This window comes from Sceloporus occidentalis, unplaced genomic scaffold, assembly GCF_023333645.1.
Source record: "Sceloporus occidentalis isolate IW3139 unplaced genomic scaffold, rSceOcc1.0.p SCAF_374, whole genome shotgun sequence".
Taxonomy (NCBI): Eukaryota; Metazoa; Chordata; class Lepidosauria; order Squamata; family Phrynosomatidae; genus Sceloporus; species Sceloporus occidentalis.
The window spans coordinates 289,265-361,353 of record NW_028317354.1 but is presented as its reverse complement, the minus strand read 5'-3'; the positions used below and the strand labels follow the sequence as shown (position 1 = coordinate 361,353).

The window sequence follows — 72,089 nt, the reverse complement described above, 5'->3', positions numbered from 1 at the left end:
GGGATTATGCCATGTTTTATTGCCTCCCCGGGTTTTGGATTAGATTTTTTGAATTGTAAACAGGGGAATGGCGTTTGGTTACACCCACTCCCAGCCCTGGTTCTTCCTACTCTCCACCTACTCCTGCCTACTCTCCACCTACTCCTGCCTACTCTCCACCTACTCCTGCCTACTCTGCACCTAATTCCTGGGGCTAGCCCTGATTGCAGCCACAGCCCCATGAGACTAGGACTTCAATGTCAGAACTATACTTGTATACATGTTTTTGTGCATATTAAAGCTATTACTTCATATATTATCTGTCTGTCTCTTTAGGCCTGGAGTTTTGTTGCTAATCTCCCATTGATTGACATTAGTTTGCAAATAAAGGGATGCTGGGATCGTGCAGTTCAGACACAAAGTGAGGTCTCCATCCCCACTAACATCTCTGGTACACAAGAGAAAAAGTGGATTATGTTACATGCCGATCAGGAATATGTCCTCCAAGTAAGCCTACAGAGGATTCGTGCCGGATACAGAAAGGTAAGTGGACTCACTAGTCATTCTATTCTGTTCATGGTGTTGCGTCATGTTTTAGTATTAGAATTGTTACAGCAGAAGGGCAGGGCTGGCACCTTCTGACCTGAGAAGCCTTGTGGCCCCTTGCCCCCTCCCATTCACTGCACATACACTAACACACATACACATTCACAAACGTACACACCCAAACTAAAACAACCTCATTCTGTCATCACACCTGTAACTTGTCCGGAGCACCCATGTTATTACCCATTGAGCAGTTGGCCCCTCTGTCTCCCGAGCCAGCCCACCCCTGTAGGGCAGCCAAACACACCATAATGCAATGTGTCGGTATATTCATTTAACACCAGAATTTGGGTTTAGGATGTTTGTTTAGCTACCTTTTTGCTCTATACCTATGTCATTTAACGTGTTTCTTGATTACTTTAGGGCTGATGCATATCATGACAGATATCAGGCTTGTTACCTAATATGTATAAATGTATTTAGCAGCCTTTATACATATGGCGGTTGCGAATGCCTCCAATTCAGATGTGGCCGTTTATTTTTGGGGGTTTGTTTTGTGGTGGGGAAAAACATTACATATTTGCAGGAGATGTGCCACTTTATACGCACCTTTCCACTGACACGTGCTATTTGTCTCTTATATTCTGAAAAAAATGTACACAAAACAGTTTATTGCTGGTCACTTTCATAGTTTTGTGGATTTTTTTCATTTTTATTCTGCAACACCTTTGTGCCATATAGGAACATATAGGCTGTGTGTTACATTATGTATGAGTGTCACTTGTAAATTTCAGATTTGATAAACTCACCAGGTTTCATTTCTTCATATGATAATTGGCATAGATATATTAAAACAATCAAACTTCAAACCAAGATATTATTTCAAATTGTTATTTGAACACTTTCCTTCCACTTCCACTGGGTATATGATATCTGGTTTGAGTATTTTTAGGGGGGTTTTTTCCCCAATAAAACCAGTGTTCTTGTAATTTGAAAAGGACTATCACTTTGAATCACCAAAATTTAAAAACAAATAAAATAATTTAAATAGAATTAAAGTTTTGACAGTCCTCACCATCATTTGTGTTTGTAGAGGAACCTGTGGTCTGAAGTTTTACAGAAACTGTAAAGTAAAAAGCGTACCGACAGATACATGAAATTGTTATTTTTAATTATAGGGAAAACAAGACAGCAAAGCAATTGCTCCCAAATTTCCAAAAGCCAAAGATGAAGGTTGGTTTTTAATCCTGGGAGAAGTGGACAAGAAGGAACTGGTTGCTCTGAAAAGAGTCGGCTATGTCCGAAACAGGAACGTTGCATCGGTGGCATTTTACACTCCAGAAAATACTGGAAGGTAAGACCGAACCATTTGTAATTCGCCATTAAATTCATTTATGGAAAATCATGTATCGCTTGTTTTTTTCAGTCAGTATAAATACGGTGAAAATATTTGGTTTAAATAAAAGGGAACTATTATTATTTCAGTTTATTGGGATATGTGACAAAATGCTCATACATGAGGCTTTGATAGCTTCCACCGCTAACTACCAAAGGTGGACTAACCTGGCAGACCCAGAGACAAGTATTTATGATAGCACTTCACACATCCACCAAGTAAAGATAGTTATAATAGCAAATTCCTTATGTATTCACCCATAACATAAATTTGAGGGAATGTAAGTAATCCACCTTAATTTATTAGGTGCACAATTAAGTGTATATAATTAGGTACACAATAATAGTCACACATTAAAACAGATATCCAAACAGGCAATCATGTGGCTGAGACATGGTTGAGAGTGTTAGTTGATCATCCAGATAGTACAGTTGTCATCTAGGTGACTTTAACCATAGTATGATTGTTGGTGCCATCATCTAAGAAACAGCTGAGCACCTGGGATTTTCACACAGTCCATACAGATTGCAGAGAATATTGTTCATGAGAGAAGTCATGATAGTGTCCCAACCCCCTACCACTCATCGGGTCAGGTAAAAGCAACCCTGGGACAATTGCCCCTGCACCTTTTGCCAGACTACCAACACCCATCCCCCCCCCAATAAAATCCTCCTTTCTGGTGTCTGGAAGCAAACGCCAGTTACGTAACTGGACATCCTCTAAGACTACTCAGATTGTATTTGCAAGAGGACAGCCATGTAAATTTAAAGGGACCACTCGGGTATTATTGGCATTAAAGTGCATATGATGGCTGGAGTGTTCGTTAGAGTAGTCCTGTGAAGTAAAGGACACTGAAAAGCCCTTCCTACCTTATGTAGATTTTTTCCTTTGTTCAAGCTGCCTTCTGATTTATTTCAGTCTTGCTGTTTTAGTTGTATTGTGTATGAGCATGTAATGAAATTACCCGTGGAATGTAGTAATGTGTTTATAGGTGCAGGAGACATTTTATTCTTCTCATCTATCAGTCACTGCCCCATTCTATCGAAGAATGCTCACAGTTAATATTGGAAATTAAGATTGAATATTTGTGGAGTGTACAATTTGTGGTCAGGTTAATGTTTTGTTGTGTATTTAGCTTTTCCGTTTCTTACTATTTGCTTTTTCCTTAGGTACATCTACACGCTGTATGTGATGAGTGATAGTTACCTTGGGATGGACCAGCAGTACGACATATACCTAAACATAGTTCCAGCGAGCATAACAGCTCAAGTCAACTCTGAGGTCACCAGCTCCTTGGATGGACTAGCCTCCAAGTAACCTGATCCTCTCAGTGCTACTGGTAGAGGATTATTTGGAAGGCCAGCTGTTAAATCATTCAGGACTGGCCGGAAATGACTTGATGCTTTATTCAGAAGTCAACTTTCAACCTCAACACACTTAAAGTATACATAGGATTTGTAAACACACTATCACATCGGCCTTATAGATTGTTGCTTTTATTAACATGTATGAAAAATATGTGCAATGTATGTCAATTCAACGCGCAATGTAAACAAGGGGAAAAAAGTAGGAACTATCTAAAGGTTTTTTGGGGATCAAACAAAAAAGTCTAAAGCTACGTTTCTTCAGTTACTTATTGGACTGTAATATGTTTGTCAAGACGTGTCGGATAAAATGAATGTATGGTTTTATGATACTGTACACAACGTATTGGAAAAGTGTTTTCATTAACAGCAACGTATACATATGGAAAAAGTATTTCTCATTTGTGTTAAGTATGTTGCCATCTACTCCATAGGTTTCACTTGTAAATCTGCCAAGTGTCCTTTAAGGGTTTACAGAAAACGACTATGTGTGTGTATATATATGTACTGAAAAAAATCTAGACATTTTCATTAAGGCAAATAACAAACATCTAAACTGGACAGTTATCGTTCTTCTGGGCTGCACTAAGCACACAAGGTTACCCCTTTTTGTATTTTCATGTTTGGTCGTGTAGCTTTGTTGTTATTTTTCCTTATCTGACCAGCATAAAGGAATTTTTTTTTTGCCTTCCAATTCTAAAGCAATTGATGATGGTTCTGCATAGGAAAAAACAAAAGAATGATTTTTTCACACTCCACCTGACCTAGGTATTGTTAGTGGGTGCATCATATTGCCCATAGATGTGTTGTGGAACTGATGTGCAATGAAGCCAAACATTTCTATTTACAGTACAACTGTAGCTTTGTACTATATGCACATATGCTTAGAGCATCGTTAATCAGAGAGCCAAGTACCCATACACCGAAACGCTTCCTAACCATGTGGTGGAACCAGATCTAGTTCTCAGATAAACTTTTATTATCTCACTAAGCCTAATCTAAGAGCATGGAATCACTGATAAGAGGACATCAGAAGTATGTTTACTTTCTATTAGGATTGTTTACTGAAGGTTATCTTATGGGCAACTCAAACACCAAACTGAAAAATCACATGGTCTAGGATACATTCCTTACGTCTAAGGTAACTCGTGGAGTGGTGGGATATAACATAAATTGTAAAATCAATTCTACATTTCCACTTATGGAAATGTGTTTGAAAAGTGATGGATGCTTAGGCTTGGTCTAGTTGCACAATCCGGTGAGATAAATTCACAACGTTGTGTAGTCTACAGTGTTATTTGTTAGCGTCTCCATTTCAGGTGTGTGAATAAGTTCTTTCCCCATGTTGTAATGTTTTAACAGTTTGGTTCGGTTTATCTCTGGTTTGACAAAATTTGGGGATTTTTTTTTTCCTGTTTCCTGACATTCAGCAGTTGCTAACCTAATGTCTATATGCACCAAAACTGTTTAAAAAAAATAATTAAAAAGTAGTATATACAACATATGGGGATGCCATTTAATAACTGACAACTTCAAAATGTAAGTAACACATCAACAAGATAAAAATCCAAGCTTTATTTTCAATGTTTATTTGAAACCAAAAATAAATTGATCAAGCACCCAGTTTACTGTATTTTTTTGTAGAAAATTCACCACTTATCATGTTTAGTAAGTCACTGCAGTAAGATAAAGTCATACCAATTACATATATATCATTTAACACCATAAGGCTTCATATTCCACTGTTCACCGGAAGATGAAAGAGGACATGCGATTTAGTATTGGTGCTAGAATTATTATGCGCTTCTTAAATTGTGAAGGGAAGATGCAAGATAAGGCAGAGCGTGATGAAACTATAAAGCTGAAGACAGAAACCATCAGCAAGAGGAAACGGCAAATAGAGATAATTGATTCTTCTTGAATGAGGAATACTATTACTGTAGGCGGAAGCACAAAATGTGAAAGTGTCCATGTCAAACTAGGTATGAAAAGTTTACAACTGTCAGAAGCCTTTAATCATCTCATGAAAGCCATGGTAGGATTACCAATGGTTTGCATGATAGCTAACATAGCGGATCGTACTGAAAACATCACAAGCATTGCAGATCATTTGGCATTCAACGTGAAGATACACGATGGGTCCTTTGTAATATATTGTACATCAAATCACAAAAGGGGAAAATACACCAAGAAGGGCTTCCTATCGTTGGTGTCCTGTGACGTGAATGGTCTCACTGAAGAAACATATGAACTGAACTGTGTAAGGACATGCTAGATAACACTATTGTAAGACACTACAAATATCTTGGGGGTAGTAAAATGCCACACGTGGCTATGGTTCACAAAATGGTGTTGTCCTACAAAAATATTACATTTTACCATGAAAGGAGAGCTGGCCAAAGGTGCTTGGATGCCTTGGGTCAAATCTAAAGAAAGGCGCCTGACAAAAAGCATATAAACTGGTGTTAATTTAAAAAAAAAAACAAAAAACATTCTTCTGGTCCTCTCTTGTGTGTGCTTACCTGACATAGTACTAAAGGAAAGGGGACATCCTATCCCCTTGTGGTCCAGTAGTAGAGCAGAGGTCTCTATCTCTACCAGCTTCTCTACCAATTCCCTTGTGTGACGCATGATCTTCAAGTGATGAGCACTGAAACATTAGTAGGGCATCTGCAGTGCAAAGAACCTGTATTTTTTTTAGATTAGCAATGACCTCAAATGTACTCCAGTTGCAAATCATATGTAAAACCACATTTGGTACTGCCAAGTTAGAGTCGCTGTGCTCTGCATCACCTTACTCATGGCATCCACTGACAAAGGTGCACAACCCCAAGACTGGCCCGGCATGAGTTAAATTCTACAATGGCATGGTGTATATATCTTGAGTTTGGTTGGTACATATCACAAGGGGTTATTTGACAATAGCAAAAGCTAAGGAAGTTTCATTGCATGAGCAAAATAAGTTTTATTAACCTTCCTATTACCTGCTTAGAGGGAACACTAAGACTAAGCCACAAGAATGTTTGGCAGATATGTTTCTAATGGTAATCTCTCTTGCATTATTTGCCATGTTTTTGTTTAGTTTGGTTTGTTTTTGTATAAAGGATAATTGAGGCATAATCCATATCTTGTTCTATAGTATTATATCCCTTACAAGATAAAACAAAATAAATTTTTGCATTTCTAGTTTTAACTCTAAAGAAAAAATCAAAATAAACCCTGTGGAGTAAGATAAAGTCTTGTCTTGTTTATTTAGGTTTTTTTCTTCCTATAAATTAAGTGAAATAAACACAAATACAGAACCTACACATCCCCCCCAAAATAATAGATTTAACTTTTTAAAATACACAAACCTTTTTTCCCCCTCCAAATGATTAGGATGAAAATGATGCTTTCCCTTTAAATTTGTAATTTGTGACCCCATCCTCTTTCCACTTATATTTAGGACTATTCTTCCTATGAACATGGCAGGATCTAGAGGTTTTGTGTAAAACATCTTAAATGAGGAATATGTATGTGACTGTTTACCATTCTTCTCTACAGTGCGTATTGTATTCTTTATACTCATCAGATCTATCGCTCCCCCATCCTCACCCACTATTCATACCACCCACCTAGGACTTGTTTTAAAGAAGATTTTTTTTTATGCAATCTGAGGGGACAGATTTCATATTCTAAAAGCGTACTGTCATATCTTTCTCGTCATTTTGCATCAAGTATAAACAAAATTATAGCTTTTTTTAAATTTAACAGCTCTACTGATTTATATATCTAGTTAGCTAAATGTACACAGACACCCTAACTTAAACACTAACAGGCTACTAGAAAGATGATGATTTTGGTTCCCCCACTCTTCTGGTATTCATCTCCTTATAAAAGAGTCAAAAGGCGAGAAAAACCCGAGATCTGATAGATATAAAGGGTTGGGTAGGGAATTCCCCACCTCACCAGTATAATTTGATTTATAGGGTGGCAATTAAACAGTGACATTTCACTAAGAGAATATAACATAAGTTATGACAAAAGGAATAAAATGCTGGCTAAAATAAATTTGTTAATTTAGGGGTATTGGATTAGGAAAATCCTCAAATTTTAGCAATTTAGTTGAGTATATATAATGTTAATCAAGGGAAAATCTAATTACCCTTTGAGTCAATAAGCAGTGTGGTTTTTTTTGCTTACTGAATCAACAGATATGGGTAGTTGGGAGGGTTGCACTTGTTGGATTTGTCTAATGGATATGTTTTTTCTTCTTCAGTCTAAGTATCTAATTTACAATACAAGAATCAGATTGAAACAGTAATTATATTCAAGAGGTGCATGCAAAAATGTGTACTGCAGAACTTATTCTATTATTCTAGAATACACAATGACATAATTAGACTTTTACTGGCATCTTCATTGCTTTAACTCCCCAAACTTAACAAGGAAAGGGCTGGTAAATGTGTACCCAGAATGGGTTATGTATACAAAGATTGGTGTACATATTAAATAGTCCAATCAGCATTAGGGGGGACAATGGGGCAGGGGTGAAATGCCCCCCGTTGGGCTGGTTTGATGTAAAGATTTGGGGTCACTACCTGAAGGTTTCATAGGAACTCTGGAGAAGCCACCAGGGTATCTAGCTTAAGACAGGAATTTTATGGATTTTCTATACATTCTCTTTCTGCAAATGTGGTTTGCACAGAAATGGATGTTCTCTGCCAGATTATGTTTTGAACTGATTTATTAGTGGGCCACTTGGTTTGATTTGCCAGTTCTTCAATGGTTGCTATGGTGATAGGACAAATTTTCAGCCTCACAATCACTATCCCTAGGTTTTATAAGGCTATAGGCAAAAAACAAAAACCTAGATGCTTATTAAAATAATTGGTTTTATTTTATCTATCTATCTATCTATCTATCTAGCTATCTATCTATATAAATAATATAATGTATACACCGTATATATAGATAAGGAGTATAAAGAGGGAGTTAAGGTGAAGGAGTATTAAATATATATATACACACACACACACACACTCCACCTTAACACAAACAGGCTTGGCAGAAGTTGGCACTGATTCCTCAGAATATAGGTAGGTAATAACACAAGGGTCTGTTGGATGGGCCCCAGTTATTTTATTACAATTTCTTATATCAATGCAAATAGCCGCAAAACAAAATGTTTCCATCCAATTATTACTTTCTCTGTGATTTGTAACAGTGCAGATGCAGTGGACAGTTTAAAATCAATTTTATAGTAAATGATAATAATGATAATTTCATTTTGTAATATTATTATTACGATATAATGTATTGAGGTAAGCATTAGTTAAAAATCTAAAATGAGGACCACGACACCCCTGGATACACGGATACGTTCATGCTAATGCAGCAATATCATGTTTCTAAATGTAATATAGGTAAGTGAATAATGTTAAAAAATGAATGTATTAAAACTTGTGATTTTTGCATGTCAAATAGAGCAATCTAATTCGAATACCATAATAATAAATAGTAAAATGATTTATACATTATATTATTAATTGATACATAGTAATTTATATTATTATTATTAATTATTATTAGTGTTTAGGGGAAGCAGTGGAGCATGTGTGTGCGCTGCTGCTGGATTTAGAGGCGTTAATCTGGCCGCAGAGCCGTCCGTGTCCTCCTCACCCGACAGGCGAGGCTCTGCATCATAATATGTCTTTACGGTTGCCCCGCAGCGATCCCCCCCCCCCCGCCTGCATCCGCGGAAGCAAGTGATGTGCACATGGCAGGGCACGGGGCATTTTCCGTATCCCCACTTCCCAATTGAAATACAAATACCCAGAGGCATCCGGCAAATCGACCCCCACAATGTAAGGCAGGAGGGCAGGGGCAATTCAATCACATTACATGTATGCCTAAGTATCTTATAATAAGGAGATGGCTAAGTCATACAGAAGGAATAGATAGATAATGTATAGATGGATACATAAATAATTAGAAGCCGACCTAACCCCTGCTGGGGGCATACCCCTCCGGCACACGAGAGGTTAAATTCCCGGCTATTGCCGGATGTTATTTTCATCAAGTCGATGGTAATTATCAATAAAAATCCTATTTCACTAAAGGTTACTGTAACCGGTTCATTCCGTGTGCAGAACACTCACCGGCTAATTATCCTGATTTGCGCATCTACGCAGGTGAACAGCCATTCGGCGTTTATTCAATTAAACCTGCAGAGGAGACATTCACAACCCAGATATATACATTATATATATACATTACATATACACATTACATATACACACACACACACACACATATATATATATATATATATATGTTAATTACATATATACAATATATATATATATATATATATATTATTGGAAAATGTACTGTTTGCTATAATGTATTCATTATATATATATATATATATATATATATATATATATATATATATATATATATATATATATATATATATACACACACATACGCCTCCTAGCGCACGTTATTTTATGTATGTATTTTTATTTCAAGAATATACTTTAGCGCACAAGATTCTACTACAATGAATAAGTAAATCTTTACTTGGAAATTTTAACCCGAGAGTCATCGATTAAAATATAGTTAATTTATTAGTAATATTTTTTTATTATAATAATAACTTAAAAAAAAAATCCAATTCTAGAATAACTTTTTTTGTGCATAATATTTATATAAAAGTGCTGGATTTTAGTGATTGAAGCGATGTCTTTCTCCCACGAATAAATATTCGTTAAAAATATAATTGTAAAAAAACCAAAAACTAATAATAGTAATAAAAAAACAATATTAGATGCTATTATGATTCAGACAGAATTGTGTATTAACGTGCAGGTGATACAATATACATTTCTGCATTGAATAGAAGAAGCTGCCAAGCGTCAAGAAATTATATCAATTCATTGTGCTGTTGGAAGTGTTTGCGTGTAAGATTAGGGAAAAAAAAGATGGATTTTATTAAACAAATTGGGTGAAAGTGTGGGGAAGGAGTATTTTTGGAAGTAATAAGTCTCATTTGAGAAGAATATGAGGCACAGTAGATTGTAAAGTGACATCTGGGTTGACTGTGTGATCAGCAGTGTGTATTCTGCATTATCTGAGCAGCTTTGTCAAGCAGTTCCAAGATACCATTCCACTTAAAACAATCTCTGGCTTGTGTATCTTCCCTACCCCCAGCCAAATGAAATAGCCTAAAACTTGCAGGTGTATGGCGAAATGAGAGCAAAAATAATAAATAAAAGTTTAATCCGAGTCCGATGCTATGAAGCGCCAGTAGTAATAAAGCGGTAATACTAATTAATAGTTACGCCAGAGCGCTATTAAGTAGGCGATCTCCTGCAGCAGATCGCAGGAACCGTGTTTGTTTTCAGCAATACTTCTCAATTAGTTTCGGTTGTTTATGTGTAACCTGATGAGAGGCACTTAGTGCGAACGGGGGAGTAGTCGGTTTAGGATAAAAAAAAGGCAATTATGTATCTCACTTTAAAACAAAATAGCCAGATATTTCTGCCTCCGGGTTCTTGCCAGTTTACATTAAACTGCCATAAATGCAAGGAGATACTGGGATCGACGGGGATCAGCAATAGATCCTAAAATGATATATCTCCTAACGGATCAACGGTCAGGTACGTGTACCATCAACCCTATCTTTTCCGGACGGTGTCCCACTGAGCAACCGGATAGTTCCTAGTGGGTACTGTGAGTCTATATTGTGACTTAACCAAATCTAGTTACATATATATATATATATATATATATATATATATATATATATATATATATGTTTATATATATATATGTTTATATATATATATGTTTATATATATATAGATAGATATGTATATATATATATATATATATATATAGATATGTAATATATACATGTATTATATATAGATTTATATGTTATATATATGTATATATATACATGCATATATATATATATATGTATATATATACATGCATATAATATATATATGTATATAATATATATATATATATATATATATACATGGATATAATATATATATTATATATATATATATACATGTATATGTATATCTTACATATTTATAGATAGATAGATCCACTGATATTTAAGACAAAAATGTTAAACACAGATCTATTTGAAACTGGTTTCCAGCTGCACTAGCCTTTAACTTCATCTAGGGAATAAAGGTAGATTAGTTATATAGCTGAATCTGGTTTTATATGTTCCAACCGTAGTGTATACTGGTCTCAACTTACCTGATGAAAAGGTTGTAGTTTGTTATGACCCTCACAGGGAGCCACCCGATGCTGACACGCTATTAAATCTTTCTCTCTTTCTTTCTTTCTTTCTTTCTTTCTTTCTTTCTTTCTTTCTTTCTTTCTTTCTTTCTTTCTTTCTTTCTTTCTTTCTTTCTTTCTCTCTTTCTTTCATTTTAATCAATATATATATATATCATATCTATAAAATCTATCAATCATTTATCAGTCTATCATGGGTATATGTAATTTCCACATTGTGTTAATGTACAGAGATTCTAGCCATTTCTCTAACAATATTTAAGTCATTTATGAGATGACCGATAAACATTCATTCATACAATCCAAATTCAACAAATGATTCGACCTAAACATCCCCAGCTGAATTAGTAACTCGCACGAGATACTTTGGGGTGTGAATTTATGTGTGACTAAAGACGCATCATTAAGACATCAGCGCATTCCGTGGCATTGAGTCACAGAATCGTGCTTCAGTAGTGTAACACTTAATTCGAATTAAAAGGTACAGATCATAATTTAAGTACATATCAGTGTAAACTTGTTTAATAACTGAACATTTGTCAATAACCTTCATCATCCCCAGGCAGGTACAGGTTTATTGAGAGTGAAAAAGCTGGAGAGCTAGAAGAGTTTTTTTCTCTGTCCCATGAATCTGATGACCAGTTTATCTTTCCTTTGGGTAGAGACTGGAACATAAGGAAGGGGTCCTGCACTTCATCTTCTGCCATTAAGGAAGGGGTCCTGCCCTGCATCTTCTGCCATTAAGGAAGGGGTCCTGCCCTGCATCTTCTGCCATTAAGGAAGGGGTTCTGCCCCGCATCTTCTGCCATTAAGGAAGGGGTTCTGCCCCGCATCTTCTGCCATTAAGGAAGGGGTTCTGCCCCGCATCTTCTGCCATTAAAGAAGGGGGCTTTATCCTGGATCTTCTGCCAGTAAGGAAGGGGTTCTTCCCTGGATCCTTAATGCCCATTGCTGTGACTCCGGGCAGACTGAGTGACTCCTCTTTGTGAGCAGGCTTTTATTAGCGCACTGCCTGTAAATGCAAATAAGCAGGAGAAGTCCAGGTTGGAAGCCCGATCGTTATCAGGCAGGATCTTCATCAGGATGGCAATTCGTGAGGGTCACGGGCAGTGGCCCCTCGCTATGTTCGAGCTCGAAGACCGCTAGCCAATCACCGAGAGGATGATGAAAGGTGTGGACCAATGAGCCTCGGCGTAGCCCTGTGAGTGGCGTTAAGGGAGGGATACAGAGAGCTGGACCAGGAATGAAGTTGTACTAAGTAAAGAGCGGAGACATGGACAACTTAATGGGCTTCCTCGGCTCCCAATTAACCGTTCTGTGTTAAAGTGCAGCTTCCTCGCTGCGGTCTGCCAAGGACCCTCCGCCGCTCAGGGACACCCGGAAAGTGAGTGGCTCTGCGTGGGGTGCCGGGAACTCGCTCCTGCTGCTTCTTATGCTGCGCAAACAGGTTGATCTCCTATTAACTACTTAATGCAGAGAATCCAATTAAAAGAAGATCCAGATGCGGCTGCTGTACGTATAACCGCATGCATCGCTCAGACATTATAGATCCCGAGTCTTCTCGTCTGTCTTGTTAAGGGGGATGATGCATAGATCTACCATGTTTACAATGTGTGTACATTTTATATGCTATCTATCTACCATCAATGTATTTATCGCTATCTATCTATCTATCTATCTATCTATCTATCTATCTATCTATCTATCTATCTACCTCTCTCTCTCTCTATCTGTCTATCATCTATCTATAATCTATCTATCTATCTATCTATCTATCTATCTATCTATCTATCTATCTATCTATCTATCTATCTATCTACCACCCATCTGTTTATAACATTTGTATTTATAAATATGTACTTTTATTCAATGCATGTTCCAGCCTTGTATGTATATACCTCTAAGTTATTTGAACCCAGTATCTCTCTTTATCTATATGTAAGTTAAGTCTTCAGACAGTATGATGAGTACATTAACGCCCCAGCTGATGCCTCATTGCTTTGCTTTACAGGGACCTCCATTGCTCCCCATCTAGCGTTTGTATGAGGCCTTGTGAACCGACGAAGTTACCTCTGTGTCTTTTATGGGATGAGACAAGTGGCGGTTTTTGACCAGAAGAAAAAAAAACTTCCCTGTAAATAATACGATCTTCAGAAATTGTTGATATATCTGGATACCCATTCTCATCGGATGATCGCTTGCTTCCTCACTCATAAACTACTCTAGGGAGATTTTATTTTTATTTATTTTTTTCACAAACTATTTTTTTAACATAAAGGTGGCTTCACTTCGGTTGAAGAAAATATTTTGACCGACTTTTTTTTTGATGATTCTTGGGATTTCTGTTTATAAAAATAAAGGGTTAACAAAACACCATGAAAGAAAAGTCCAAAAATGCAGCCCGGACTAGACGGGAGAAAGAAAACAGTGAGTTTTATGAACTGGCTAAATTACTACCCTTGCCCTCAGCCATCACCTCCCAGCTTGACAAAGCCTCTATAATCAGACTGACAACCAGCTATTTAAAAATGAGAGTGGTCTTTCCTGAAGGTAGGTCCTCATTCTGCTATGTTTACCTTCCTTTCACTTGCAGGATGATCTGTTAAACCTTGTACAAATGTGTTTCAATTTCACCAAGACTATGTCAGCTTTAAATGTCCCACCCAACAAAGTCTAAGCCTGTGGATTTCAGGCTACATATCTGCCAGGGATGGGGGCTTCTGTTGCCTTTGTCTTCTGCTCTGAGCACAAGCTGCCTTTATACTAAAACAAACATTACTTTTTCCCCTTACAAAGTCTGTGTTCTCTGTGATCCACTCTCTATGCCAAGGATTGTACTCATCAGAAGTGGACCCAACCAACCTACTGATGTCTTTTATTAAAAATCCAGGAACTAAATTTTTTTTATAATATATATATATATATATATCAACATTATATAATATCAATAATATATATATATATAAATGTTATTAGACGTTTAGAAAACCAAAATTTCATAAATCAATAAATAATAATAATAGTAATAATAATAATAATAATAATAATAATAATCAGAACAGTTATATCAGCGGTTTATTGATTAATATAGTTTAGCTAACTGAATTTAAAATATCTACAATTGCATGGGGATATAAGTATTACTGAACTTATTAGGGTGATGAGTTGTGGGCTTTTTTTCGGGGGGGGGGATAACACCATATAAACTAGAGATCGGGTTTGTTCTTCTTATATGTTTAAAAAAATTATAAGTAAAGCAATTGTAAAGTCCAAAAGAAGGTGAATTTCGTGAAAGGATTATTAGCAGTGATTTGTCAAGACTCCCAGTCTCAGTAGGCTACCTTTCTGCGTGATTTCCAGCAGGTCTCGTCAATTATTGGTGCCTGTATAGCTGCTTGTTTGATAAGAACAAGCATATGGTGTTGCTTGTAGGACTGCGAGTAATCAGGGAAGCAGGAGAAAAGCATCTCCTTGTCCCAGGGTGGAGAAAGAAAGTCTGTTTTCACCTGGGAATTGACTGTCACAGACCCCAGCAAAAAATGTGCTAATTCTATACAATATAATTGAGATGAAAGATAGATAGATTGCTAGGTAGAGATAGATAGATAGATAGATAGATAGATGATCTTTCATGTGTTACCCACACATACATAATAGTATACAAAATTAGATAATCTAAAGTAATAGAAAATGTCAGGTACATTTAATATTTAGCGTTCATTGTAAAATGCTGATTTTCTCTAACTTTTTACACTACTAATTTGAAATTGGGAACAGAGGTTTCCTTTGATCTTGTTCAGCTAAACAGTTCGGATCTGAAATGTTCAGACAAAGAGGAAACAAATTTGTGAATTTTTCTCGATGTTCTATATGATTATTATTTTTTTTTTATTTTGTCAAAGCCGTTTTTTAATTTGTAATTAGCAATCATGAATAAAAGTATAAAATAATAACTTAAAATAAAGGATAAAGCTGTCATATATATATATATACATATATGAGAAAATGTAACAATATGATCAATATTGTTGCAAACAAAAATAAATAAAAGGGAATCTTATGCTGTGGTTATATTCACTCATGTTTTAATCACCACCTTTCCGGGTGCGCGCATGATATAACCGTCTTTAAATAAATAATAAATCATATAATTTTGTATATATTGTAGATTAAATAAATGTAAGTCTTAGCAAAAAAATTTTTGAAATTTTTGCTATATATATCTTGAACCAAATTTTATATTACTTCAATCTGTTCTACCTATAATCATATGTAATATACGAAAGCAATATTGTAAGCACACAGTGAATAATTAAAGCTAGTGGAAGGTTTAATCTTAAAAATAAGTGCATTAGTTATCTGCATGTACATGTATAATATTAAGAGATCTAAACAGCGTAAAAAATCCGACTACATTCATCATATAAAATGTCCCTAGATATTAGTATGAAAATTATAATTAATGCTTAAACCCAATGAATGTCCTTTGCGTTGATGTGGTTCGTCGGATCCAGAAAATAATTTTCTAAATAATGTTTTTTTTTTCCTGGAAAAGACAATAGTAGAATGGTTAATGCACATTCCCACGTGTTAGACTGTTGTGCTTGTTCTGTTGCTCGTAGGTGAACTAAAAGGTGTTAGGTTACCTTGTTTATTTTTTTAATAGAAGTTCTACTGCTTTCCATGCCTTGAAGAGTCGGTTTTACTTTCAAGGTGCTTTACAATCTTAGTCCCTCTTTTGATGTTGATGTAAAAAAATGATGGTCAGAAATGAATCTTTAATACAATATATAAGCTATGAGATTTACATGATACTGAGTGGCAACCCATTGATCGTATATATATATATATATATATATATATATATATATATATATATATATATATATAAAATATTTAAATATTTAATGTGTGGCTTGTTTTTTGTTTACACATCTCACTAAAATATAGTTCTATTTATGACAATTTTCTAATATTTTCCTTATTGGTGGATTTTTAATTGCAGCCATGAACACATTTTTTCCTGGAAAAGGAGCAATAAGCATGAGTGAAAGAATTGGTATATAGTTAACCTCAGTGTACCATTCTATGTGCCATGAGACTAGATCAGTGAGAAAAAATGCTGTTCCTGTGCATGTGCTCCCTGCCCCTAAGTAAATTAGACACTCTTGGTTTGCTTAAAAACTGTAGTCAAAATAAGCACATTGACTACAAAAGAAGTGATTTACATGCTGGTGCTTTCTAAAAAGGCTGCACTTGAGGGTACTTGTAGGCAGGCTTCCAGCATACAGGTAACTGCACACAAACTCTATATGCTTTTTATTTGCTCTGTTAAGGAGCTTAACTTTGACACACCATTCATTCTCATTACATAGTACTGGGCAATAATAATTATAGAAAAATGTCTATAGAAGGATTTATTTATTTACATCTGTATATATATATATATATATATATATATATATATATATATATATATATATATATATATGTGTGTGTGTGTGTGTATAACCGTATAAATACAACATGTTTGCCCCAGATCAGCAGGGACTGTTCCTGTCTGTGGTATCCCCATATCAGGATTCGTAGATTGTTAAATGCATACTTCAGATTGTGTGTTCCGTTAATGGACTAATTACTAATATTAGAGTTATCATTAAATATAACTATATTTTTAATCATATAAATCTGCGATGTATATTCTTTAGGTCTTATAAAGTCCTATAAATAGTTGTAACCATGGGAAAGCTTTGCTGTATCATGTATTATACTATGAATAAATGATCTGTGTTATGCTAGGTGTGTATTACTGTTTATACTTGGTAGCTTACCTCTGTAATTAAGGGTTTGTCATAGTCGATTTTTGACCATTTTCACCACTAATTTTCACTATTTTCAAGTAATGCTCCTTACTCCTTTTAATATATATATATATATATATTTTCGCTATCTCGTGTTAATATAACAAAAATATTCAGATATTACTAAGATAAAAACATCAAACAAGCGAATTCAGCAAATTAACACTCCGCATTATTTGTGAATGGGGTAAAATCTATAAATCTTCACATCCACATATATATACAGTTTCATTATATACATTTAAGTCTCTATAGGTAGGCACACGTAAACGTTTATATTACAGACAAATATAGGCATACATATCCATGGATCTGGTTCTGATCGTCTCCCTGTAATGCCAATCATGTGGGCACCATAGGGCAGACCAGATCCTGAAAATAAGAAATACGATTACCCAAATGTGATCACTGATTCTGTAAAGCCATTAACCATTGAATACGATGTAAATTATGAAAACCTATTCACTATCTAGCCTGTACTTGGCATATGCTAAAATGTTTTAGTTGCCATCATTATGCACTAAACATGCCATCCAAAACGCTCTCTACAAGTGATTAGTTATGACACTTGTAAAGGGATTTAATTGATCGCCTCCACCATACCATTGGCATCGCTTATTATCAAATATATTCCTATAGCATCCTGACCAAGCAATTAGCGCTTGTCACTTACTGTATGTTTATTGCAGGCATTCATTTGCTCCAAATGAGATTCGTTAGTGTTTAGTTTGTGGGATCGGTTTATTATAAATGGGTCTCTTGAAGATAAAGATGTGATCGCAACTCTATTCATTTACCTGGCGTGATCCTTTATACACAATATATCCTATATATATGTGATCGTTAATTTTCTGAAAAAAACAGGAATTCGGGAAAACTGTTTAGTTAAGGCTGCTGGAAAAAAATCAGATATAATAAGCTCGGACATTTAGTTTGTACAGGTGAATAGGACAAGATCTTTTGAAGTTTTCATAATTTGGGGACAGATGGACAGATACAATCTGACTCAAATATTCTATTATTATTATTATTATTATTTACATTTATTTCGAAGTTTCAGGTGTAATTACACGCTGATAAAATAATAGTTAAGCAGTTTACCGTATCAGTGACTTTAATATCAAAATGTTTCATGGCTTGTATTTTTTTTTCGCATTGCAACTGATATTTTTTCATTGGTTCGCTTGATTGTATTTTATGATTTTTATTGCTACCTAAAGGAAGAATTATCCCCATAAGGTGTATCTGTTACGAATAAACTCGCATTTTATGGGTCATTATTTAACGCTTCTATTAAACAATTCGCATATGCATTTTCTATGTCTATTTTCGTTTTTTTTTTGTTTGAAGTATTTTTAATGTGGATATTATCAGGACCTATTTTTATATATATATATATATATGTTTAATATAACGTTCTTTACTTTCACCTCTATAAACCAGGATAAAATACATAAATAATTTCAATGCATTTAGTTTAATCTCCATGGATTGAAGTGCCACATCAGACACAGTAGTTTGGTTTGCTTCTGGTTCTCAGAGGTAAAACGTGTTTACAAATGTATAATAGACCTCTTAGTGCCATTAATATTTAAACCAGGTTTGCACTCTGCCATGCTACCAGCACTGTGGGCGATGTGTTACCTTGAATGTGTTTACAGAGTATGATACTAGGGTTTTACTTGTAACTATTAGATCACAGGGAAGGTTACTGAAAACCAGAAAGGACATATCTGGGAACCCCAGTTCATCTGAAAGATGAACAAAATATTACAATTACAAATTATACAAAGTATTGTTAGAGAATTAAGCTTTCAACCAATGTATAAATATAGAACACTAGACAGATGTATTCAAAATACTGCTTTTAAGGCATGATGTGGTGCTCAGTTCTGGGGCAATGTGGAGCAATCAACGTGGAAACCATGGAGAGGCTGATTGCCCCAGATTTCTGCAGCGCCCATCTGCTGAGGATGGTGGGATTTGCAGTCTGGAGCAATTGTAGTGAGCGTGGTTTATGTCTGCAAATTTCCTTTGCAGTGCTGGCAGCTGTGGATTTGCGTGGGTTTTGCATGCAACCCTTCCCAACTATATTCAGTGTGGGGCATTCTTATCTGAAAGCGGTGCTTTTCCCAGTTTCCATTCACAAATACTGTACCTTTCATAAATGTCATGTTTATTCATATTACTATATTATTGGTAAAATAGTACAATACCACTATCAATACTTTATTAACCATTTCAAAGAAAGAAATGGACTTTATTTCTGTTTAGCAGAAAATGAGATTATATTAGGTATAAAATCGTGGGTTATATGCCACTGATTTATTTTGTAATATGTCCAAAAAATGACCTTTGTCACACGTGTAAATAATTGCCTGATTTCGACTTTTAAAGATTGCTATTTTAATTTAGGATTCATGCTCTCAGGGTTAAGTACTCTCAGCACACATTATTAATACACTTTACAGTAATATTTTTCTTCTTCCATAATATTGTAATAGTTCACGTTGGTTCCTGTGTTGTTGCTTGGAAACTGATACTTATTGCTTGGTTGGTAATAGGGGAGATTTAAAGGTAATGCAGTCCCAATTCCTATATGATGAAATAAAATATTTCAGAGATCTGGATTTGTAGAAATCAGTTACCTTACCTTTGAAGAGGGTCCTTTAAATTCATAACTAAATATAAGGTTAAAACGTCTTATTGTTACTGTGACATATTCTTAAATATTATTAATATGTATGAACCTTCACAAACCGAGATATTTTGAATTAGAATTCACATTAAAAGGCTACTGATTGCTTTAGAAATCCTGAGTAAGCAAATTCATTTTAGAGTGAGTATATAGAAACTTATTAAAAGTTTAATTTGTTTTAATTTAATGTGATGCTGCCCCTTTAAAACATTTGCAGTCACATACCCCCAACGTTTGTTGGATTTACAGATTCTCTGTCTCTGTGTATGAATTATATACCTTGCACCCCCAAGAGGGCTGTATAATGAAATTGTGAAGCCAGTTGAGTATACAACGCATGATTAAAAAAAACAAACACATGAGATCAAAAAGAGTAACACAGAGGTCTGAGTGTACATGTTGTGAATGAATTCTAAGGTGTGTTATTTGAAACAAGGGATTTGATATCTGCAGATCCTTATAGCTGCGTGTTTCTATGTCATCGTTTTTTTAAGATGCCATTTTTAGCCACCCATCAGCCCTGACAACACCATAAACTCTCAAAGAAGGTACATGGTTTCCCAAAGTGCGCAGGGGAAAAGAATAAGGTGTAAGTGCTATGGGATTTGACATGGATAATTAACCTCACGGGTCCAATGGTTTGTTTGGGGCAGTCAGTTCAATCGGGAAAGTGAAAAGGTCAATATGTTAAAACACCAGTTAATTGTGTGGGAGAAATATTATGGTTAGATACAATGTGTTCAAGGCATATACAAAGTAAAAGTAGTTCATAATTTTCCCAGGGGGCTGGATTGAATAACTTTTGCCCCCAAGATGTTGTCGAATTACCAGTCACTATAGTAGCTCAGTTATTGGAAGGCTGCTATAAGGCTAGCTGTCCATCACAGAGGTTAAAGTGAAACAACACACACACATACACACACACAAGATGCTAATTATGTCCATCTGTTATCTGTTACAGCACTTTGGGATTAGATTTTTAGTCTGTGTGATTTTAAATTTGGTACAGGGGACTAAAAATACACCTTCAACTTCTGGCATCTTTTAACTGTTGCTGTGAGGTTAATCACATTTCTCCCAATACAACCTGTTTTACTAACTCTTAGAAGAAGAATTTACCCCAGATGGCCTTTAATAACGTAAAAAAGTTGGTGACTTGAAACCACAAACTCTCCTTCAAACTCACCCACAATGTCCTGCTTTAGTGCATACAACCCATAGAGTAGCCTTTTGGATGTCTACCTCATTCCTTTATTGAACATTGGTCATTTGTGCATTTCATTTTCATTATAACTTAAAACTATATTGCTGAATTTCCCTTTTTGTGCTCTATATTCTCTCTAGAACATATTTAAAAAGATTGAAATCTCAATGTATTCTTCTTTATTAACATATTTCATAAATAAATAAATGAATAAATAAATATATTTGTTTGTTGTCATATAAACGAAGGATAGACACGTATGTAAATTTTTAACTAGCCATTGCTATTGAAAAGTAAAATATACTAGAATGCATGCTGCATTCAGATTTCAGGAACATATGGGTATATCTATGGGGTTTGGGATACTAAGATGCTAAATGCTTTTCCCCCCAATGTTCTTGTTTTCTTGTTTTAGCAAAACATTTCAGTTTAAAAAAAAGAAATAGATTGATATCTGATAGATGAATTACACATTATAAATCAATTGGCTACTTTAATCACAAGTCCATCTCCTGAAGAACAAAAGGATTTGAGGAGATCTGAGTAGAGAATATCTGTGTACTTCTGCTAGACTGGGGTTTGAAGTTCCATATAATGTAATGGAACAAAACATGGAACCCCAAAACCCAGTCTAGCAGAAGCACACAGATATTCTCTGGGAAATAAAACAAACCAATCTCTAGTGGCATTTTAAGACTTGCTTTACCTTTTCTAGTTTTTTGATGCATTTGTTAAAAGGTTGATAGTTATAAAGAAATCTCAGCTGTGAATTTAAGGTGCATGGAAAAGACACAAAGAAATGTAACCCTTTAATCATTGACACGGAAATTTGTTAAGCCCACAACATGTAACTCCTGCACACTGAAACAGAAGTAGGGTAAATTAGTTACAAGCTGAGTAGTATAGATGAAATAATCCAGACCAGTTGCAAAGCCAGAGACTTCAAATCAGGACCATTTGGGTCTAGTCACTGTCCATCACCCTTTTATCTAACAAGTAAGGCATGCAGCATTGTGGTTACTTGCACACACAAAAACAACAATTCTAGGACTTGTTTTGGGGCTTTGCCTTAGTGGCTAAGGGTTACTTATGTCCTTACGGGTTATCTGACCCTTGTGAGATTCAGATTTAGATTTAGTGATATTTTCATGTATTCTGCTGGTTAAGTCACATCACTGCATATTACAATTCATTATCTGAGCCGGTTTTCTGTTTGCTCCCATTCCAAGCTTAGCAAGTTAGAATGTTTACCATTGACAGCATGGGGATCATTAGGTAAATATATCATGTACCAAACATTACTATTTATAGAGAAGACACCAGTGTTATGCAAACTGGAACTGGGGACCTGCCAAAATGTTAAAGGAATAATTTACTGTATATTGAATGCAAACTCTTTCTTATCAACTTTGCAATGGTTCCTAATTATAAATATTTACGAATGTGTAACTCACCCCAGATATCTTGCATTATGGTAAAAAATAGAGAAAAGTAATTTATAAGAGAGTGCAAGCAAACAATAACAACCACATCAGTAAGGTAATGCTCCATTCCAATCACAAAAATGTGTTTTATTACACTAATCAAAATAAAATAAAATAAATGTATATTCCCTATAGATTGTAAACTCGTTTGAGCAGGGCCCTCCTCACCTGTTGTCTCTGTTACACCCTTCTTGTTATGTCTTGTACAGCGCTACGGAATTTGATGGCGCTATATAAAACAATAAATAATAATATTAATAATATTACCATAAAGTGCACCGAATATTATATATATAATTATATATATAATATGATATAATGTTATATATCAAAGTGGCAAAGCAGCAGATTCAGATCACATTTCCGAACAGAGCTGTTCCAGTTATACTTACCAAGCATCTTGTAGATTGTAAGCTCCTTAGTTACATTTTGTTTCTGTAAATCCACATTTTTATGTTATGTACTACTCGTTATATTATGCTTACCGATAGTACAGCGCTGCTAAATATGATAGCGCTATATAATTATTATTGTTGTTGTTTTTGTTAATAATAATAATATAATAATAGTTGCATTTATGTGCTGCGATTAATTAGAATTAAGATGGAATTTATAACATTTGCAACTGTATGACCTAGTGTTATTTGTTAAAATGAATTTCTGACAAATATAAGATTTTCATGAACCATTATTTAAAAAGAGCAACTTCATGGCAAGGTGAGAAATGTTCAGGAAGAATCTACCACTGGTTTCCATGGTGACTACTCCACTTTTAGAACTTTGCCACTAACACAAATAACGGGATCAAATGCCCCCCACCCATTGCCCTTTTAACAAGTTGGCTACACTCTGCTGTAGACATTTAACATTGTGCTGCCTAAGACTGACAACACCAAACCGAATAGGGAGTTATTAGTAATCTTTATCAGCATCAAAATGTATTTTTAGGTCTTCTATAAATATAAAAGTGAGATAAAACACGTCTTATGAAAACCTGGTCAAAATATATTGCAGAGTTAACCCAGATTTAATCAAGATCTGTAGATCCACCTAATTCACCATAAATACTGAATGTAAATATTGTGTTTAATGATTTTATAGCATTCGGCTTTAGTATTGTTTATTCAACATTAATTAATTAAACCATTTGGGTTTGCTTTGGCGCCCGAAGGTTTATTATTTTATTCACGAATGTATGTATTTCATTTATTACATTCGTTGATTTTTCGTATGAACTTCTCTCATATAGACAAAAAAATTTGGATTTTAATCAGTTTATAAAGAGGGCTTCCACTAACCAAGGCAACGATACATTGTAGAAAATTCCAGTTGAAAATATTCACGTAAAAAAATCACTTTTCCGTTTTACATGATGACATTCAAAAATTCGGTTATTGGATTTTGTGTCCTAAACTGATCAGAGCAATTATTGTGTCTTGGCAGTGAGTGTTGTAGATTTCCATTTTTTTGTACGGTTGGAGATAACACTGTAGCTTTGTGTGTCTGTGTTTGTCAGTACTTGCCCATCACTAGTGGGATGGAGATATCCTTTCCAAGAGGTCCTAATGAATTGGCTTATAAGAGTTTGTAACAGGGGATGAAATCTATATTGGGTCCTAGTAAGAATTCATTGTGAAGTAGTGCGATCAATTTCCCTGCAGCACGGAGTGCCGGGATGAGCCTGGAGCCCACAGCCTGTGCGCTGCTCATCATTCACTCGCCCACAACTGGCCTAAATCATGCCTCTGGGATTAGGGCAATTTTACAGGATCTACTCCGCCTCATTTGGTTACTAATTGGTTTCTTGTTTTAGAAATCGAAATCTCATTTTCAGGAAATTACACATACCGTGAAGCTAGTCCATTGAGGTAATCCACGGGTCATGGTGTATTTAAATGGAAATAGATTGCTGCAATCGTGGCAAGTGGATGGGAACAGTGAGACCGCTGCTGGAACTCACAATTATATTGAGCCCATAACCGTGTAAAAAGAGGAATCATATTAAATAATAATAACAATAATAATACTAATAATACTAATAATAGCAGATACAAAAACACACATTCTATGTATATATGTTATTACATGTTATTTCTGTTATTATATTGCACATTATGCTGTAAAAATCTAAATAGTTGCAAAAGCATATATATATATATATATATATATGTTATAGGAAAACCACACATATGCATATATAATAGAAAAACACACACATAGAAAAAACACACACATATATATATATTTATATTACAGAAAACCACACACACACATATATATATATATATATATACCGTATATATATATACATGTGATTTTTATATGTATGTGTGTATGTATGGTTTATTTAAAGAGTGCAGGTTTGCAGTGAATTCAAAGTGGCTGGGAAAATTCTTTGCCTTTAAACGACCTAGTGGTTAGTTATTCTTTCTCTCAATAAGCTACTAGGTCCTTCTTGGAGCCCATTATTCTGGCAGCCACTCCAAATTACAAGAGAATCTTTAGATCTCGTTTCCACTGTAATCCTGGGGAAAAAAAGAGTGGTGATTTTCCATTTATTTTAAATAGACTTAATCAAAGACTTTACGGGATTTGGATGCGGTGGGTCAAGTGCAAAAATCACAAAGTAAAAGAAGAGAAAAGTTTAAAATGTGCAGACTTTTCCCTGCTTTTAAATGCATTTAATTATACGGGCAATCTATATACACCTAGTGCATGTGATTTATTTACATTGATTGATTTATGTATTTAAGAATTGGTCTGATAATGGGGGGGGGGGGTGTTACCTAGAGGCATATAATGTGTATTCACTCTTAACGCACTGAAGGGGTTAACCGTGTATCCTCTATAGGAAATAGTGGGTTTCAGGGCACTATACACATTGGATATACCCTGTCTACGGGAAGAAAGCGAGATCTATCATTAACCGATAAATGCGAGCAAGTTATTCATTAACTGTGCAGAGCCATTTTATTTCCTGTTTAAAAGACCATAGTAATTAGAACAGTCGCCTGGGATTAATAAACAACTATCGCTTTCCCACTTTCTAAGGTCCTGTTGTCTTTGTAATTTGGCCACCTTCTGAAAAATTCCTGTTCATTTTGATTTCAGCAAATCATTCCCAATTATTATTTTCAACGATCATTCTGAATTATTATTATTATTATTATTATTATTATTATTATTATTATAGCGCCATCATATTCCGCAGCGCCGTACAATGGGTAAACAGGACATAACAAGTAGTATGTACATAACAATTTGACTTAAAGAAACAACAGGTAAGGAGGGCCCTGCTCAAAGGAGCTTTCAATCGCATAGTAGTTTTGATTATAGGGTTATAAACTATGCTTAGAATAAGTACATTAGTTCGGTTAATTACATTAATTCGAATACTATATACGGTATATATACATCTATGTATCTATCTATGTATCTAACTATGTATCTATATATGTATCTAACTATGTATCTATATATATATATATATATAGAGAGAGAGAGAGAGATAGATAGATGGATGATAGATAGATAGATACATAGATAGATATGAGGTGTTAGTATAGGTGGTCTCATTCTAATTTAAATAAGCAAAGAAATAAATCCCCCACTAGATTCGGGGGGGGGGGGGAGTGTGAAACTCTGGCATTATAAAGGAGTTGGAGATAATAAAAGACTGAGATAAAGATAGACAGGAGTATGAGCCAGATGGCAGAGTGAAAAGAAACGTGTTTGGATAGTGGTATTGGGAATCTTTGCTGTCTAAGCCCCTGTGTGAGTCTGGTCAATGAGGGTCAAAGGAATGGAGGGACACACAGTTTGCTTTGCAATGTATCAGCTTTGTCTCTTTGCTAGTTTTCTTCAGTGATCTGAATAATAATTTGGAAGGAAACCTTTAAAGAACTGTAAATAAAAAATAAACCAGTGTAGTGGTTAAGTCGATATTTGGGATACTTCTAATCACTGAGATATTGTGGGTTCAGATTGTAATGTAAAATTTCAATAAAAATGAGATCTTGTATAATGAGAGAATGTTAAAATTATATACATTGTAATTGCATCTATAGTTAGATGATTGACGAGAAGGAGTTGGTGGTACAGCATTCAAAAAAGGACAGGGGTACAAAACTTCCCCTGATCTGTTAAAAAGTCTAGATAGTGACAGTGCCTTAGAAGGCAAACACTTAGAAACCACAGGATCTGTTTTAATAACATTTTCCATCATCCACAAAGCACTGTGTAGATACAGAATTAACAGTTTCAATGCGTTACAAGTCTAGCTACAAATGTCAATGAGTCCTGGGATCAGTCTCACTATTGTGTCTGCTGAAATAGTGGACACATTCTTAAAACCTTTTTCCTTTCTTACATTAACCATTTGCTGTGCACTCACCATAAAAAAAACAAGGGATGTTCCTGATAATGCTCCATTTTTGTTATTACTTTTGATCAGGTTTGTTTCTCTGTACAACCCCCCCCCCCCCCCAATTGTTTGACATTTGCAGTACACAAGGCATCGTGCTTCCTTTATATATGCATGATATTCAAATTTTAGTGTACTGAGAGGGGGGTGGATAAGTGGAAGAGCCTCCAAGCATAAATGGTAGAGGCTAACACAGTAAGTGAATTGGTATGAGGAGTACAAAGGAGACTAGACGGTTGTTTGCTGCCCTCACATTCAATGTTTCAGCTCACTGTGCATCCATCATGATGTGAAGTGTGACTGTTTAAGATAAATATACATTATAACGTAAATGGGTCATTTTAATTAATAGGCAGTCGTGTTCCATTCTCTCTATATTTCCCCTTTTGTTGGTTATTATTTAATAATGTCTATGGAATATGATGTATCAATGATGCAATTTACTAAATAATGAGTGACAATTCGTTGGCTTCCATGGTAACTATGCCATATTTTGACTAATCCTATTTCGTTACCATTGCGATGCCCCCACCATCTCACTACCTCTTTTTTCTTTTGTTCACCCTACAGGGCTTGGAGAGGCTTGGGGCCATTCTGCGCGGCCCAGCTCCTTGGATAATGTTGGCAGAGAACTTGGATCCCATCTTTTACAGGTAATTCAAATATGGAAAATGAGTTTTCCCCATTAATCATTAAAGAACACCGACATTTCAGTTAACTACATATATGTACTTGTTTACGGCAATCTATCTATCTGTCAATCTATCTATCCATCTATCTATCATAGGTCTAAACTATCTATAAAATCTCCCTCTCTCCCTCTATCTTTATCTTTCTCTCTGTGTGTCTCTCTCTTTCTTTGGGTTTTCTTTATGAGTATGTTTATAATAGTACCTTAATGTTACATATTTTCTTATGTTGTTTGAATGTTATTTATATTCCTTAAAACACATATGAGGAAACCAGATATTACCTTCCATCAAAACCTTCCATCTTGAATAATAAAAGCATGACATTGCTTGAGAATAAATGTGTTTTGCTTTATGTTTAGGCAAATAGAAATGGAATCCCCTGTTGTTACTTGTTTCAATTGTTTATCAAAGTCCACTAAAATATGAGGCGATTTGTGCATTGCAGAAGCTTAAAACCATTTTCCCTGCTGGGAGAGGCATATAACTTCCCAGTGATGACAGGTGATAAGCTGTTAGGTTGAACAATGAAAAGATTATTAACCTATTTTCCATTCATCACACACTGCCTAAGATCATGCTTGATTCAACAACGAGATGTTTAAGGTTGGGGTGAAGGGACATCTGACCACCCAAGCACTTTGCAAATGTAGATCTTATTTAAATGACTGTACTCTGAGTATACAGATAAATACATTTGATGGATGTTGATTTCCAAGCTTAGTGTATTTTCTCCTTTTCATACGCAGACCTTAGATGGTTTTATCTTTGTGGTGGCACCCGATGGGAAAATCATGTATATCTCTGAAACAGCTTCTGTTCATCTGGGCTTATCACAGGTAGGACGTCGTGATTACTGGTGCATGTGCAATTACTCCCACTAGCAGGTGTGAATAAGGGAATGCATTAAGTTCCTGTCATTATTTGCCCAGATAGACACATGAGTCAGCCCTCCACCTGCAAGGTGCACAGGAATATCAATGAGATACTGTGAATCCTGTATGTTAGATTTCCTGTAGGGTTTACTATTAAAACAAAACAAAAAAATATTAATAATAACTATTATTACTATTATTATTATTGCATATTATCTGGGACCATGACTTATTTGTGTTTAGTTTGTATAATAAATAATGGAAACACTATTGTAAAGTCCTATATATATATAAAGATATAGAATGTAACGCACTCACTTGACTGGAATCAGAAATATACATATTTCTACATAAACCATTTATACGTTGGAGTCTATCTTACACCAACAAAATAAACAAACAATATTAACAAACAAAGTGTCCTTTCCTGTTTCAGGTAGAACTCACTGGAAACAGTATATTTGAGTACATCCATCCAGCAGATCATGATGAGATGACAGCAGTTCTAACAGCTCACCAGCCCTATCATTCACACTTTGTCCAGGGTACAGTCCTAAAATTTAAAGCTTGGTATGGGGGGGGGGGTGGTGGTGTGTGACACAGTACTAACACCTAACCCACCTGTGTTATAGAATATGAGATTGAGAGATCCTTCTTTCTGAGGATGAAATGTGTCCTGGCAAAGAGGAACGCAGGTCTGACCTGTGGTGGATACAAGGTATGTCTTACCACTTGGAGAAGCAAAGCACATAGATTCTCTCTAAGTTCATCTACATAGATACATGGTGATGATGATACGAATAATAACAATATAGTACCTATATTAACTCTAGTTTTATAAAATACAAACTGTGTAAATTTGATTTTTAAGATTTTAAAGCAACTGTAACTTCAAGTTTTCTTATGAATGCTGTAGCGATGCAATATTGTGGCTAATGTGTTATTAGTATTGAAATCTTCTTATGCTTCATGCTGTGTATAATTGTTAGAGTAAGATCCACGTGTGATGTTCAAGTATGTTGTGTCTTGCAGGTGATACACTGTAGTGGGTATCTGAAGATCCGACAGTACAGCTTGGACATGTCCCCGTTTGATGGCTGTTACCAGAATGTGGGCTTGGTAGCTGTTGGTCATTCCTTGCCTCCCAGTGCAGTTACTGAAATTAAACTGCACAGCAATATGTTCATGTTCAGAGCCAGCCTGGATATGAAGCTCATATTCTTAGACTCGAGGTAAATTATAACATTTTTTCTAAAGACCAAATTGAAAAAGTTGATTTATGTTTAGCCAAGATTATACAAGTTACTTACTACAATCGTTACAACTAACCAAAGAGGACAAGTTGGTTCGCCTGCTCATGCTCTCTTTTCCAGTTGTGCTATTTGAAATGCATATGATAGTTAAGTAAAGGTCAGTGAATGTGTGCGAGAAACACATTTTTTCACTAGAAGCACCATAATACTTTAATAATGAGAATTAATTTAGTTATTCATACAGTAAATATAATGATTATTCATTGTCCAACCTGAATGTGTGTGATGACTCTCTTTTTTCCCCAGGGTTGCTGAATTGACTGGGTATGAACCTCAAGATCTGATTGAAAAGACATTATATCATCATGTCCACGGGTGTGACACGTTTCACCTTCGGTGTGCACATCATTTGTGTGAGTAATTTATGTGTGCAAATCTCATATAATCTCCCTGTACACATATGGTGTATTGGTTATATATATATATATATATATATATATATATATATATATATATATATATATATATATAAAAGCAATGTCCTACATTTAAGGTATTACTAGATTCTATAAAATCATTGCTTTCTCCTTACTCCGCATGAATAGGTAAATTGTCCCAAATGACGTCATTTATCATTCTACCACAGGCTATATGATCATAGAAATGTACATATGATGAATAAACAGATTGATGTACCGTTTTTTGAAATCTCAAAGAAAGAATTGAGGTTAATAAGAGCTGTATGATAGTTCCCTAGTCTCTCTCACGCTTATTTTGAATAGATGGATATATGTGTGTCTCTCGATACGCAGATGTATAGCTGGGTCTGTGATATACATACACTGGCTGACCTGGGGGCAATAATAAGCAGGCTAATAATATGCATTTGTGTTTGTCTTGGCAGTGCTGGTGAAAGGACAGGTCACCACTAAATACTATCGGTTCCTGGCCAAGCACGGAGGCTGGGTGTGGGTGCAGAGTTATGCCACCATCGTCCACAACAGCAGGTCCTCCAGACCTCATTGCATCGTCAGTGTCAATTACGTCCTCACGTAAGTAAGCACGACCACCCTACCTATCTATGATGAGTAGGAGATGGGAATGCATGTGCTTGATCATGGTTCACACGTTAAAACCTAGTGGAATATTTATACAGCACTAAACAGGCAGGACATCTGGTTTTCTTCTCGACATCAGACTTTTGAGTGTCTTAATTTCAACCAGATTGGTCAATAAATCTATATAAAATAAAAGTGAATTTTTAAAAATCTCTTTACTTATTTATGACAACAGGCTGAGGCTAGGAGCTATTGATGTGCACTTATTTAACAGAAATCTGGCTCCTGAGAGAATAATGGCACTCTGACAGAAATGCTTTTTTTCCATGGGAATATGTGCAGTTTAATGGCATTTCTCTATAAAACTCACACATCACAAGCATGTACATCACAGAACACACCCAGGGACAGTACTATAAGTTATCCTCAGATAGCTTATCCTCATCACCCCCTGCAACAGAGATTCTGTTTGCCAGTAGTATTAGTCTGGGGTGGGGGATCTCATTCTTGCCAATAATCTCTTCTCTGTGGGCTGTCTTGTCTCTCAGGCATATTCTCCTATTGAGGAAGTCTGTGTGAATTAGGTCCTAATGAAAGAGTGGACCTCTTTAGTCCCTGCTCTTGAAGCTGTAGATCTTAGGGTTGGTTTGCTCACGTGATCATGGCAAACAAACACTAGAAATATACTCAAGAAAACCTCTCCGTTCTCTAAAGAATAACCTCTCTCTGAGTTTTCTTGCTATTTCTTCAATTTATGTGATACAAACCCTTGATACAGTAGCTGAAAGATCACCATGTGACTTACATGGTAGCAAGTATTTGGGGATAAATTGCTACACTTTCAGTTGTTACCATCCAAAAAACTTGCTTTTATTTTTTCTGTCTTCAGTACCATACAATCAACAATATAATGGCTTTTACATTGTAACTGGCATCCATGTAATAAAAAATCTCATTTTCAACTATACTTTACAACACAAACCTCGGTAATAAACGTCATAAATAACATTTCACCAATTCTTTGTTTGCAAGGGTGACATTTAGCCCTTTCTGTGTCATGAAGAATGTGTGTAATAACATGCAACTTTACAGTAATCCAGGGACTTGCAGGGCCAATATTAACGGGGTAGATATACTTGGAGAGTACACTCATGACGTCATCAGTCAACACCTCATTGTGAGAAGCTATATGGAGTAGAGGCAGCAGATGAGGATGAAGTGGTTAGCAATGCATGTCAAATGCATAACAAAGCCTTCTCTCTGCTTATCTTACATGAGATCACAAGGGGCGAAAGACTGCATGGAATGCAGTTATTAGAAGCTTGTTAGCACCAGGTAGTTTAGCTAGGCTGACAACTGACATCAGGTGAAGAGATGCTATTCAGTTGTCTGTCCCTTTTGACATAGAAGGAGAAGAACCCCAAGGTCCACTTGTATGCTGCATTGTATCAACCTGTGTTATTCCTCCAGCCCCAGAACTCTTATTACCTTCAGCCAGTCTGTTTGTTTGTATATTTATTTATTTATTTTTGCTTGCATTCTGCTGTTGTGGCAAAAAATAATAATTAAAATAATAATAAATAAAAAAATACGCGAAATGCTGCTTGGGACAGTGGTTGTGAAATGCTGCAATAATATTAGTTGCATGCTCTTAGACCCCAGAAAGACATTCTAGATTTAGCACCTGTTACATAAGCATTGCATGTTATTATATTATCTGAGAACTAGAGACTGGTATGATTAAGATATCTTACAAATGGCTGAGACATTTTTTTTTATATAACTGCATTTTATGTGTAACTGTTTAAGGTAAGGTAAGATTTTTTTTTAAGATGACAACTACATTTGAGATACAACTATATGACTGAAAACCCCTTAGTGTAGAATAGAAAAAAATATTGGTAATTTTTCATTTTATTTGTGGGAAAATTCAGCAAAAAATCTAATGATGTGAAGTTTGCGCCTTGTAAAAATATTGTTGATGTCAAAACAGATAAATATATCATCAGATGGGAGAAGGATTCTGGAGTTTATATTTATATACATTTGAAAATACAGCACACATCCTGACATGGATCATGATGCATGTCACTGTTATGGTATTAATAACATTTTGTAACTCTGTTACTATTTGAGTCAGGCGCAAATAATACTAAAAGTATCAATGTGATCAGAACTATGAAATAAGAGTATTTTGTGGGCCGTGAAACAAAATGTAACAGTATCCTTTGTGTAATATGATTTCATTGGTAAGGTTCTCAACGGCTTTACAATCACTTAAATCACTTAATATAATCTCTTAGTTAGGATATACCACATTGAGACCAAAACCACAACCAATCAACCCAAACCATATTTGCTGTTTACCATTAATATTTTATATAGTTTTCTATTTGAAGATATTAAGCTATTTATATTTTCCACATCTGACATCACACATGCGTCCACTAAACTTGTAGTACAGTGGAACGTAACACAGGTAGCTGTTATGTTAGTAACTAAGGATTGACAAAAACACGCCAGCAATTCTAACAGATTATATTATGGTAAATCCCTTCTCAGGAGCATATCACTACAGAAGAGTAACCTCAATCAGCACATCATGTTAACCACTTCCATATGAGTAGCTGAAGGAAAAGGTAACAATCAGGCCCATCAAATTTTTAACCTTCACAACCGGATTGGTACTACTTAAGTGCAATGGTCAATGAGGTCCACGTCAACCTACCCTCTTACTTTTAGGGAGAACCCCTAGAGTCATCAAAAGTGCAAAATAGTGGAGGACTAGCACATCTGAGAATCAATCTAATGTGAGAGTTTGTCCTATGGTAACATCTCAAATGCTGGCTCCAGTACAGAGCGGAGATTAGTATTAGTATACTTGACCAATAAGGGCAGTGTAGAACAAAAGGCAACATATCATATTGAGCTGGTTTCATACCCAAATGAATTTCCTTGAAGACTCCAGGAACCAAATGTAATTCATACATATATTCATGCATTTTCTGGAATGTGACAGTTCTTTTTATAGTTCATATTAATTTGAATTTCCCAATAATGTGGAAATCAAATGTAAGCACATGTGTTGTAAGTTTGTAATGGCAGAACTATTCCTGTACTTTTGACTTTAGGCAAAGTAAAATAAAATGCTGTACATTTAGGGATCTGTGGCAGTCATTCTCTGTGGTTTGGTGTTTTTCTGCCTGTAACTGTTTTTATTCTTGTTACACTTGCTGAGAAATGACTGATCCATTAATAAGCCAAAGTAAACAGTAAATTGCAACATGTTTATATTATTTATTCGGCATTTTTATATTTTGTTATGGGAAATACTTAAATCAGATGTGTACAGATGGTTATCGGTTATGAGTGATTTCCCCCAAACAAGGGCTTCAGTAGAGTCAGAACGTAAAATGTATAGTTTCCTGCAGGTCCTTACATAATGTCCCTGGTCATAATGTCAGTGACCAGGGTGCCCAAAGTTCTGACTGCTGGCTCAGTGAGATGTCATACGAACCAATACAAGTCTACTGGCTGCAGAAATTCACTTGTACAGTAGTAGAGTAATTGGAGGCATCAGCTGTAAAGCAAGAGCATTTATATTTCTAAACAATCTTTTTAAAATATATTTTATGTTTTGTATTTCAGTTTTATCAAGCCCAATATCAGATTAGACCCTCAAAGCACATCACTCATGCCATGCACCTCATGTTCCATACTCCTCCCTGTCATGCACCTCATGTTCCACATTCCTTTTAGTGCGGCCCCTTATATTTTATTACTCCTCCCATCATGTTCTATAGTCCCCATCTCATGTTCCTACCTTCAATAATGCTAAAAGCTTAGTTTGGCTGCTGAGTCTAGCAGAAGGAGTTGAGTGGTAATGGGTTCTATCATGAAGGTATGGTGAATAATACTCTGATGTCAGCATGAAATACCTGCATGGTAAGCCCACAGTGCTTTCAGGATCAATGAAGTTAGGGTCATGGGGGCTACACCTGTGCAAAAGTGTAAGGGATCAGGGTCTCTCTGAAAAACAGACACCATTTAGCCTTAAACAGTGACAGGGCTAGACTGAGGCAGCCCTGGCATGCTATACTTTTATACTGTTGCAGTAGGTGGTCGCATGCACCTATCTGGCAGCCGCACACTTCAGGGCTGCAGTAAGTAAAGGTGTGTTGCACTTTGGCCAATGGTCCACTTGGCATTTGTGTGCCAAATGGCTGGTCCAGACCTGCCTGATGATTTAGCAGGGGTGCTGCTCTAGGACTGACACAGAACAGCACCTCAGTTGCCTTTCAGAGACTACTATGCAAATGGATTCCTCTTCTTCATGCTGCTCAGTTTTATGCAGAATGCCAGAATATAAAGTTGTCTCCTGGCACTGCTAAATGGCACTGCATATGATCTCCCCAAACTGTCATGAAGCACAAATTGCAGTTCTGCATGGAATATTATAAACAGGTTTCCATTTTTACAAATAATGCTCATAATGCATGGGTAGGCAGTAATGTTAGCAAAGAATATGTCTATTCCACTCTCTTACTGCTCAGGGATACCTTATTCCAAAATTCATTATTAAAGTTAAAAATGTGGCCTGATTCACGTTTCTTTTTGTGTTTTTGCTGCTTTTGTGACCCACATAAGAAATCAGTGACAAATAAAAATCTGAAAAAAATAAAATAAGACTGAAAATTGCAAAATAGAACAGAAGTGCAGACTGTTTAGTAATCTATATTTAAAAGGAGGCATTAAAACTTATATGCGCATGGCTTCATGGTTGTGTGTTTTAATGAGGCACTTTGGTGAACCCCTGAATTAGATCAGCCATTAAATTAGCTTTCATTTGGTTTATCTGCCTATAGACAGACACATTATAGCAGTAGTTTAGAAAGATCTCCTTAGGGAACTATAGACCACCAGGTTTTAAGAATAACCGATGATCTAGTGAGCAAACATGAATTCACTTAGTTTCCATATGAATGGTAATGTTTAGTTATTCCCCAGACGTGTCTTGACTAAAGCTTTGTAAAAAAAAAACCCTTCATTATAGTTTAACAGAAAATAACATGTGTATAGTCTATATACAATACAACTCCCCTTTGGGCATGGAAGTAAATATATATATATATATATATATATATATAACTTTGCAATAATAGATAGGTTTAATATATATAATTAATAATTGCAGTATTTTGTATTTATTATTGTTGATAATTGGTTGAACTATTCAAACTTCATTAATCTTATAATTTGGTAAGCATTGTATTTTGTTCACGCTTTCAGCAATGATTAAACGTAATTATACATTCTCTGGTTGTCACTGACAAAATCAAATCACATCACATCACATTTTTTTTATTTTTTTTGCTGTTTCGAACTCTGAAAACCTTCATTTATTTCAAAGATTGTTCTGAGCCTGAAAATTCCATCCGCTGATGCTTGTAGGCATATGATAATCAGGACAGCCAGGGATTGATAAAATACTCCCCGTGGGGCTATATATCAAACTCTCCCAGCTGCAAAAACTCTGCAATACTAAAGGGACAATTTTCAACACATTCATGAAAAAAAATATTATTTCTTTCAATTATTATTATTTTTTTTACTTAAATAAATCTGGTGTTCAGCGTTACTGTAGCAGAGGTCTAGGATTAAGGCTGTGATAAATGTTTATAAAGAGAAAATCTGGGATATGTATTTATGATGAATGTAATTTAACCTTGTTTAGGGAGTAGTACATATGTGGCCGGAGTTACTGTGCTAAATGGCAAACAAGTAAGCTGCATATGGACAGTCACAAAACCCATAGGGGTTATGTATAACATAAAATGGAATTCTGGTACCACCATTGGAAAAAATGGGTTTGTTGCCATAGTGACCAATGACCTTTTGTGCTGATTGGACCATTCCATCGGTAGCAACGGCAAAAAGGCTATTTTTCAAACCTTGCATTAGAATTACTTTTTTTTTTTTTTTTACTATAAAATTTGATATAAGGAACTTATATATATATATATAAGGCACTTCGTTGTTATCATGACCCAATTGCTGGAATGTGAGTCAGTTGCTCCTTTCCGTTTCCCTTCCACATTACAATCTATCTGGCCAGAATTAAATAATACTGATAAAACGTTATATTGGTAAACCATTCAGATATATATATTCCTTATAATTGTCAATAAATATTGTATTTACTTTTGTTAGTTAACCGCCATTGGTGAGTAAGTCTGGTATTCAATGCCTCATTGTGCTGAACTAAGAAGATCCCTAAATTCCCCCCTTTAAAGGTTATTTATCATATTGGCCCAAAAAGAGTTCAAAAGATTCAGAGAAAAGGAAAACTTTATAATTATTTATATTGATTTTATAAATCTAGAACAAACCTTTTTGTTATATTTAATGTATACATCTTTTATGTGACACTTTCCATGTTCGCATAAACAATATTTACATCTATTGATTTTAACCCTACTTTAAATCCTAGGGCTGCCATGGGTAGTCATAGTAAAATAAAGTTCTATCTATCTATCTATCTATCTATCTATCTATCTATCTATCTATCTATCTATCCATCTATCTATCTATACATATGTGTGTCTTGTCACTAATTAATGACTAGATAAGTGACATCTAGATTGTATAACAAATCTATAGGGAGTTAAACAGATTAGTATACAGCAGCACTGAGATTGATCCGTCTTAATTGACGTGTTGAATGTTAACTCGTACAAATTGCAAATGAAAACAAATGATTCCAGACATTTGCAGATTTTTACTTTATGCAGCGTATCATGTGATATTGCATTTAAATAATGTGTATAGGCAGGTATGTGCAACTGTATTTTTTTCAGAATTTGAAAATTAGCTGATCATTGATTTAGGTGCAAGTTTGTCATTTATCCTTATTTTACAAGGTGAAATTAAAATATATATATATATGAGGTAAAGACATTTGCCAAAAAAATATTGGAATGCAAAATATTGTCATAAAAATCACTTATGTTTTACATATACATTTTGGGAATGGGAGTTTAAATATACATTGCAACCCCTATTCCCTAGTTCCAATGGTCAAATGGTTCCAATGAATTTATGAAGAATATCACAATAGTGAAAACAAAAAAAGGCTCCAGGTATAGTGGGAAATTGCTTGGCCTCAAGAGCAATTGTTTCATCTCATGGTGGCAGTACTGGTTCCTCCAACTGCCCAGGGCGCCTCCATCTACTCAACAAACTTTTCCAAAACATACCCCACCTTCATGGCCTTTGTTTTGTCCCCCTTTAAGCCCAGAACCGACAAGCCTCTGGCTTCTATATGAGACAAGACTCCATAGACTCCAGTTGGGAGTCCCAAGCTTTGGAATAAATCCTTACAAATAAAATTAAAAAACAGTGGTGTTCTTCAACAGCATCCAAATCCCACCGTTATATGTCAAGGCGCTTTTATGCATAATAATACCAAAAACATTTTTAAATAAACACTTTATACAAAAGGCTGCTGTAGATGAAATGACAGAAACACTACAACATTCTATAGACTTTTTAATAAAAAAAGTAAATGAAAAGTACCCGCACTGTTATTCATTGTGAATCATTGTGTATGTAAGATCTATTTACATTTGGCATATCAGAAAATTGTTTTAGGAGTTTAAATAAAAGAGCATAATGCATATTTAGTCAAGCATTACTGCACTAAGGCATTAAGTAGATTAGAAATAAATGAAAGCAATTAAGGAGCCTGTCTAAGAAATGTAATATATCAGAGACATGAATCAATTGTTTGCACAAAACATTATGACTGGCAGTAGATGAGATTTAATCAAGTATGTGTGTTCTACAACATTTGTGTTTAAGAAAAATGATTAATGAATATAGCCTGCCAGTAATCTCCGATTTCATGAATCTGTCATTTGCAAACTTGATTTGTTTTTGTGGAAAGGCCTACTGGTGCCACCTAGTATTATGGCATCATAGTACATTGCTGAAGTGAATCAGGTTTGATTTGATGTTCTGATGCTGGAATTTTATGTTTTCTTGAATAGTGACACCCTTCATCCAAAATGGAATTCTGAACAAGTCATGGAAATGGAAAATGTACCTTTACTATGTAAATACTGTATCTAAACATTTTATTTAACAAATAATTATTTTGTGCTAAGAGGAATGTTTGGAAAGCGAGAAAAACCACAACGGGTTTTATATATAAAAAGTTGCAAGCTCTCCCAATAGGAAAGAAGATCGCTGATGAGCAAACAGGCCTGGGCCAGCAGTCATGCCCCCTTATCTATTGGTTCAAGGAGACTTTTTCCTTTTCAGGTTTCTGAATGCTAATCTGGGATATGCTAAAATGTAATGCAAGTAGTAATAGTTTAGACTTAATTGTTTTGGAGTTCTGTTTGTTGCTGATGTAAGCCATTGTTTTATTTTAGTGATATGTGATTGACTAACTTTAATATTAACTTCTTAAACAGGGATACAGAATACAAAGGACTGCAGCTTTCACTGGATCAAGTAACCACAAAACCTTCATTTTCTTATGCAAACTCAAATCCAACCATAAATGACACCAGGAAATGCAGCAAGTCTCGGATCTCCAGCACCAAGTCTAAATCTAGAACATCACCATACCCACAGGTAGATTTCACACGTCCATTTACTCTTGTTGTTATAGTTGTCATTCTAGAGGGAAGTGGCATCTAATCTGTGTTAATTTCTTACAAAATGTCAGAAATAACCACTTGCCACAAAAAATGTATTGAATTCTGAAAGCCTTCCTGAAAGCTCCCTTGTCTTCATGTCAAACATAAAACCCAGTCCAAGCCAATGAATAGAGGAGGGCAAGATGGACGTAGCAGGGCAGGAGCTAAGACAGAACTGAACTAGGTCATGGCTAGGTTAGAGGATTTTGCGCATTGGCGGAGCCAAGTTGCCCTTCAACAGATAATTAGCCACAGCTTCTTTTTCTACATAAAACTGAATGGATCATATCTAAATACATAGAAAGAAATGTAATGGTTTGAATATACTTTTAAATACATGATTTCATGACGTAATAATAGAGATGTATGGAAAAAAATGTTTATCACCTGATTTAAAGCACGTTGTTTTCATATTTTGGTCAGGTCTTATGTGTGAAGCAGAAAAATGCTTGTTTTATTTGTTTGATGGACTAGGTAATCAATCGGTCAGTCTTCAGATATGGAATCATTATAGCCACCAGTAAGCCTAATGAAAAGGATTCTTAGTGTCATGAAGGTTTAAATGTGTATGGAAAGGATCAAGCTTGATTAAGACCAGCCATGCCCAACATAAACCTTGATGCGTATCTGTCTAGAATGGGTTACATAAGCATTTTTAAGGCCCTGGGGCACAATTGAACTTTGACTGAATGAAGAAAGCTAATCTCCTTACATAACCCTGTCAATGTATTTGCCATAGAATCCCCTTTTTTCTAACAATTCCAGCACAATTCCAGTTTCTTAGTAAGAACGCTGGATATTTGATATATTACCTAGATAGATGAATCTCCGTGAGACCTTGAGTATGAAGGAAGAATTCTGTCTCCAGAGAAATATGTTGTCAATTGATTGCCATGGGTTGCTGCACTGGAAAAAACTGAAGGCTTGTTGCTAACGTCAACAGCCTGTTTATTGCCGCTCAACCATTATATCTTATTCTTTAATAACTGTATTGGGTTTTTGGGAGCATTGGTTGCCCCGGAATTGTATACTTTCAATTGAAATATTCATTTTGTTACATTGAAATTTTCTTTAAGATATTTGGATGCATTTTTTGTTAAAGTGTGATATAAAAATTATGATTCCTAATATTCATTGATATATATATATATATATATATATATATATATATATATATATATATATATATATTGTAGCAGGATGGCCCAATCAAAGCAAGAAACTTTTTATAAAGTCTGAGGGGCCTCTGGCTTGACTGCCTCTCTCCCTGTTTCCAGCCACCTAATGCCTCTAACGGCCGCCCTTTAAACACCTGAGTGCAGGTTAATTGGCTCACACCCCCCAGCTGGGAATAATGAGCGTTCCAATCTGCCACTTATGTAGACAGACTCCATTACCTTGCCACAATATATATATAGTAACATAACAATGTCTGCGCTTTTATGTGTCTGCCCTGTTCCCTGCTGTGATCTGGATCATTTTTATGCATATGAACGGGATGCTTTCTGTAATATAAACATCTGTATGTCTAAGAGGAACTTGTACAATGTTTTCCATTATTTGCCAATGAGGTAAGGGTTCTCTGTATGCACTTATACAGATACCCGTGCGTTTTGCCGGTACTCAGGATGCTGTCAAAAATATATCTTTTTTTGAGATATGACAAATACAGTTGTATGTCTGGGTATCTATTCAGCTACTGACTTTTTTCCATTCCTGATGCCTTTACCTTAGTATAGTTTATGAATCAAGCATATAACTTATATTTTTTGGCTTGGAACCATCATTTTGTTGTCTAGATAAACTGTACTCCGTATTATGACTGGAACAAGACAAAGAACATTTATTTTCTTATATTTATTTTATAATGTATTTCTTTCTCATTTTAAAATTACGCGAGTTAATTTTATCTTGTATCCAAATACATATCTTAGACCTGATTATCTATTAAACTTGGCTGCATTAAATTTGCATTATCTTATTGGTGTCATTACCATTAGCAATGCAGTTGGGCACAGCCATGAGCAAAATGTTATTGCTTCATACCAAAGAAAGCAAAAATATTACACCATGCCCTGTTAATGAAGTAATAATTAAATGAATCATGAAGTTCTGTGCTGGAGGAAACATACATGTTTGCTCCCTCCACTAGAAAATAACAGAACTCCTTTTCATTATGATGATGGCCATTATTTATGATGGGTAGAACGTGGCTAGTCAGGTGATAGGACAGTCAGTAAGAGTTATATTACAAAACATAGAGAAGGGCATGATTAGTGGATTTTCTTAATATTTTCATAGTCATGAATGCAATTTACTGCATATCATAGCTTCTTCTGCAGTTTTGGTAGATCTTGTATAACTTTACAGCTAGGAGGGCATGGGAGGTGTAGTTCAGTAGCAGCTAGGCAATAAATTATCTTGGACTGAAAATTAATACCAAGTAGTAGAACATTTTCTCTCTGCTAGCAACTGCTTTACGCTATAAATAGCGTAGGTAGTTTACACGTTTTATTACAGGATATGGTTTGCAGTGCACCTAAATAGGAAACACGCATGATTAGATATTGTCTATAAATAGGGCGTCTCGGTGATATTGAATTAATGTGTTGTATAATTTCTTCATATAACATTAAGAATAAAGATAGCAATTATCAGCCAACCATGGATAAAGAAGGGAGCCGTAGATCTGTATTTTTTCATCTTAACTGTTCACATACCTAGACATCATATCTAGCCATTACTCCATTCACCATTTTATCATCTCCCCTGCAAAACTTTATTTTTTAAATCTAATATACATTTTCTATGACAATTCATGTAAGGTTAACCCAGCACTGGCTGATTTGGTGGTTCTGCATCAGCTGGAAAAGAAGGTTCTTTAAATAGTTAAGCATGGTGTGTGTGGTTTCTCTGCCTGAAAGCAGAACCGATTGAGAGAAGGTACTGCATTTGGCTTAAGAAAAAGGTATCCCAATTTGCCCCATTACTTTTTCCCCCCCTTTTGTTACATTATTTTACAGTTATTCTGATATCATAACACTACAGAACATCTTTGTTATGATTATAACAAAACACAATATAATCTTACAGAAAACGGTTATTTAGAGTTGTTGAATTTTCCTAAAAAGCACAAAAAAATAAAAAGTATACATGGGGAATTTTAGATTTAGTTGATATCCCGTCAGTTGAGATGACAACTGAAACAGAGAACCGAAGTAGATGTAAAGATGCAATATATTTAGTTGCCAAAAAAGAAATGCTAAAAAAAAAGATTATTTCTCAAACTCTTTTTCAATCTATTTACATCTTTCTCCTTAAAAATCAAAACTAGTGATACATATTTGCTGAAACATTAATGTGTCTTTGCATTTGCACAAAACAATAAATATATTCTCCTTGTCCTACAATAGTTTAGCCTGTACAATTACATTGCTTTCAATTTCTAGTTGAATTACTAATTTGCTATATAAACAACTTGTAGTGGGAGGCACATCCCAAGTAAAATAGATTTTAATGAAAAGATACTGCAAAAGCCATAATATTATTACACAGACACATTTTACTGTGTTTTGCAAGGAAAATTTTTTATCTGAAATAAATTGATTTTCATTTCTGTATATTAAGCTTCCGAAAATGAATACCCTTTTTAGATTAAATTGACTCTGGGGAAGTAATTGGGAACTTGATCAAAAGGTCTGTAGGATTTGGTAAAAAAACACGGATTCTTTAACCATCTGAAATGCATCCCTTCCCATTGGCAAATTAACACAAAAAAGTTTTGTCAATTACTTATTTCACAAATAAATGTTGTTTTGTGTAAATATACCATTAACACTTGCATTGAAACTGCAGGATTCATGGGTGATCAATTTAGTTGAGCCATTTAGTAAGCCTACCCCTTTTAATAATTTCATTGCCAGAGATGCAATATTTTGCTTGTAAACAAGATAATTCTAGTTCAGCTCAAGCTGTATTTTAGATCAAGCTGCCTTGGGTCCTAATATTCTTAAAGAACAAAACTATTCTTTCAAATGTATCAAATAAAAATGTTCCATAAAACTAATCTATTGCATTTTTGCTTCATATTTTAAGATTGGCTACCCCAAATAAAATGTTCTAAGCAGGCTATTTGCGGAAATTGACAATATACAATTTTTGAGATCCTTGACTGTTATTTCAGTTCCATAATTCCAAGCATAACCTTCATCAGATGGTTGGAACGTAGTTTGTGCTCGTCACCTTGGCACTTGTGTTGAAGGATTTATATCAATGAATGATTAATAAATCCCTTTCAGATCTCTGCAGAAACCTTAAGATAAATATCTATCTTTACATTAATCGCATGTTTTATGGGATGTAAATTCTAAGGGATTTGGCCTCACTTTAGACTTTCTATATGTCAGAAATGCCTTTTCAAATCAGTTCCTTTGAACTGTCATAATATTTTTATATATAACCTTTATTCATAAATTATTAAAGGTATTTGGCCTCCTCTGCCTTGTGATTATCATCTACAAAGGTTGGTCGCTGTAGCTGAGCTGGTTCTAAAATAAGTTAAAACTGGAGATAAATGATTTCATTTGAATGTCAGCGGTTGTTTAAGATTTTACTGTTTTCATTTTTAAATCTAGAATTTTTATTACAGTGGGTTACTTTTAAAAGCTTTTAATGCCTCTACTGTGTACTGGTAATAAGGCAATATATTTAATGTTATACCTAATTTAATTTTAATGTTATTAAAAAAACAACGATTAGTCATTAGCATTAAAGAAAGCATAATTAGTATTTTATTGCCTACAACATTGTATAAAAGTGCCACCTTTGTCATTTTGTGTTATGGGAGAGCTACGCTTAATAATCATATAGTGGTCTGAAAAAGTATTTGCCCCTTCTACGTTTTGCTCATTTGTCACATTTAATTTTTTCAGATCATCCAACTAATTTGCGCCAACCTTGCATTCAAACATTTGCGATATCTCGTAATGATTCTTTTACTTTGCTATGGAGGAATTTAGGCCCACTCCTCTAGACAGAACTGTTTTAATTCCGCCCCATTAGAGCGTTTTTGAACATGGACTGCATTTTAAGGTCATACCACAGTATCTCACTTGGTCAGAACTATGACTAGGCCACTCCAAAATCTTTATTTTGTTTCTTTTGAGCCATTCCAAGGTGGACTTGCTTGTGTGCTTCGAATCGTTTTCCTGCTGCATATGGCGAGTGTCAGCCTGGGTTGCTTTGTGACCTCCTGGATGAATGGATGATGCACTCTTGATTTTGGTAGGCTGGTCATACCTGGGGAAGTTCATAATTGCTTCAGGTTTTCTCCCTTTGTAGATAATGGCTCTCACCGTGGTTCACTGGAGTCCCTGGAGTCCAAGAGCCTTAGAAATGCTTTTGTAACTCCAGACTGATAGATGTCAATTTTGGTGTTTTGTTTGTTTGTTTCTCATCTATTCTTGAATATCTTTTGATTGCAGCATTTTGAGACCTTTTAGACTAATTATTTTTGCAAGATTCTATTTATTCATGTTAAGATTCAATAAGGCTGGCAGTAATCATGCCTGGGTGTTTCTAGTGACATGGAAGCCAATTATAATAAAAATGTGGTAATCTGGTTGATTTAGAAACTAAGGGGGCAATTACTTTTTCACATAGGACTAGGTTTGATAGAATAGCTTTTTCCTTCTATAGATGAATGTATCTTTTATAAACTGCATTTCGTATTTACTTGGGTTATTTTGTCTAAAATTAAAACTAGTGTGACAGATATGCAAAACAAAAGAAATCGGGAAGGGGCGAGTACTTTTTCACAGCACTGCATAGGGGGTCTTTATTAAAGTTGGTTGCTTTCATCAACTCGGATCAACTCCACTTGTCTGTAGTTGAGTGCAAGTAGTGTGTTATATGTTTTTAGCGCAAATCTGAATTGGCTTTAGTGAATGTACTACTTGGACTTTTGTCAAGCTCATGTGAGTTCACTACTGCATGCTACCATTTTAAGCTAACTTGCAGTCACTTGAAGCTTAGTTAATGGGCCACATTGGTTGAACTGAACAGTTTGAATTGCTCTTCTAATATATATTATTAATACATGAAAGATTGCTTGTTTTTGGTGTTGAGAAAACAGAGCTATACAAGACGGAAGAAGCCTTAAAGGGATTGCGTATACATTTTTGAAAACTATCCTGCTTAGTGTAAACTATAGATAATGTTGAAACTCTGGTTCTTAATTTAATGAGAAACCTTTAAAATTGAATGAATGCCTAAGATTCCACGATTGACGTGCACAAAACACATACTTGTTCCTTCTTGAACGATGGACTCATTAGAAATAATGATTAAAGGCACGCTGTATTGAGGTTATAGCTCTTTCCTATGTTTGTGTGTCTATGTCTGTGTGCACATCAAGGGTAAACCTCAGTACAAAATGTTAGATAATAGATATTATTTCATATTAAACGATTTGTTGTGGTACTATAGTCCATGCATACTTTATTGTACATATATATTTAATGCTAACATCATTTTTTAAATATAGAAAAGATATAAAAAAAATATTAACTTGAGACCATTATTTTTATGGATATATTCTGTTACTTTAAACCAGGCTTCTGCCATCTGTGCTATTCTATAATAGTCAATGCAGAAAACATATTTTAACTTTCAGGTTTACATTAGGAAAGCATAAGATAAAAGTGATTTAATGGCCACCATCTGGTCAGCATACAAGGCATCTGTGCCATTTTCCCTGGTGGTTAAGGTACAATTTAGCAGCAAAAACCTCAGTAATAATATTTTAATTCCCGGTAAAGAAAGAAAATAGTTAAATAAGATCTCATGTTTTATGTATTGTGGAACACTTTTTTCCTAATTAAATAAAAAAGTAGAACAAACATGAAAGAAACACTTTTATAGAAATAAATCTTAAAAGAAAGGGATTACAAGCTCCGTGGATCAAGATCAGTGTTGCCTTTTGTTTATTTTTTTTATTGTGTAATTTTTTTCCAAATTTTGATATAATCAGTAAGCATCTAATCATCCATCATTGATATAACTGTGGGTACTAGCTAATATTAATTATTATTTTGGTCTACCTATATATATGATTTTTATTTATTTATTGCAGTACTCTGGATTTCAGACAGAAAGATCTGAATCGGACCATGACAGCCAGTGGGGTGGCAGCCCGCTTACTGACACTACTTCGCCACAACTTCTTGATCCAATAGACAGACCAGGCTCCCAGCAACATGACATGTCATGTGCATATCGACAATACCCAGACCGTAGTGCTCTTTGTTTTGGATTTGCCCTTGATCATTCCAGGCTAACGGATGACAGGCACCATCATAGCCAGTCTTGTGAAGGAGGAAGATGTGAGGCTGGCAGATATTTTCTAGGGAGCCCACAGGGTGGACGAGAGATGTGGTGGGGTACAAGATCGTCACTGCCTTTGCCAAAGTCATCTCCAGAAAGCAGAAATGGATATGAGAACAGTATGCCGCATATTGCCTCAGTCCACAGAGTCCATGGTAAGCATAACATACAAAATGATGAAGTATATATCTGTTTAATTATTTTGGTAACTATTTGCATTATCTAGTTCCACTATACTAAAATATGTTTGTAGAACCTATAACCTCAAGGCATGTCATATGTTTCCTTTAGTTTGAATGAAACAAGCAACATGTTTGCTTTTAATTTTTTTTTACAAAGTGGCAGTTCTACAATAACTTTAAGTGAGGACCCTCTGTAATAAAAAGTATTTAATTTTTTATATGGATTCACAGTTTTGCACCAGAACTGCCGCAGTGGAACCAAGGCCCTAAATGCTTGGTGCTTGTTGGGTGGAGTGGGGTGATCTTTAGGCTTAATTAAGTGACCTTTCCCATAATATCCCCCGAGGGAGCCTATTAAACCAGTGGGTTCTAAGGTAATGTGGAGTGCCACTTATGGTTTTTGTCAAACATAATCTATATTTATAAATGTTTTCTGCTCTTCTTTGAAAATGTCGAGATACGCTTCACAGCAAGCTTTAGGTTAAATAGAAAAAGAGGAAACACAGAAAAGGAAAGCAGTATATTGATGGAATATTTTCTAATTTGCCATTTCTAGGGAGAAGTCATTGGGATGAAGACAGCGTTGTTAGTTCTCCAGATCCTGGTTCAGCCAGTGAATCAGGGGAACGCTACCGTACAGAGCAATATCAAAATAGTCACCATGAGCCCAGCAAAATTGAAACACTTATACGTGCCACACAACAAATGATTAAAGAGGAGGAAAATAGGCTTCAACTACACAAGTCTAGTCCAGATCAACTCCCTACAGTTAATGGTGCTGGGAAAAGAAACTCCATTTGTTTTGCCAATTACCAACAGCCACAACTCACGGGTGTTGTGTGCCGTGGACCATCTGTTACCAATACTTCTCCTTGTGACCATGTCCAGCAAAAGGATGGAAAAATCCTGAGCCCACAAGACAATGATTATGAAAACAGCCCCACTAATTTGTCTAGAATGAGCAGCCCAAATTCAGACCGAATATCCAAAGCTGGTGTTACTATATCAAAAGACTATTTACATACAAATCTGTCCCCTCAGCAAACAGCGGACCATGCTGTATCACCAAACTACTACACTTCTCACAGGCAATATTTTGATAAGCATGCTTATACATTTACTGGCTATGCTCTTGAACATTTATATGATACTGAATCGCTTAGGAACTATTCTTTAAGCTGTAATGGATCACACTTTGATGTGACTTCTCATCTAAGGATGCAACAAGATCCTGCCCAAGTCCACAAGGGCACATCGGTTATAATAACTAATGGAAGTTGATGTTTTTTTTTTCTTAACAATGTATTGGAATTGAAAGAAACATTCTTAAGGACAGTGTTACCAGCATCTGATGAATCACAGTGCACTAGGGTGGATCTTGCTATTGACTTTTTTTTTTTGAAGTTTTTAGAACATTCGAAACAAACGTTTAAGGAGTCCACTGATTATCAGCAGAGCTCCAGAGAACCTTAAATGTCATGTCTATACTAGCCAATTGTGCAGTCTAGGGGAAGGCCTATATGTGTGTTTTTAAAATATTACATATTGTTGATAAATATAACTTGCATGAAGAGAAAGCATCCTTTTTTGCAAATACAAAGCCGACTATGCACACAAACCTTGCAGCAATGTGGAATGTACATGATTCTGTATACCCACTCGCATCACTAACCCCATATCTTTATATTCAGAAGCATATTTACAATCTATAACCTAAACATTATTTGATTTATTGGATATAGAAGATGAAGGAAAAAATAGGTGTTCACAATAGTGGTCTTTGTTAATGTAAGCCCAAATTAAAATGGAAGATAAACAACTGAAAATGTACTGAAAATCCTAATAATTTTACTTGACATATACTACATTATTTTTTCTAATAACTTTCAACTTTCTCAACGCAATGAAAATAGTCACTTTGTTTGAATATGATTAATGCTTATTTTGTTTACTCCACAGCTTTACAATATTGGTCTAAAATGTACTAATTAGAATGTTTTTGTTTTACTCATATACATGTCAATCATATTTCGTAATAGAAATTGGTCTTGGTTGGGACAACACTCTTCCTGTGATTTAGGAGATTGAACATTGAATTTTCGCTAGCATTAATTTAAAAGTGCATAAATGAATCAGTTTAAGAAGTCTTATTAGAAATAGGTGTTTAGACTAGATTTGTGCAAATGGACAATTTGTGTTTCCTGCCCTTTCGGTTCGGACAAAGTTTATTGTCACTCACATTCTTTCACACTCTCTCATGCTCTCTCACACTCTCTCATGCTCTCACTCTCTCTCACACTCTCACTCACTCTCTCTCACACTCTCATTCACTCTCTCTCACACTCTCATTCACTCTCCCTCACACTTTCAATGTCTCCCTATCTTCCATGTCCATGTCTACTTTTTCGCATATTTTGCTTGCCTCTTTTAGAGTAAGCTCCATTAACCAACCCACTTGGAGCACTTCTGTAAAAGGGTGGATTGTTCACGTACACCCTCTCACCCTATTAGAGGAATGGGGAAAGGCTGTCCCTGTGGGCTTGCCGTGACTCCGCTCTTTTGGGCAAAGTACTCAAAGAGGCTAGAAATTCACAGAGACAGAGAGGTGCAGAAACACTTCTCTTTCTAAGTGAATCCGTCTGCAATATTCTGGCCCCTTGGAGTACACCCACTAAAGCTTGGAGCCATGGTGCTCCTCACGGGGACAGCTTCTCCCCGTTCCTCCAATCAAGGGAAGGGGTGTGCACAAAGGCTGTGCCCTTTTCCTCTTTTTAACAAAAATGGCATATTTCGTAAAAATTTTTATGAATCTGAATGCACAAGTATAGTTTAGGCCAATGATAGCTTTCGTTGTTACAAAAGTTACATCCCTGATGATAAGTGATTTCCCAGGGCAATGTATGACAGGATCCACAGAAAACAACTTTGTTTATGTGTCTTCATAGTTGTACAGGGGACAATTAAAGAGTGTTGCTCATATACTCCACATCTTCAAACAAAATTTCTGTTTATGCAGCTCACATTATAATTTTGTGTGTGTACTCCTGTATAACATCATACTCTAAACATGTACCGGTTTTATATTAAACATTTTAAAACAAGAAAAAAATAATCAAAAATTTTCCAGGACCTGAATAGTCTGTGATTTACCTGGCCTTAAGGATAAAGTAATCTATACTGATATATACTGATTATCATACAGTCATTTATTAAATGCCATTCAATCCATTTAAATGAAAAGAAACAAACCCCCATAAAACTCATTAAGCTGAAATAATTGCACTAAAGTAACCAAAGCAATGGAGACACGTTCACAGCATACTGTACATAGGTCCTGCCATGTCTATAGTCATTTTCATAGTACAGTCTGGTAGTTAAAAGTAACCCGTTTATTTAGGCATGTTGTCTTATTTCAAACTTAAATGTATTTAATCGTGAAATTGCGAGTTAGCTTTTTTTTAAATCTTTTTTTTTGCAGTGAAGATAAGCATTTTGAATGGCCTGAAACACCTATGTATAAGTATACTGTTATCTCAAGTGTGTTTTTAATTTTACAGTTCAATTAGAGTCCAAGGCCCAAGGATTTTTTTCTAGAATCAAAAAAGATATGTAAGCATATTCTCTACTAGCATAAAACGACATAAAAAAATGAATTTTCCACCCAAACAATGCATAGCAATGCTTATTACACAGCAAAAACATCAACAATATACTGCATATTTAAGGTACTATATGTTGCGTTTAGGAAGATTATAACTGAAGCTATTAAAGCACATTGTATATACTTTGCAGTTTCCCTTATTTCCGTTTATTCAACCATTAAGGTTTTTGACACATGCTGTTTATTAGTTTTATTTGTCTTGTTTTCACTTAAAAAAAGAGAGACCCTCTTACACTCAATATACTTATCTGATCTATTAAATCTAATGTGAATAATATAGTTAGTCAGTATTAGCAGCATGGGTCAGAAGACAGACTGGAGCTATGTATGGATGCTTGATGCAGTATTTTGATGGACAAATACAAATAGCAGGTTTACATAATTAATGTTTAATGGATGAGCACTTGGAGGCCAAACCGCAGAAGTGCATTGCAGACTTTGCCAACATGCGGTGGTTAACACTTTCAATGCCATTAAAAACATGAAAACCAGTATGGAGAATTACATTAAAACCACTGCAATCAACATGCTAACAGTAATTTACACAACATAACCTGGTAGCAAATGCAACCCATCTAAATAGCTCAATTTATAAAAATCTCCCTGACCAAAGGGGTTGATTATTATAAAACCAAAGTCTGGCATTTATCAAACAGAATTATAGGCTTCAATGGGGAGTGACTGAGACATATGTGAAGGATTGTAAGGCAATACAGAAAGTTGTATACCTCAGTAAAGAGGTTAGCACACCTGGTACAATTTATTTGCCCTGGTTTGAAAAGGATCGGACTTCCCTAATTTACAAGGACTATTCAAGGAATGTGTATGTTAGCACTCATTAGCAAGAACATATATGAAATGAACTGGCAGTCTCTGTAATTCATTATGATAGGTACAATAACACAATAACACAGCTGACTGAAAATATTTTACCCAGATTTACCAAGAAAATGTGAAAGCAACACACAGCAGACTAAATCAAATAAAATACTGACTGAATTCCTAACACTTTCTAGAATTCTTTAATCATGATAAATTTTGCCTGATTTATACTTTTTCTAGGAATGCTTGTCATGGGACCCAAAAGCCGACGCTGCTGTCTTAAAAACAAAATGATTTTGTGTTGTATTTATGTGATTAAAACATTCAGAGGAAAGAATAAAAGGACAGGTCTGTTTTAGGTTTATTTTGCTTAACATGCCAGAGCACCTTTAATTGTATTCAAAACGAATGTAATTTTCTTTTCGGTTGGAAAAGTAAGCGAAAATTAAAACAGTATTTATGCTCTGCAATGAATAGAATGATTACAATGCGACATGGGTGTGAATTGTATTGTATACTAATTTACTGAATTATCCCCCAATAGGATGATGGAGAAATTAAAGATTGACTGCACTTTAAAATCAAAGATGTGTTTACATTGGGAATGACATGGTGTCTGATTGACAGTAACAAATGAGGTTGTGTTTCACAACTGCCTATGTTTTGTTAATACTAATAAGACACATTGAGATATTTATGAGATCAGACACTCAGCTGCAAATATCTAAACTGCCATGCCTTGCAATGTATATATCTAGTGACATTGTAGCATTTTATCTGTAACTTGAAGTTTTCCCTTTGGAATGTATTGTAGGACATACGACTCAACTATGTCAATATCTTGCAAATTGTTCCCATTTATAATTATTTATATTGTAAATAGCTTTCTGAGGTCAATTTTGAGTTAACTGTGCATAAAATGTATTTATTATGTGAAGATTTCACTTTGATTTTAAAATATAGTTACAAAACAATACACATTTTTGTCGGGATCTCTGTTTTCACTTTATTATTATTATTTTTTTAAAAATATCCTATAATAATAGGATATCATAATTTAATGTAATCAAAAGATATAGTTTTATATTTCAAGACATTTTGGGGGAGCCAGTGGGATGGCCTCTTGGGTAATTATGGAAAAGTCTACTATCAAAGCTCCAATCTGCCTCTTTCCTAAAATGTTTAAATTCTGTTTAAGTCACCAGAATCAGGAATCAGCACTCACTCCCCACAGGAACTCAGGTGCTTAGCTGTGCCGGGAAGGGCCAGCTCCCCAGTAAATCAAAATAGAAAAAGGCTCCAGGCACTCAAGGGTTCCATCAGACAGATTTATTGAAGGAAACGGACAACAACGTTTCGACCTTGATAAAGACCTCATTGTGAGGTCGAAACGTTGTTGTCCGTTGCCTTCAATAAATCTGTCTGATGGAACCCTTGAGTGCCTGGAGCCTTTTTCTATTTAAATTCTGTTTAAAACCTTATGATCACCCCAAGAAAAGTGGCATTTCCAAAAATAAAACATAAAAAAACTAAAATCTTGTGTTACCTCATAACAGTGAATCGTAGAGGTAGGCTCTATGCCTCTCCCGGGGGCTTTTCCTTAATTAACCTCCCATCTTGCTGCACCCAGGGTGGAAGAAGATGGCAGGTAGGTGGATTGCTGGAGTTCCAGCTCATAGTAACAACTTGCAATGAACTCTGGGGTTAAAATCCTTTTAAATTGCTTGTTATTAACACAACTCTGCTGCAGTTGTGGAGATGTAAGTTCAGCATTGTTTATGTAAGTTTAAATTCAGGTTAGTAGTAGTCAATTTGCAAGGTGGGCTTTAGCTGAACTTACTTGAGTTTGCAAAATAATACAACCTCACCTGCACTAGTATTTTTAGTGATTAGATCCTAATGAGATGTAGAAAGACATCAGATATATAGATATATCAAGATGAAAAAATTGAGGAAGGAGTAGAAAATATATCAGATTACTTTAAGATGAATGAGGTACCAAATTGAATAAAGGGACACAACACTTTTTGGCATCCAATAGAAAAAATGCCTTTCGTGTATTTAACTTAACCAGTAACCGATACATACAGAGAACATGTTTCACGTGCCCTGTCCAAAACACATTTACATTAAAAAAATTCATGGAATAGCTATAAAAGGTGCAGGGAAAACATCCATCGTCACAGAAATTCCTTCGTATGTCATTTAATCATAATATTTTAAGTAGCATATGTATAAAACACTCAGGAAAACTTCCGGTGGTCACCCAAAATGTTTAAATCAGACCAGCTCAGGGGCAATCCCACCCTTGCCAGCCTTTCCATGGTGACTAGTGCACACCTCTTGTCAGATAGCATAATCTAGCATGCTTTCAATTGACCCCTTCCAGCATCTGCCCAACTTAATGGCCTGCTAGTCTGCTAAACTGTCTGAGTTATCTTCAAAAAGTAAATGTGGCAGAGCCAAGGAGCTCTGCTTAGTGTTTCAAATAGCATCCCTCTGACGAGCCTTGGGGGACTCTCAGAGTTAAACTGCAAAAGCTGTCCTTTCAAAAAATGATATCACTTTTAATGATCAGATGAATAAAGAGAGGAAATGTTTTGTAAGTGGAGATGAAGAAAATCTTTTTGACCCATCATAGGATGGTTTGCTTTGTACAACTATATAGATTACTTTTTTTCACTAATTGTTTTAGAACAATTCCAATATTATTGGTACAAGAGAAAACAGTGATATCAAGGTGATGTGTTTTATACATAAATTCTGTTGTACACCCTTTGTTTCAGACACTGTGCAGAGTAGTCTTTTCTGTCACCTTTTCTTTTAGAAACTCAGTCTTCAAGGCATCTTCATTTGCATGCAATGGAATTACAAGTATTAAAACTTTCCATTCAGGGAAAAAGTGAAATATTTAAGAATTCAAGATGGACAAAATCATACTCCCTTCTTCAATTACCAACTAAAATTACTGTTCAAATTGGATGGTAGGATTTATTGTACATGAAAAAGAAACTTACTAAAGATTGAATACTAGACTGCAGGGATTGATGCTACAGCTGTCTGAGATCAGATACCTGCTCTTATTAATATGCAACTGCACGCAAAAAAGACAGCTTTTGAGACTCATTTTTTTTCTTCAGTCTTTGCAAATTTACAATTAATTCATGTTCTGAATTGTAACATGTATGCCAGTGCATTTGATGAAAAGAAAGGCAAATTAAAACCATTATTGTCAATTTTGAAATCGAATATTGTCTACAAAATTGTGAATTAATGTAAAATGTTATTACCATATTTGCTCGATTATAAGACGACCCTGATTATAAGACGACCCCCCAAAATCTAAATATTAATTTAGGAAAAAAACAAAAAGCCTGAATATAAGACTACCCTATAGGAAAAAAAGTTTTACTAGTAAATATTAATTCATGTAAACAATTTTTTCATATTTAATAAAAGCTATGATTGAGAAAAATATATATTTTTTTATTTCCTTTTATTTGCCAACCTGACCCCCCAGTTATGCACATCTGCCCCCAAGGTTGCCACTCTGCCCCCAGAAATGCCTTATACCCCCTATTTGCCACTCTGCCCCATCATGTGCCTTTTAACCCTCTATATGCCACTCTGCCTCCAGAAATGTCTTATACCCTCCTATATGCCACTCTGCCCCATGATATGCCTTTTAAAAGGCATTTCTGGAGGTATATATATATAACTGCTAACAACAATCACACTCCTATCAAGCCAAGGCAGCCAGTACATGCTGGAACCTGGGGATGATAGGAGTGTGAGTACAGCCTCCCTATGCCATGCTACCACCCCCCTTACACATCCATGCTATCACACACACACTCATTCACAAACATTTAAATACTCATTCATTCCATTAATCACACATACTTGCTCAAAAACCCTCTCCCACCCCCTTACCTGAACTGCAGATCTCTCACTCGAAGACTTCTGCAGGGGCCCGGCTGTGCGAGCAACTTCTCTGGCCCCGCCCCCAGAGGAAGGAGGGGGGAGGCAGAGTTATGTGACACGCTTCTAGCTTCCTGTTCTCCTGCTGCTAGTAGAAGAGACGCTGCTCGTGACCAAAGCACAGGTAAGCAATCTGGCCCCAGCGACACTTTTTTGAGGTCTAATTAGAAGACGACCTCGATTATAAGACTAGGGGTATTTTTCAGAGCATTTGCTCTGAAAAAAACCTTGTCTTATAATCAAGCAAATACGGTACTACTCTCCACTGAAACAGATTCTAAGAATGCTATACTACATTTACCCTATGTTTTATCATAGCATAATCAGGCCAGCCAGTTAAAGGAACAGGTCCATGTCATTAGAGTTTTGTTTTTGCACATATGTTCTGTAATTCTGCATATATGTTATTACTGTGTGTTGTCCAAACAGTTGGTGTTTCTTTCAAAGGGCATTCTTTTTTGTTTTATCCAGTTTGTGATCCATTTCTAGGCAAGTTGGCCCAAGCTAGATGTTGGTGGATAATTGTTAAAAGTTAAATAGCCCTTAGTAAATAAATGTGGTTTTAAATGCTTGTAGACTATATATGAAGTCCATGTAGATGAGATTCCACAATATATTGCAACAAAAATGGGGAAATATCGGCAATGGTTAAATAGTATTTTTACATAAAGTAGTTGATACAATAATATTTTCTTGATTTAATGATTCAAAATATGATCAGATTTTTTTCAAGAATGCTATTTGCATAATTGATCATTATTTTATTAGCTAGCACCACAGACCTGCACACATTTATAGATAAATTCCTGACAAATGTGAATTTTAAAGATATGTTTAACACAATCTAAATTGTCCTAAAATATTAAACCACAAATACCATATTTGTCAAGGCACAAGAAGAACAGCACAAGATCAGCAGAGCATATCCATAAAATAATTCATGCTTATTCTGAATGTTCTTATTGTATGGCATCTTGATAAGTAAAGCTCCAGATTGTCTTCCAGGAAAACATTCAATTGAAAAGACCTCCATTGTCATTCTGGAATCTGTTCAAGTGGGTGAAGAACATGCAACCTGACAGAACTCACTCATTTATCCAACAGTACCTCTGACCTGTGACATTCAGTAAAGATTTCTACCCAACAAAAGATATTGGCAACCAGTTAGTACTATACTTTATACTGCTACATTGAATCACAGTAGGATGTTGAAAATGTCAAATTCTTGGCTTTTCGGTAAACAATCTGTTCTGTTATTAACAGAATGTTCTTAAAACTAGATCACATTTCCAGGTTATACTGGAAGTCTAGTTTAATAGCATTTTTGTAATACTAGTTACATTTAGACATAAACACTGTTTTTGATATGAATTATGTATTTGTTAATGAACTCCATGGCCCTTACTTTAATTTACAGAGGCCTTTCCATCCACCAATTTTGTCCATTGTCTACTAAGTGCCTATTGCCTCCTACCTGTGTCCATTTTTTTCAAAACATATTAACTTTTGCTCATTTCCCTGACATCTACTTACAAAGTTGACTTTCCTATCTAATCCTTGTACTTCAAATGAATTGTTTTGATACGTTAAAAATTACATCTGAGTGAATAAGGGTTTTTTAACACTACCTGATTAATTAGATTGATTAAATTAATTTCCTTGTATTAATTACACCCAATTGTAGTTAAGAGTGAAAACTTGCTAAAACAATGTTATCTTGGTAACTCAAGTGTGATTTTTTAAAACACATATAAAATTTGAACTAAAAACTCAATTAATTATATGAATTTGTAAATTGTGTCACATGAGTGCCAATTATAATGAGCACTGTTTTTAATTGGTAACATGTTATAATATGTATTGCAGGTGTGAGCTCAAACTAGGTCTGCCTTGGCTCAACTCTAAAAGCAAACTGACTCATACTGACTTGTATATCCAAAACAACATTTCATCTCAACACATTCACTAGTAGATATATTTGGTACCCATTATCTAACTACCCATTTTAATAGTTATTTTATTTTAATTGCTTTCCAATTCTTCAAAGAGTAACAAAATATCAACTTCCAGTACTATTTGCTGAGATGAAAACATAATATGGCATAATATGGGATAAAGAAAAGTGAAAACCAGTGTTCAGAAAAGTGAAAGTAAATGTGATAAAAAACAAAGAGATACTTTCCTCTTATCTGTCGTGTGTACAGCTGCAACCCTATGTAACACTCTCCACAGAATGTTGAAACAATAACTCACACAAAAAGACTTCCGTCTAGGGGCGCTTGTAACCACCGACCTCAATGACTCTGAAAAACAAAAGATAACAGATACCAAATGGTGTAATATGGTCAAGCCAGTACAGGAAATGAAAACATCCAATGGTTATACTCACAATGTGTATGAGTATTTCAAGCCTTCTCGAGTGATATATAACCCGATTTGAACCCGAGCGACGGATATAGAAGAGAAGAAAAACATCTATCATGGGATGATATCTTTCAACACTTGTACATGTATGATAATCGGTTGCACTCACATTTGGATGGATGTGTCAGGCGCTTCTGGTTTGTTTTCTGGAGTTTGCAATGAATCCTGGGTATCCTGGGTTGACCTTTGCCTCCTGGATGGAGTATCCAGTAGGAAGTTGAAGATTTGTGCAGGTGTATGGCTTTCTAGGGTACTCTTTAAGTTTATTAGTGACTATATTTACCCTCAACATTCATTCTTACAGCAACATAAAAGGCATACACATTCAAATTCCTGGATTGCTGCTAGAAAAAATAAAGACCAATAAGTACACAAAACAAAGCACAAATTCAGCAAAAACACTCAAAAAGGTATACATATTGGCAGGGGCGTACCTAGAGTATTTGGCACCTGGGGCGGATGCTATATGTGGCACCATACCCCCACCACAGACACACTTTAAAACTGCATAGCTTCTACTGTTATATACGGGCGCAGACACTGAAGGTGGTATAGCATTACTGTTATCATTATATACTGAGGCAGACATTGACGGTGGTACAGCATAACACTTATCACTATATACTGAGGCAGAAATTGACGGTGGTACAGCATAACACCTATCACTATATACTGAGGCAGACATTGACGGTTGTACAGCATAACACCTATCACTATATACTGAGGCACACATTGACGGTGGTACAGCGTAATCCCTATCACTATACATTGAGCCAGACATTGACAATAGTGCAGCATAACTCCTATCACTATATACTAAGCCAAACATTGATGTGGTGTAGGCCTACCACTTCATTGTCTGGCTTAGGGATGCACCGAATCGAATTCTGGACTGAAACCGAAAATGCAGCATTTACCTGGCCGAAACCGAATATGACCCCCCCCCACACAAAATCTAACACTTTTATTTAAAGTAAGTAACACACCAAAATAAGACAAAACAATTAAATAACTATATATATATATATATATATATATATATATACATATATATATATATATATATATATATACATATATATATATATATACATATATATACCGTATTGGCTCGAATATAGGCCGCACTTTTTTCCCCCACTTTAAGTTTTTAAAGTGGGGGTGCGGCCTATATACGGGGTCTAGCGCCCGACGCCCGGGACATGCAGTCCCGGGCGCCAGGCAGGCAGCGGGGTTAGGATACAGATCCCCCGCAGCGGTGCAGGGGACCTGCATCCTAATCCCCGATACGCTCAGACAGCCTGCCCTGCCAGCACTTCCCACGAGGGGGGGGGTGCCGGCACGGGAGGTTGTCTAAGTGCATCGTGCGGACCGTCCGCACGATACGTTTTACCTCTGCCCCCCCCCCCGACTTACCGGAGCAGACTCCCGGGTGTCTTGCGGGGCCGACGGGGGACATCTACGCAATACGCTTAGACAGCCTCCCCTGCCAGCACATTCCAGTGCCGGCACCGGAAGTTGTATACGCGTATTGCGTAGATGTCCCCTGCCGGCCCCGCAAGACACCCGGGAGTCTGCTCCGGTAAGTGAGGAGGACAGTGGTAGCATATCTCGGGCAGGGAGGAGGACAGTGGTAGCATATCTCGGGGGGGGACAGTGGCAGCATATCTCGGGCAGGAAGGACAGTGGCAGCATATCTCGGGCAGGGAGGACAGTGGCAGCATATCTCGGGCAGGGAGGACAGTGGCAGCATATCTCGGGCAGGGAGGAGGACAGTGGTAGCATATCTCGGGGAGGGAGGACAGAGTGGCAGCATGTTTTTTTGGTGCTTTTTTAAAGAAAAAAACTTTTTCTTTAAAAAAGCACCAAACTTTTAGGGTGCAGCCTATATACGGGGGCGGCCTATATCCGAGCCAATACGGTATATATATATATATATATATATATATATATGATTGTTAACAGCAATCACATTCCTATCATGCCCAGGCATACCCAGATTCCAGGATGTACTCGCAGACTTGGCATGATAGAAGTATGATTGCCCTATCTACCCCTTCTCACTCCCTTTTTCCTATCTACCCCCTATCCCCCGTCTCACTCCCTTCTCCCTATCTACCCCCTCCTAACTATCTACTCTCTCCCTCTTTGAAGTTCACTTACCTTTCAGGAGTCCTGCCATGGGGGTGCAAGGCCTCTGTCTCCCAGCTCTGCCACTGTGTGGAACAGTATAGAGTGATGGGAGTTATGATGTACTTTAGAGCATAATTATATAATGAAAAATACATTGGAAATGGTACAGCATAACACCCATCACTCTCATACATTTACCAATCCACACATATACCAATCCACACATACACCAATCCACACATACACCAATCCACACATACACCAATCCACACACACCAATCCACACATATACCAATCCACACATATACCAATCCACACATATACTAATCCACACATATACCAATCCACACATATACCAATCCACACATATACTAATCCACACATATACCAATCCACACACATACCAATCCACTCTCACTGTCACTCTCACTCTCACTGAATGCTTTCCTACCTTTCCTCTTTTCTCCTTATAGATCCTTTTCCTCCTCTTCGCTCCTCTTCTTCAGTTCTTCTGTCTTCTTCCGTTCAGAGGGCACGGACGGCGGTGGGTGCGGCTTCAGTAGCTGTTGCCGCGCGGATCGCAAGGGAGCAGTATCGGAGGTCTTTAACAGACCTCCGGCTCCCTTGAGTGATTTTAAGCCAGGTTCAACGGAGATCCTTGAACCGGCTTAAAATCACTCAAGGGAGCCAGGGGTCTGTTAAAAACCTCAGATACCGCTCCCTTGCGAGCCTGCTCCTCCAGCGGCGGACATTACTGTCCGTCTCTGGAGGGGTGCCGGGTGCCAGCAAGTTGGCACCCCCCTGATGAGCGGCACCTGGTGCGGACCGCCCCCCGCTAGGTACGCTACTGCATATTGGTAATTCTGTCACACTATATTGCCATATATTTTTTAGCCCATCAATTCATCAAAATACCCTAATTTTTTTTTTAAGTTTGTGACCAAACCTTAGGATTGAGCAGCCCCACCTGCCATACAGATGCCTCTTTAATGGTGTCCAGAGAAGCCTTTAAATTGTATTAGAGTCTCATTGGGTTAAAAATGCAGTGCAGTCCCGCTGATTTAGCTCCTGGGTAAGCAATATTGCCATGAAAAATAAGATATGACTTGCCAAACTTGCAGTATTTTGACAATTTAAGGCCATAAAGTGTTTTTGTGAATGGTATTCAATCAGAGTATACGCTGAATTCTTCTTTGTTTTATGAAGACAATGGGAGTATAGATGAAGCCTTTTGTGTTAGCCAAGCTGAGCTACTTTTTTAAGACAGCTTAGGCAGTGTAGAAGAGATATAACTGATGTTGAACGCGTGATCCCATTTAAGCTAGATAGAATCATCTACACAAAAGAAAAAGTAAAACTGATAGTCTAAACACTTTGTCTTGTTACTCTTATATTGCAACTATCATCAGGACCTCCAACAGTGCGTGTTTCAGACTATTATTAGAAGGTACAATAGGAGTCTCCATTATTCTAAAAGGTACGCTGCTGCAAGAAATACCCACTTGTGCTCATTTAAAAATGTCTTCGAAACAAGTAAAATTAAGTTTTATGGACCATTTTGAGATTTTATATATAAAACTAAATATACATAGTCTCTTATTCCAGAAAAAAAATAATACACTGATTTAATAATGCATCCTTCATTTGAATGGTTTGTTTGTACATAACATTTGTAATGGAGCTATACATAGGCAAACCAGTTTTTGCTGAAGAAGCTATTGTAGTCCACTGTGCATCCTGCTAAAAGTTTCCATGGAAGGAGTGCATGGGATGGCATTATTAGCTTATTAGCTTTTTTCCATCATTGGACATGTTGCCTGTGGTTGTTTGTCATGCCATATGCCACTAAATAATGCATTGAACTAGAATTTTAAAGACCAGTGCTGAGGGACGGGTCTAAATATGGAGTAACCACTATGGAAACCAATGGAATTTGGCCCTGTACACCAAAATAGCACCAGAAAAGCTCAGTTATTATGAAACAAAAACACAAAGCCAAACATGACATTTAAGCTTGACAATTTTATGACATAATGATTTACTATGCCATAGAAATGTCTTACTTTGCTGCCCCAAATTCTATAAAATGTTGTAAAATACTTTTAATGAAAATAAGACGTAGGGCCGATTAGATCTCTGATCAGCACTATTTGGTCAAACAGAGAAATAGCTATTTCATGCTACATTGATTTTTATCCTCTGGAGAAATAGATGGATAGCACCAATTTAGCAGAAGAGAGAATAAATCAAACAAAGAAAGTATTGTTCTAGAAGTGTAAATAACCAAATAAATAGTACAATGATTGTTATTGTAAAATGTCATTCTCTAAACTTAATGGAAAAGTAACATCTCACAGGCATAGCTATAAGTCATTACGGCAAACAAGGAGATTTTCTCTAGATCATATTGGTAATCAGAACATAAAAAATGTATTTATTTTCTAAGGAAGTTAAAATAAGGGATTTTATTGCTGTAGTATCCATTTGGGAAAAGGAATTCTGAAGCACTATTGTGTGGCAAAAAAAGAAAACAAAAACAAGCAATATAGGTGCCATAGAGAAATAGCAAAAAAAGGCAATGTATCATGGGAAAGAACACACATTGGTTGGAAAATGGCCCTGCATTTAATTTTTTTTTAGCAATGCACCCTACAACCTATTGTTACTACTATTGCTGCACCCAAGAGGTCTGGAGCTACATAGGTGGCTTGTATAAGTAAGTAAACAATACCGCATGTGACTAAATGAACGTGTATAAGCCTATACCCATTACATTAATTGTAGTATTTTTGTATATTTTTTTGTGAGAAACACAGAAATACAAAAGCAACAAAGTCCAAAAAGTCATTTTAACACTTCATTTATTGTAATTTGTAAGATAAATTATTATTTAAATTGTGTAACAAGAAATATATTGAGGCAATTCCAATGAAATCTGAAAATCCACTTCTTAATGCAGCATGAGTCTAAAATTTAAATACGATTTTGAATAAGTTAGTCACATTGAAGGTGATTTCCATGGCAATATAAATTCTGCTGAAACAGGCAAAGAAGAGAGAAAATGAATCAAAGTAAGATACATTTGCAATATGGCTTGTACCTATCATTTTATTTGCTGTGGACAATGTAAAGTCCAACAAGAAAATGTAGATAATTGCATCTGTAAGATACCACAAATCACAGAACGTTATGAAATCCAGAGAATGCTAGTCTTGGAGCTGTAATGAAAAACCCCCCAAAACATTAAAGGCATGTTATGAATTCAAATAACACAGTAATAATATAATAAATTATATATTATAACATTTAGGACAGACACATATAAATCCACCAGATGTATGCTAAACTAAAAAAATAGCAGAAAAAATATATCGTTTGGCAAAACTGTATTTTTTAAAGTTATTTATCACTAGAGTTGATCATAATATAACTAATCATAGCAATGATTTTATTTTTTAAAAACTTTTTAAAGAAAATTTAACTTTTTTCAATCTCTTCAATCTGTATTTTAAAGCATCAGCCTTGAATTACAATACCTGCACTGGCAAACATGCCATCGCATTCTGCCAAATAAACCTACACAGACCACCTGTGTGACAACCTGTGACCAGTATAGATCAACCATGTTTGTAGACTATTGCTTCCAACATTTCTCAACTATATGTAATCCTTTGTACCAGATATTGCTTGAGAAAGATAAGATTTGGGTGGGCCAGGAAAAATGAGAAATTATTAGATGGTTGCAGATATTATAAAATTGCATGTTGGAAAAATTGTGTGAACATTTTGGAATTACCTGGATTTCTGCATATGTTGGTCACAACAATAGACAAACACAGTCTGCTTCAACTAATAATACAAAATTCTACATTTTATGTTATCATGTCTTTAGTGAACACACTGTGTAAACATTCCCCAAGGTAGTGTAGAAAATATATGTGAACCATTGGATTTAATAATGGTTGACCATTTTTCCCACCTACAAAGCTGTGACTTTGGCAATTTTATTGTAATAAACATTTCTGCACTTCAAACTGTTGGTGTGGACCCTCTACAACCGTTACTTACTGTAGGCTATTCATAGGCTGAAACAGCATTAGCGGTCATTGAGGAAGTTTTACGTATAATAGGGACAATATACATTGCACAATAAGGTGGCAACTTTAATTCCCTTTAATAGGCTTGTGGGAGGTAATTGTTGGCATACCTGGCAACCAATGATATACTTAGGTTGGGTGCCTGACTCAGGGCAGTTACTCTTCATGCACTACTTTGAATCATAAATGTCTCAGCCTCTTTTCTGACTATCATCATAGTGAATATGCAACTAGCAGTTCGATACAATGTATTGGTTTGGCTTCACACAGCTGTACTAGCTTCACCACCAAGATTATAGCGGTGGCTTACTACATCTTCTTGTATCTTCCCACATTTGACATTTAGATCCAACTTTATACATACATTTAAACCATCTTTATCAACATGAAAGTGATATTTATTGAAGACAGAAATTGTAGGTAGAAATTCAGAATCATATAGTGGTACACAAAGCAAGGTCCATAAAGGCATTATGAGCTTGGTGTGGAAGAACTTGACTGGCCTGCACAGAGCCCTGACCTCAACCCTTGGGATGAACTGGAACAGAGATTGCTAGTCAGACCTTCTCGACCATCATCAGTGCCTGACCTCATGAATGCTGTACTGGATGAAAGGGCAAAAATTCCCACAGAAACACTCCAAAATCTTGTGGAAAAGTTTCCCAAAAAAGTGGAAGCTGTTATAGTTGCAAAGAGGGTAACCAACTACATATTAATGTCTATGCATTCACAATGCAATGTCATCAAAGTCTCTGTTGGTGTAATGGTCAGGTGTCCCAATACTTTTGTCTTACATATTTGATTTACTTCTGATAATACATGATATAATTCCAACTGCTTTTAGAAAGCTTTTAGTACCTTTAGGACATGTAGTACAACAGGCAATGTCAAATAAAAATAACATGAACTGGACATGTATAATTTTACCATCAGAAACGTTTCTCTGATCATTTTTACATTTTCAAATATTTTCCTTACTTTCATTTTATTTCTGATATTGTTCTTATTCACCTTACATACTCTTCTGGCATTATTACATTGAGAGCAAGTGTTATTCAGAACTTAGCTGAAACCAGGTGGACACATTTCTGTAAAGTCTAGAATGGTCAGCTACAGTGAAATCTTATATTGATGGCCATAAAGGTTAGAAGGTAGAACATTTATATATTAATCTTCTCCTCCTTACTTTATAAAAGGTCAACTGCAAATAATGAACGTACTTCAGTACATGCCTGAAACATCTGCATGTGGTGAATCTTAGGCTGAAATTCAGAAATGTTGGTAAAACATGTGGTTTGAGGAGATGTGTGTTCAGGGTCATACCTCCTATGGCAACGAACACTTGCTTTTTCCAAAGATCAATGCACACAGCTTGTAATATGTAACAACAGCTGTACTTGATTACATTATCCCCACTCATTTTCAAGCTGTCAGGAATGTCAAATTCGAAGTAAGTTATGCCTTTTTTTTAGATGATTCTTTTTTATACTCAGCCTTCTTAGATGGGGTCATTATTAGTACAAACTCTTCTTTAAAACCGCTTCCTGATATTTACTAACCTAGTTTTGGCTTTTTCAGTAAATCCTGGTGATGTGTAAATAAGAGAAATTATTTTTTTTGTAAGGTCTCCTGTATATGCTCTTTGCAAGTTCCTGGTCTTAGGTATGTGTGAACATGTAAAGCCGAGAACATTAGTTAAGAAATGTTGATCCCTTACTGAATATGTGAATAACTGTTGGTCCTATATAATGTATATGTGTGCATTCTGGTTTACTTTAAACATAGCTAAATATGACTGATGGTGTGGGCTCTCCACAACCAATACTTACTGTAGACTTACTGGAGACTATGGTCATAAACAGTGTTAGCAATCGTGAAGGGACTATTATACATTTTAGATGACAATGTACTTAATAAGGTGTCTTTAATTATCTGTAATAGGCTGGGGTGATAACTGGCATAAATGGGAACCACTGGTATACTTAGGTTAGGCACTACACTAGGACTGGCCCAGGTAAAAACTTCAACCACTCATAATGACTTACATCAGCCCTCTGCATCAGAAGACTGTGTGTCTCTGGATAAGGATACTATGGCATCTGTGCCAACTAGACACAGACTTTCATAGTATAAAATAATTTATTTCTTAAATCAGACTCTTGAGCAACATTATATTTGGAAGCCTGTTTGCCCAAGAAGACAATCCCTCAGGAACCCTTGGGAAGTTATGATAACTGATGAGTCAAACAGATTTACAGGAGATAATGGTCAAAATCAGGGTTAGAGTTGATGCCACAAAGTGAAAAGCCAAAGCCTCAGTCTGCCAGTACAATGCACCAGATGATAATAGAGATAGTTGAGTCAACGTTGAGACTAAGAGTTAGGAGGCAGAATAATAGCCTGGACAAGTAAGGGTCAGGTAAGATCGGATAGGCTGGCAGTAACTGGTGATGGGCATGGAATAAATAGTAGGCAAGGCGCTAAGAGCAGGTAGAAAATTAAATTGCAATTAGGGTAACTTAACAAACATTAGGGCACCTTGTAGGAAGCTTCAGGTTACTTGATTATCCTAACAAAGCATTAAATATGATCCAGGTACAATTAGAGCAGATACCTTAAAAAGGCCTAACCAATACCACTCTGAGTTACTGGAGGTCGCAATATGACTCACCACCTAAGAGCCAGACAAAGAATCCTTGTAAGTGCCTGGGCCACTGGGGACTTATTGAGGTAAGTGACCTCAACAGTCACAAATACTATCACACTTACTATTATACTGTACGTGATATACACTGCTCTTAGGATAATATTACTTATGAAGACATAATTTGAAACTGAACCTAATAAAAAAAGATTAAAACATTTTTATATATTATTATCTTAGATTTTAGCATTGCATTTAATATATTGTATGAAAACAATTACATAGGATTCCATTACAAATCCAAAACCCACAAGTAATGGAACTAACTTAAATATTCAATTGATTAAGACAAAGTATGAATAAAGTAAATAGTTGGTATTTTGTATGTGGCTGAATTTTCCAATGCAATGGAACTATCCTGTAGATATCTAATAGTCATTCAAATAGGATTGAAAGTCAGATGTACATGGATGTGGCAGGCACAGCGGGGAATACCATGTATTTTATCACAAGCACACATTCTGTGGTATCTTGTTCTGTTAGAGTAACCAAGCCACGTATTTATAGCTATCCTAGAACTAGGATCAATATACAAGGACACATTTTTTATATCATGGAAGAAGCCAGATATTCCTGAATATCCTAATGTGCGGAAAATATTCACCCACTGCCAGCTGAAAAAAGATTTACTTGTACTAACTTGTAATGATTCCATTTTATGTAAAAACTAAAGACACAAACCATATTTGTAGACTTGTTATACTTAATATATCTATATCTATATAAGGCACAGCAATTCTAAATATCGAAGGCTTGACTTCCCATTTTGTTAACTCATATAGCTTGTGATCTTTTCCAATTTACAATATACATTACATTCACAGTAGGCTTATGGTTTAGGCTTTTTATAAAACTTTCTAAAAAAAGAAATTATTTTTATCATTGTCATTATTTTTCTTTTCCATGAAACATATTATTTAACGAATTGAATACTATGGTAATAGCATCATCTCCATGGGAGACAGGACAATTAATAGTTGCATATTAAAGAATGTTGAACGTTCTTACCTGAATTTTAAAGCATTATAATTTCAAGTAACTCTTCCTTTCTGGATCTGACAACCACATTCTTTAATGCTGAAGTGTTGATTAAAAAATATGGACATTGTTTTGGATGCCATATTATCTAAAATTCCAGCAAAAAAAAAAAATAAACCTATCTTTCTATCACTCTGTTTCTCTATCTGGGAATGCATCCTATCTTTGCAGTGTTTCTTTGATACATACCAGATATATTGTTACCTACTGTTCGTAAGAACACAGATATGACTAACTAAATCTAGAACTGTCATTTTGCAATGTGTGCCATTTTCTTTGCATTTTTTCATTACTATTAAACCTATTTATTAAGACAGCTTTACCTAAAATCCTTGAACAAATAGTTTTAGCTCTATGCAAAACACAGTCCCTGCCCCTCGATAAAATCCCACTTTCCAAATGCCCACATAATAAAGTTTGTAAACATTTCAGTCTATTATGTGGCTTTAAAAATTGCTGTTGGTTGCCATTAGTTTTTCTTAAGTCCTACAAAAATATTCCTGCCTATTATGTCATTTCAAACCATTCCAATGAGTAAAAAAAAAATAAATCCTTTTTATAGTTCTAGATTTTTCGTTTTCATCTGATTTTTTTGGTCTTTGACTGGCTTTATGTTTGCTACAAGCCTAGTCAACTCAAAAGAGATATTCTTTTTTTGTCAAGTATTGATCTCTGTTGCTCTTGCAAATCCTTTAGTATTGGCTTTTAGGATTACTATAATGCTGTAATCATTCCTGTTTAACATTCAGATTCGTGGAGGACTTTAAGACTCTAACATCAAAAGAAAAAAAATGCCCTTGAGGCAATCAATTTCTATAAATTATATATGAATGCTTAGGGTCTATTCTTATCTATTAGATCATTTTCTTAATTGGAAAGACAATGAAAACAATTAAACAAAATAATGTTACAATAAGTTGCAATAAAAAAAATGGTATGGTGTTTCTCTAGAGTACATGTTCTCAACAATGGTTCACAACCACCTCCCAGGGTTTTGGTGTTACTGTGTAACTAATGCTGGGAAAATATATACACAGAAATAGTTTTTTAATTAACCACATTTAGAGAATTATATTTAGAGAGACCTCTGAGCTTCCAAAAGCTTATCTAACTTTACATCTTTTTCTATGGTGGCTCAATAAACAGTATCAGCTTAGACTTTGTTAGTGGACATTGAAGAGAAACTGAGGGCCCCCGTTGTTATGGCAACCACGAGATTGTATGATGCATCTACACAGTTCTCTCTGAGTGTTTTATTGTACTATAAAGGACTTGAAAAAGCTTATCGGAGAATGTCACAGTTGTTGAGTCTTTTGGGACAGTGATTTAACCTGTATGTGAAAATAATCCTGTACAAAAACCTTGGATAATAAAACTGAGCAATCCTGGATGTTTTACTACGATAGCATATTAATGGTGTATTTGTCACCACTTGCAAATTGCTCTGGTGCTACCACGATAAAGATACTTCCTACCATGGCTAGTTGGCTACTGATCAAGTTCAAAACATGGCCCCCATGCTGCTTTAACTTACTTTTTATGCCATCCAGTTGTTCAAATATAACATCACTCAGATTGCATGCCTGTGAAGAAGATAGTAAACTAAATTATTACAGAGTGAAGCAAAAAACTGAAGCAAAAATGTCCCTTACATATCCCTTATACATATTAAGCCTGTAAGTGCATGTTTGATCTTTCTGGTCTCTGTTTAGCCTAACACATTTTGAAGATGAACATATTCATCAAAGGCAGTTCATTAACGCACTAACAATATTTATAGTTCATTATCAGGTCTTAGCATGTATAATTTATTCTGATATTTCTCATTATATCTGTTTCTTTACTGTTTCTTCTTAATTACTGTACTTAAGTTGCAGCTTCATTTATTGCATGATTCGCTAGATACAAACTGCCTTCTTGACATCTAGTTAGCAATAATTGGTCTATAAATAGTGCATTAAGCATGATGAACTTTCACTTGGAAAGATACATTAAGTATAAATATCCCCGTCTCCCAATGTTTTAGTGATGATACTTGGATGCTCCTAGTTTCTTGTAAATCTGCATGACAAATGGCTGAGATGTCTGCATTCTTTAGAGTATCAATTCAAAATGGGAATATGTAAAACCCCAAGTGTAATAACATGCTTCTGTTAGGAAAACAGTAAGTTTTTCAAACTGTCAAAATAATCCTTCACCTTCTCTAAATCAGTTCTACATTAAGACTTACTATTCTAACATAGTGAACTAGATTATAAAATTTCAAAATCTAACTAATTCCTCACTAGCGAAACTCCACACTAAGTACACAATATAAAGGAAACCAAGTATGTTTTTTAAATAACCCTTTAGGGTCTATTTTCAAAAAAAACTTTAAAAAAATGTTTAAAAAAACTTGGGCAAGGGGAATACTGTTTTCTGGCTATTCTCTTTCTTACAAGTATTGCCTTTGTGTGTGTGATTGGCTGTAGAAGTAATTACTTGAACGGAGGTGCAGGGGATCTGCTGTAGAGTGACCACTTGGGTCATGGAATGGCCAGTAACAGTGCTGCATGTATCAAGGGACATCTTTTTATGACGTACCTGGTATGTCATTGCTCTCAAAGGGATTAAAGTGAGCAGAATTGCTGTCAAATTCAGTTTCAAACTAAAAAGGCCTAAATTATTTTGGCTTGAAAAAGACCTGTGCGTCGAAACGTTGCCTGCATGAAATAAACTCACTTTATCATTTGAGTGCTGAGCCTCTGCTTCTTTATTTTGGATTTATTGAGGGACTTGGTGGTACCCTGGCTTGTGCACCATTTCACTGTTGAGTGCTGCATTCCAACCTTTCTTTTTGTGTAAATTATTTATTAGAGAAATATTGTTGTAGAGATTAACATGTTCTAGTTTACCTTGATAACGTTAAATAAATACATTATAACTGCTGTAATATGTTGTGATCTTAGCTCTCCGAGACTCTGCATTAAGAGATTTATGTGTCAGGAAAGACAAACCTTAGCAGCAATGGCAATCAATTCCAGGAGCTGTGGACAGATATCATTTAGTGTGATGTGATAAGAATATCAGGTGTTGTGAGTTTTAGTACATTATTATTGTTATAGGAGAATTGTCCTCTATAGAGTATTGGAAAATGATCTTCCATATTTAGCAGCAATTGTCTCTCTCTGTTTAGTAGGTCATCTTGGTCCATCTTTTTAATTATACCTCAATAAAAGTTTTAATCACTCATTTCCCAAAGGTATAAAAACATCTGTGTTGTTACAAAAAGATGGGGCTCTCTTTGTTGGTGAGTACTATTTTTGTAAATGGAAACTAGAATTATAGAATACTCAAAGGCCAACAGTCAAAACACTTGGTTAAACAAAGGAATCATTTAAAAAAACACAGATCATTGATTATAAATATTTGAACCTAATGCTGAGTGTTGTCTATGATTGATTCATAGGGCTAACTATTCAATAATATGACTACTTACACAACATCTTTACTACTGTAGTTGCAGCTTCAATCGATAATTTCTAATACACTGTAATGTAATTTGTGCCAGGGCTAACTGGTTCAATTATTTTAAAATAAGCAATTATATAAAGATGTGTTAATTATGACTACAGAAGGGTAATTGCCTAGCTTGGGAATTTTAACAAGAAGCTAAGACTAGCTAAAAGCTAAAGCTTAATACAAATAATTTATTTTCCCAGAAGAAAGTTTTTGTATAATGTATGCCTTGTAAACTAAAACCAAGTGACTCAACTGTGTTGCACATAAATATGATGATTTTAGGCTTTTTAAAAAGCAAATGTAATTAGGAAATTAAGA

The 72,089-nt window shown here is 35.5% G+C and overlaps 2 protein-coding genes across 2 annotated transcripts in view; both read left to right on the top strand.

Annotated features, from left to right (window-relative positions):
- LOC149273467 (activating signal cointegrator 1 complex subunit 3-like) overlaps positions 1-3,238 on the top strand; it is a 99,268-nt gene extending 96,030 nt beyond the window's left edge. Inside the window, exons 27-29 of the mRNA XM_089506277.1 lie at positions 316-522; positions 1,704-1,879; positions 3,091-3,238. Coding sequence (XP_089362403.1) covers positions 316-522; positions 1,704-1,879; positions 3,091-3,238 — 531 coding nt within the window. The remainder of the gene's footprint in view (positions 1-315; positions 523-1,703; positions 1,880-3,090) is intronic.
- A 10,732-nt stretch (positions 3,239-13,970) lies between these two features.
- Positions 13,971-48,691, top strand: LOC149273466 (single-minded homolog 1-like). Its single transcript, XM_089506278.1, has 11 exons — positions 13,971-14,145; positions 27,836-27,918; positions 28,704-28,793; positions 29,266-29,374; positions 29,462-29,547; positions 29,862-30,061; positions 30,389-30,495; positions 30,987-31,134; positions 39,618-39,780; positions 46,978-47,383; positions 47,967-48,691. The coding sequence occupies exons 1-11, from the start codon at positions 13,971-13,973 to the stop codon at positions 48,689-48,691; spliced, it is 2,292 nt and encodes a 763-aa protein (XP_089362404.1).
- The last annotated feature ends 23,398 nt before the right edge of the window (positions 48,692-72,089 follow it).

Coding starts and splice junctions, on each gene's coding strand:
- LOC149273466 (XM_089506278.1), top strand. CDS start 13,971: ATGAAAGAAAAGTCCAAAAATGCAGCCCGGACTAGACGGGAGAAAGAA. Junction 28,794..29,265: donor TTCATCTGGGCTTATCACAG/GTAGGACGTCGT, acceptor TTCCTGTTTCAG/GTAGAACTCACTGGAAACAG. Junction 47,384..47,966: donor CTCAGTCCACAGAGTCCATG/GTAAGCATAACA, acceptor TGCCATTTCTAG/GGAGAAGTCATTGGGATGAA.